This window comes from Natator depressus, chromosome 23 (genome assembly GCF_965152275.1).
Source record: "Natator depressus isolate rNatDep1 chromosome 23, rNatDep2.hap1, whole genome shotgun sequence".
NCBI lineage: Eukaryota > Metazoa > Chordata > Testudines > Cheloniidae > Natator > Natator depressus.
Window position 1 is genome coordinate 15,507,404 of NC_134256.1, and position 71,678 is coordinate 15,579,081.

The window sequence follows — 71,678 nt, forward strand, 5'->3', positions numbered from 1 at the left end:
GACTGTCAAAGCGGAGAAGTGCAAGGTGGGGATGGCTGAAGTATCTTACCTGGACCATCGGGTGGGGAGCGGCCGCCTAAAGCCGGAACCGGCCAAGGTGGAGGTGATCAGAGACTGGCCCGCTCCCCACACCAAAAAGCAGGTCCAAGCCTTTATTGGGATGGCAGGATACTATCGAAGGTTTGTGCCTCACTTTAGCGCCATAGCCACCCCCATCACTGAGCTATGCAAGAAGGGGAAGCCAGACAAGGTGGTCTGGACCGAGCAGTGCCAGGAGGCTTTCCGGGCGCTGAAGGAGGCTCTGGTCAGTGGCCCAGTTCTAGCAAACCCAGACTTTGACAAGCCCTTTGTGGTGTTCACCGACGCCTCCGACACGGGACTGGGGGCGGTGTTAATGCAGGAGGATGAAAAGGGGGAGAGACACCCCATCGTGTACCTGAGCAAGAAGTTGCTACCCCGGGAGCAACACTACGTGGCCATCGAGAAGGAGTGCCTGGCCATGGTGTGGGCCCTCAAGAAACTAGAGCCCTATCTCTTCGGGCGACACTTCACCGTGTACACCGACCACTCTCCCCTGACCTGGCTGCACCAGATGAAAGGAGCCAACGCCAAGCTCCTGAGGTGGAGCCTGCTCCTGCAGGATTACGACATGGACGTGGTCCATGGGAAGGGAAGTGCCAACCTGATAGCGGATGCGCTGTCCCGGAGAGGGGGCCCCGAACTTCCCCAGGTCACTGGTCACAGTGACCCCGCTCAGTTCAGTCTCGAAGGGGGGAGAGATGTGACGATGTGACGCAGCAGGGAGGGGGGAGTGTTGACCTGGGAATGTGCCCTGGGGACGGGAGACCTGAGAGCCTGTCACCTGAGCCAGGAGGGGGAGGGGGAGGTGACACCTCTGCCCAGGAATGTGGACGGAGGCTGCAGCAGGGAACCTGCTCGGTGGGTTTAGTTTCAGTTTGGGGCTGGGTGGAGGAAGACAGGGAACCCCAGGGCTGGGGTCTAAGCTCCCTGCTCCCCCAGAAGGACTTCACTGAGGGGTCCTGGGTGTACCCACAAGCTCTGTTTTGGACTGTGTTCCTGTTGTCCAATAAACCTTCTGTTTTACTGGCTGGCTGAGAGTCTCAGTGAATCCCAGGAAGAGGGGTGCAGGGCCTGGACTCCCCCACACTCCGTGACACCCCGGTTAGTCCTGCTCCATCTCTGCCGTCTGGGTTTCCATCGACAGCTGTTCACACTCGAAACGCAGGGCGGGGTGAGGTTCGCCCATCAGCCAAAGAAGCTTAATGTAAAGCAGCGCGCTCCTGCCAGTGCCCGTGGCAGATCCCCCATTCGAAGGGTGTGATCATTTCTGCCCTGAGACGGATGAGACCTCGTGTCCTGGTGTGAGGGGGCGCTGTGCTCTGTACCCCACATATCCCCCCTCTCCCTGCCCCCCAGCCTGGTGTTAGGGGATGCTGTGCTCCGGATCCTACATATTCCCCCAGCTTCCAGGCCCCCTGGCCGGCGTTAGGGAGCGCTGTGCTCTGTACCCTACACCTCCCATCTCTCAGCCCACCTGCCAGGTGTCAGAGGGCGCTGTGCTCTGTATCATATGCATTTCCCAGCCCTCCTGCCTGGCCTTAAGGGGTGCTGTGCTCTGTACCCTACACATCCCCAGCCTGGTGTTAGGCAGTTTCTAGTGTCTGTGAACTTACTGCATGTACCGGAGTCTATCAGCGCATGCTGGGTGCCACACGCTGTGGGTATGGACAGGGCCCTATGCTGGAACCTGACCTGAAGGTGGGATTGGCCACTGTCCTGGTGGTTAGGACACAGGCAGGTAGTAGAGGGGCTCTGTGCGGGGACCCGATTCTGCCTTTCTGTCTGGCCGATCCCTTCTAATGAGACTGAACCTGCCCATCTCCCCAGACTCAGCATAGCACAGGACTTGGGGGGCACCTCAGTCCCCACCGTACAGGCAGGGGTCATTCAGCTGGTGATAGCACTTCTCTCAAGCCCCCAAGCACCTGTGTGTCATGGCTGCCTGCAGGAGTTCAGGGTCAACAACTGCCTGTGGGGAGGGAACAGGGCCTGGCTAGGCAGGGGCTCAAACCGGGGAGCGTCAGTTTGGATCCCCAGCTAGCCGTAGGGGTGCAACATGCGGGTGGGGGGGGGGGGAAGATCAACTCCAGCCAGTTCATCATAAACCCTGTCCCTGAGGCCTCAGTAGAAATGGGGAGGTTCCCCTGGCAGTATGCAGGTGCGAAGGACTTGAGAGGGAGGTGGCAGACGTGCCCTTTTGATGGCGGTCCCTGAGCACACGGGGAGAGCAGGGGGCAAACGTCTGTTGGCAAATGTTCGTTGGCAAACGTCTGCGACTCACGGGCCCTGGGTGCACACACCCCTACAGGGGAACGTGTACAGGCCCAGCCCAGCCTGAAGAACACCAGCTCCTGTGTAAGCGAAGTCACCGTTTTTTTCACAAGAGCGGAAACTGACGTTGGATAAGCCAGGAACTCCTGATGGGCACTTTCGTCCCTCCGGGAGCCCAACCCATCTAGCACAGAGAACGGGGGGACATAAAGGCTGAGCTGAAGCTAGATTCATGCTCTCCAGGATGCTGGGGTGCCCTCATGCTTGAGCTGAAGACGGCCTGGAGGTTCCCAGCATTGCCATCCTGCCGTTTCTCTCTGGGAGCCCTCGCCCTGCACCCTGGCCTGTGTGTTCTCAGGAGGCTGCCTGCTGCCAGGTGCACATCCCCAGTGCGGAGTCCCTGGGTTAATGCCAGGGGACGGGGACTGGGAAGGAAATGTACTGCCATGCCAAGACTGGGAACGGGCTGGTGATAATGCCCTGGGGTGCCTGGCATATCAGTAAGTAGGGAGAGCAGGTCCCTGCTAACTAGAGAGAGCAGGTCCCTGCTCTGCCGGGGAGGTTGAGAGCCTAAATATGACAACACCCATGTGCTCAGCCACTGGCATGATGGGGCCAGGTAAGTGCCCAGACCAGGAGGTAGCTGGTGGTCAACATGGGCCATGTGGGGGTGCTGAAAGGCAAATGGGAACAAGCATGAGAGGTGAGGGAGTTGAAGAGTCTGTGGGAAACCCCCCTCTCTTGTGAAATCAAACACCCCCAGACAGTGCGGGTCCCTCGCAGGCCTGGGGGTGCTGATCCAGGCTTTGCGTGCTACCCGGAGTTCTGCTCCTGGCTCATCCCAGGAAGCTGGGAGTGTGAGTGGTGGAGCTGCCGGCTCTTGGAACCTCCCTTCCCAGCATGGGATTGTCTCTGGGGGAAGCCCACCCCAGGAGCTGGCATTTGTTGGCCTCTTCCACAGAGCGCTGGAGTCTCAGCCACTCCAGATTGGGGGGAGGGGCCAGCTGCGAATTGGGAGCCAGATCTGGGTTTAGATGTGAATTCGCCGGCGCTGCAGAGCGTTCGGATGTGGGGAGCCAGCTCCCGCCTGCAACAGATCACAAAGTGCCACTTCAGCCAGCTGCCTGCCAGGCTCTGGCAGCTCCCTGTGTGGAGCTGCAGCTGGGCCCTCCACAGCTGGGTGCTGCTCCTGCTCCCTGCTGGCCAGCTGGCCGCAGCTCCTCAGCACCTGCCCCCTCAGCCCCACCTCAGTGCTCCTGCCTCCCCAATGTCCTCCCTGGTGCTGCGCCTGGCCCCCTGCACCTGGCCTGTCAGTGCCCAGCGGGGCCGGGAGCCAAGCGCCCCCCTGGAGCCATGTGTCAGGCCCTGAGTCCCTCCTGTGCCGGGCTCCCGCCAATCCACAAGCCAGGAACAGGCCCGTGACTCCCGGAGCAAGTATTTCAGTCTCACAGCAGCAGCTCAGTCTGCTCAACAGGACTCCAGGCCCAGGAACTCGCTCCTGCCTGACATTGGCAACAGTCTTAGGCTGCTCCAGCCCTGCCCCTCATCCTGCTCCAGCCCTGCTCTCGCTCCAGCCTCGCTCCACCCACGCCCCGGCCTCCTGAGTCCAGCTCCAACCAGGAGGCCTGACGACCTCCAGCACCTTCGCTGACACCATCACTTCCAGAGGGAATGGCACTGAGGTTGCCGGGGGAACAGGCATTCTCCGACTGCCCGGAGCCATTGTTCCATTCACCAGGACAGTCCGATGCCAGGCCAGTCCCCCTGACCTCTGGAGAGGACTAGAGGTGCCTTAGGACACCTGCCGTGCAGCTGCTGGAGAGTCAGCAGGAGACACTGGGTGAGGAATGGAGCCCCCCAGGGCACGGGCCATTCAGGAGACCCAGCGTGGGGGGAATCAGGCCTGGGATTCTCTGCAGCGGCTGCTCCCACACAGCCTTGGAGAGACGAGCTGCAAAACCCCCAGAAAGCGCCGTCCCGGCACAGAGCTCTGTAGCACTGGGACTCCGTACACGTGAACCGCAATGCAGCAGGGCCTTGGGCCAGCCCCACCCTCTCCCATTGTCCCGCTCTGGGAGGCCAGGGCACAGTTCGCAATTTAGCATGGACCAGCTGCAAGGATCCTGGCAGGCTCTGGTATGGTTGGAGCAGCATTTTCAATGTTCGGGAAAAGCGAGATCTGTGGAATAGGCAACGTAGCTCCATCTGGGCACCAGCCAGCTCCTGTGCCCCAGAGAGCTCCCACAGCTCCCACAGAACCAGGGACGAAGGGGGCAGGAGGTTGAACGAGAAGGTGCCATCCTGGGACCCAGGAGACCCATGTTCATTTCCCAGCTCTGCCACAGATGCTCGGTTTGTCTTCGAGCAAGTCCCTTATTCTCTCTCTGCAGTGGTTCCCTGTCTGTACAGTGGGGGTAGCAGCCAGGCCCTGCCCTGCAGGGGGCAGTTAGAATAAATGCAATCAAGGTTGGGCAGTGCTCGAATGCCAGGGGGATGAGGGCCAGGATGGTGCCTAAGACAGACCGAAAGCAAGGGGGAGCTACAGAGCCGGTGGTGAGAGGGTTTGGCCTTTGACAATCTGCTCTGAGTGCCAGGGCTGCCAGACCCCAGACAGCCACTGGCATTGCCAGACCTCCCTGATCTACGGTGCTGCTGCTCTCCCTGCTTCTAGGAGTCACTGCCTCCCCCTGGGCTGACACCCCCGCAGCAATCATCTCCTGGGGCTGCCGTGGCACTGAGCGTTAGCAAGGCCTGGGACTCAGTTGGGCGTGTTGGGGGGGGCTGGGAGAGGCTGCTATTAAAGCAGCTTCTGCACCGTTGCAGCGGTGGGAGAGGAAGCAGAGATGGGACCGTTTTACACCCCATGGCCAAAGCACCCGGCAGCTTGGGACCCTTGGGTTCCATCACCAGCCCTGGGAGGGGAGTAGGTGTGATGAAGCGGGACTGTTCTTAATGTTTCCTCTGAATATTGTGGGGGTGCCTCAGTTTCCCCTAGGCAGTTCTTAAGTCTCTAGATGGTGGGATAAGGGTGTATGATGATTGCAGAGCCCTAGAGGGCAGGAGTGTGCAGGGGTCTGGACACAGAGAATGGCCGACACCCTGTTTCCTGGCAACTGATGGCCTGGGCCCTTCCCCCCTGCAAGGTGAGAGCGAAAGGGTTGGAGAACAAAGGAATCCGGTGACCTCCTGGCCTGGGAAAGGGATAAAGCCCAGAGGAGGGCGGGGGCTGGAGATAGTTTCACTTTGGGGCTGGCTGGGGACATTGAGTGAAGTGCAGACGTGGTTCTCTGGCTCACTGCCGCCCCGAATGGATCCAGCTGAGGGGTCCTGTTCTCTGCACCTACAAGCTCTGTGTTAGATCATGTTCCTGTCGTCTAATAAACCTCTGTTTTACTGGCTGGCTGAGAGTCACGTCTGACTGCGAAGTTGTGGGGCAGGACCCTCTGGCTTCCCCAGGACTCCATCTTGGTGGACTCGCCGTGGGAAGCGCACAGAGGGGCAGAGGATGCTGAATGCTCCGAGGTCAGACCCAGGAAGGTGGACGTTGTGTGAGCTGTGTGTCCTGAAGACCGGCTGCTCACAGAAAGGAGACTTCCCCAGAGTCCTGACTGGCTTCGTCTGGAGCAGTTCCAGAGCATCGCCAGGGGGCCCCATGACAGTGGGGTCTAGTGGTTAGAATGGGGGGCCGGGAGCCAGGACTCCTGGGTTCTATCCCAGCCCTGGAAAAGGGATAGGAAATCCCTACCTGGATATGTCACCATATCACAAAACCCACCACCCCTGGCTCAGATTGACCGCCCCAGTGTGGATGCTGCCTTGGATTTGCATCACCAGGGTGCCATCTCGCCATTATTTTGCACCACTTGCATTTCATAGAATCACAGAATATCAGGGTTGGAAGAGACCTCAGGAGGTCATCTAGTCCAACCCCCTGCTCAAAGCAGGACCAACCCGAACTAAATCATCCCAGCCAGGGCGTTGTCAAGCCAGGCCTTAAAAACTTCTGAGGATGGAGATTCCACCACCTCCCTAGTTAACCCATTCCAGTGCTTCACCAACCTCCTAGTGAAAGAGTTTTTCCTAATATCCAACCTAGATCTCCCGCACTGCAACTTGAGACCATTGCTCCTTGTTCTGTCATCTGCCACCACTGAGAACAGCCGAGCTCCATCCTCTTTGGAGCCCCCCTTCAGGTAGTTGAAGGCTGCTATCAAATCCCCCCTCATTTTTCTCTTCTGCAGACTAAATAACCCCAGGTCCCTCAGCCTCTCCTCGTGCGTCATGTGCTCCGTTTTCATTTTCAATCATTTTCATTGCCCTCTGCTGGACTCTCTCCAATTTGTCCACATCCCTTCTGTAGTGGGGGGATCAAAACTGGATGCAATACTCCAGATGTGGCCTCACCAGTGCCGAATAGAGGGGAATAATCTCTTCCCTCAATCTGCTGGCAACACTCCTACTAATGCAGCCCAATATGCCTTTGGCCTTCTTGGCAACAAGGGCGCTCTGCTACTCATATCCAGCTTCTCGTCCACTGTAATCCCCAGGTCCTTTTCTGCAGAACTGCCGCTTAGCCAATCGGTCCCCAGCCTGTAGCAGTGCCTGGGATTCTTCCGTCCTAAGTACAGGACTCTGCACTTGTCCTTGTTGAACCTCATCAGATTTCTTTTGGCCCAATCCTCCAATTTGTCTAGGTCACTCTGGACCCTATCCCTACCCTCCAGTGTATCTACCTCTTCCCCCAGCTTAGTGTCATCTGTGAGTTTGCTGAAGGTGCAATTAATCCCATTATCCAGATCATTGATAAAGATGTTGAACAAAACCGGCCCCAGGACCCACCCCTGGGGCACTCCGCTTGATACTGGCTTCCAGCTAGACATCAAGCTGTTGATCAATACCCATTGAGCCCGACAATCTAGCCAGCTTTCTATCCACCTTATAGTCCATTCATCCAATCCATACTTTTTTAACTTGCTGGCAGTAATACTTTGGGAGACCATATCAAAAGCTTTGCTAAAGTCAAGATGTATCACAACCACCACTTTCCCCATATCCACAGAGCTAGTTATCTCATCATAGAAGGCATGACTTGCCCTTGGTGAATGCACGTTGACTGGTCCTTATCACCTTCCTCTTCTCCAAGTGGTTCAAAATGGATCCCTTGTGGACCTGCTCCATGATTTTGCCAGGGACTGAAGTGAGGCTGACCAGTCTGTAATTCCCCGGGTTCTCTTTTTCCCCTTTTTTAAAGATGGGCACTATATTTGTCTTTTTCCAATCGTCCGCGACCTCCCCCGATCACCATGAGTTTTCAAAGATAATGGCCAATGTCTCTGCAATCACATCAGCCAAGTCCCTCAGCAACCTTGGATGCATTAGATCTGGACCCATGGGCTTGTGCACGTCCCGCTTTTCTAAATAGTCCTTAACCTGTTCTTTCAGCACTGAGCACTGCTCACCTCCTCCCCATACTGTGTTGCCCAGTGCAGCAGTCTGGGAGCTGACCTTGTCTGTGAAGACTGAGGCAAATAAAGCATTGAGTACTTCACCTTCTTGCACATCATGTGTCACTAGGCTGCCTCCCACTTTCAGGAAGGGGCCCACACATTCCCTGACCTTCTTCTTGTTGCTAACATACCCGTAGAAACCCTTCTTCTTACCCTTCACATCCCTTGCTAGCTGCAACTCCAGTTGTGCCTTGGCCTTCCTGATTACACCCCTGCATACCCAAGCAATATTTTTATACTCCTCCCTAGTCATCTGTCCAAATTTCCACTGCTTGTAAGCTTCCTTTTGGAGTTTAAGCACCAGCGCGTAGGGGCAGCCAAGCAGAAATCCCCTCCCCGCCGACACACATGAGAGAGGTGCTGGGGACCGTGCTGGGGGCGATGACAATGGGGTCAGGCATCAGGGCACGTGGCTGTTGGGTGCGTTGCTGGATTCTGGAGAGACCTCCCCTTCTACCACCAACCTGCCCCACTGGAGGCCAGCACAGCGCCCTCTGCTACCCATGGCTGCCACCATCTCTCCGCTCCACGAAGCTCCCACGACCTGCCTGGGGCAGCGACAGACCCTCTTGCTCCCCAGTTATAACACCTGGCCCTGAGCTAGCCCCTTTCTCCAGCAGATCTCAATGCCCTTCACAAAGGAAGTTGGCATCACTATCCCCACTTTATAGATGGTGAAACTGAGGCACACAAGGGGGACGTGACTCAACCAAGGTCACTCCACAGGCCGCCCATGTCTGTATGCAAAAGCCTGAGGACTTTAACTGGACCGGTCTACTTAAAACATTACAACACCCCCCACCCCATCCATGGGGATGCCGTTATACCAGTACAAAGGTTTGTTGACTGGTAGAGGCCAAATTACTGTCAGACCTCAGGCCAACTGGTGACCCAGACTCCCAAGATGCTTTGGGAATGCTGCTAAACTCTCTGCTGGGAAGTCTATGATATTTACCAGACACAAATTTTGCAGGCGACAGACTGATCCCCGTGATGTCTTTTGCCACGGCTTGCATACAGCTTGGACTACTTATAGGTAACTTAGTTCCAGCTTATCTCTTCCTCTTTCCCAATGCAAGGCTGTATGCAAGCCGTGGCAAAAGACATCACGGGGATCAGTCTGTCGTTTACGTCAACGGCTGATGTAAGACTAGATCCAGCAAAACGTTAACTCCATCAAAAGTAAAATGCGGGCGAAGAATGGCCGAAATGGTAAAGGAGGGCTTGGATTGTTTGTAAAGAAATGTGCTGTTATGCATGGAGGATCTGGGGCCGCACTGCGTCCGGCCGGCCCGTGGGATCACACGTGTGCGCTGCTTGTCTCTGAGGCTGACCAGATAGTGGAGGGGAAAGCGTGACCCGGGGCGGCAGCTCAGCATCGGGCGCACGAGGCTTTTAATCAGAAGCTTAAGGAAGTGACAGAAAATGCTCAGAAAGGGAAGCCGCAGAATGGGGAAGTCAAGGGGCGGCTGGCGAGCGCCGCAAGGAAAGGGGAAGGCGGGCGAGGGGAAGGAGCTGAGGAGACGGTGCAGACGTGGGGTTGTCAGAAACGGGCGGAGGACGGTGGAAGTGCTCATCGGCCAGCACAGGAGCAATTGGCTGCGGTGACACTGGGAGCACCGGGGAAGCCGGTTGAGTGCAAGGAGGACCCAGAGGATGTGATGGAGCAGGACAAGCCTCATCGTTAATAATGCAGCTGAGCCGTGTCGGAAGTTAAGAAAATGAACTGCGTGCTGGAAGGAAAAGGTTTGGGGGCACCCCGAGTAAGGAGGGGCGTGGGAGAGATCGGCCCAGGGGCTCTAGAGAGAACTGGGGTAGGAGGCTGCCAGCCGACCGGGCGGGTTTGTGAAGGCCGGGTGCTGGCGTGATGGCAGAATGCTTCTTAAATGCAACGTCAAAACGTGACATTATGACAGGCCATAGCAGAAATGCCAGGCAGAGGAGAAACCTGTCCAGGCATTAAGTCAATGGGTTCCCCAAGGGTGCCGGACAGCACTTGGTTCCACCCATTTCTGTCCGGAGAAATGGGCCAGAGACGGCAGTTCCCTCCCAGACCCTGCACAAAGCAGGTTGGACGAAGTGTGGGTAATTCCGGAGTTCATTGTATTACAAATGCAAATGGGTCTGGAGTCTGGGGGGATGGGACGTGATTCTTCTGGGGGAGACGTGACTCCAGCAAACCCTGGGAAGGGTCAGGACCATCACAAGACACTTGTAAAACGACCGACCAGCCAAGGCGGGGATGCAAATTCCCACCTCTGCCTCCACCCTTTCGAAGCGATGCCCTGGGGAGCGAGACGCTGGCTGCGAATGACCTGTTCCCAGATCGAGGTACCGGCCTGCAGCACTCACAGATTCCCAGGGGTCATGTTCGCAGCAGAAGCTGTGCTGAGCTTGGAAGCACTGAAAAGCCCGTGGGTGGCTTTGACGGGCTGCACCCCGGCCGGAGCCCTGGCTGGAGTCAGGGGAGGGATCCCTGGTAAGCCCATTAGCAGGCGGGTGGGTTCGCTGATTGGTTTAACATGTGTTCTTGGCAGTGCTGTCACCGTAAGCACCGAGGATTGTACCCCCACCGGGGCTGTAATGTGTTAACTAGCCTGGTACAGTTACACTCCTACAGCATTTGTGTGTGGGGCTGGAGCCGTGGCAATGGGGTGGGGTGGGGGCCAGCAAAGGCCTCTGTGACACCGCCCCATGCCGGCGTTATTGACACGTTTCCCTGCAGCCGGCCTGACGCCCCGCAACGAAAACCTGGCCACAGATTTTGCTCCGTGAAATGTTTTGAGATGGTGATGTCGGGAGATGGAATCCCAGCTGGGAATTTCCAGCAGGGCAGCGGCTCCCAGTGCTGTTCTCCTGCCCCACATCTGGGCCCGCTACAGCCCTCACTCCACCCCCAGCTCTGTCCAGGTGGGGCCCTTGGTGCCTTCCATAAGGGGCGTTACACACAGCGCCACCTAATGGCCAAACAGTGCAATACAGGTTAGGGCCCCTCCATTCCAGTCCTTTTCCTCAGTGGGTCTTTAGCTCCATGGCAGAGGATTGAGCTTCTAGCTCTGATGGTCCCAGGTTCAAACCCGGGCCGGGCCAGCCACGACCCTGGGGGAGCTGCCAAGAGCGATGGGGAGGGGAGGGTGCGGCCGACATGCCTGTGCAGGTCTCACACTGCGCTCTGCCTGCAGCTTCCTGATCGGCGAAGATGACAGAGTCTAGGAGGGCAGAGGTTGGAGCACCATGGGGGCCCATGCCAAGAACTGGAAAAATAAGTCACTGGGAATCAGCTTCCTGGGCAGCTTCTCTAGTATGTGGTTCCCGTCTGTACGGATTTCCCTGCTAGGCCCCCAGGGGAACTAGGAAGTTCACAGCTGCTCTTGGTTCCACCACGGTGGGGCACTGGGCTGGGGCACAGGGTCAGGAAAGGGAGGGGAAGGGGGAGCATGGCGAAGCAAATGTGTGTGTGGAGGCGGGGAGACGCATTACCAAACACAATGGTGGGGGGGAGACACTGACATGGCCAATCAAGAACGTGGCTAGAGAGTGTTTATTTACTCAGGCCACATTCACATCCCCTGAGCAGCAGAGAGGGGCCAGGGGCGGGTGTGAAATTAACAGGGGGCTGCTGGTGTCCTGCAGAAACAGCCCCTGACAACACCACCCTGACCGTTGCCAAGAGCCTGATCCAATGTGCTGTCTCCGGGGGCTTCCTGAGCGAAAGCTACACCCTGAAGGGGCATCGCGATGTGAAGTCAACCCAATGCCCTGGGGGACGCCCTCTACGAGGCCATAAGCCAGTGGCCTGAGTTTGAAGCCTGAGTCCCTGCAGCCTCGGGGCAGCCCCTGCACCCATCGCTGACCCCGCCCACAGCTTCTGCCTGCTCGAGCAGCACCTCTGCCCCCCAGCAGGGGGCAGCCTCCCGCTTCTCGCCCACCTGCTGCCTCCTAGGGCCCGGAGAGCAGGGCTCTGAGAGTTGGGGTTACACTCCCGTCTCCCCTGGGCTCTGCTGCCCTCCCCCCCCCCGCCGTGGCTCAGATTTCTAATGGCACCTGGGAGCCACCTGCCTCCCCCAGGCTGCTTCCTTCGGCAGATGCCAGGCCTAGCCCCTCGCTCCCGTCCGCAACGGGCATGTCAGCTTAGCCCGGGTCCACACACAGCCAGGCCCAGGGTCTTACAGCGTCCAGGGGGGTGGGGCCAAGCCTCAGCCGAGCTCTGTGGCGACGGCCCTGCCAATCCCTGGGCAGCTCAGGAAACGTCGCCTCCATTCCCGTGTGAAACGTCTGAGCAATTATCAATTCCAGAGTCAAATCCGCCTCTGCCCCCAGCCCCCCTGAGATCTGCAGCAAAGATTTCATCTGGAATCCCCCAGAAATCGGTCGCTATTTAACCCCCCCACAAAGGGAACCCAAGTGTCCCCGAACCCTGACACTCGGCTCTGCCTGGCCCCCGCAGGGTCTGGCTCTCAAAGCTTTCAGCCCTGGACCCTTTCGCCCCAACAATCCATTCCCGCGAGCCTCTCTCACCGAGGGGGGCAAAGTGTTTGGATCTTCACACAGCAGGTGCCTGGGAAGTACCCGTCGGGTGGGTCACAGAGTCCCACAAAGGGGTTTTTAATTCAAGTGCAATTTGCCTTTAACCCAGTGCCCCTGTGGCTTAGCGCTTGCTTTGCTTGGGAGCTACTGAGCAGTGAAAATAAACCAGCTTCTAGCACATGAAAAGTTGAAGCGCCGGGAATCATCTCATCTCCTGTTAAACCGTAACCACCACCACCCTGCCGCTGGGCTGGGCTGGGTGAGCTGATAGGGTGTGATTATGGTCTTTCAGATTAGCACTAAGAGGCCCCCTTGGGCTAGGTGCTATACACACAGAACATGAGACAGACAGTCCCTGCCCTAAAGAGCTCACTGTCTAATTAGACAAAGGATGGGAGGGGAAACTGAGGCACAGGGAGGGGAAAAGGGTTTTATCCAAACTCACAGGGCCAGTTAGTGGCAGAGCGTGGAACAGATCCCATGGCTGTAGTCAAGTGCTCTGCCCACTAGGCTGTGCTGCCTCTCAATCCAGAGGGAGGAGGTGGAGCGAAACCAAGGGGGCGCTGGTTCCGCATGGCTCACACACAGTCAGGCCCGGCAGCCCTGAGCTGAAGGAAGGGGAGGGGAGCTGGGGTTTGCGCCTGCTGATGGGAGCTGGGGCTGCGGCTGGAGACTGGCAGGAGGAGCCGGAGCGGAGGGAACAGCCATGCCAGGAGCAGTGTCCCAGCCCCACAGTGCCCAGGGCTGCCCGGCATGTGGGAAGGGGGCAGCAGCACTGACGGGGCAGCTCTTTGTTACGAGAGTCGCTGTGGAGCAGCCCCCGAGCGAGGCTGGGAGCCCAGCACCTCAGGGCTGGACGGGCCCCATAAACAGGAGCAACCCCTGGTGGGCTGGCAGCTGGAGGCCGCGCTGCAGAGAGTGCAGGTCTGGCCCCCCCGCAGCCCCCGGTGTCCTGCCCCTGGCACAGTCCAGGTTCAGCCCAGTTATTCCTGCTTCTGAGCCGTGGATCCCGGGGGACGCGACCAGCTGGGATCCAGGCCCCCCGCTGGGAAGATGCTAGTCCAGGCCCTGGCGGCTGGAGCTCTGGAGGGCATGTAAAGCCCAGGAAGGCCCAAGCTCAAGGGGCTCAAGCAAGAGGTTTCACTTCTGGGCTGGCCACAGACCTGCTGCAGCCCCGGAACAGACTCAGAACAATCTCCCTTCCCAACCTCCCAGCATTGTAACACCTCCCCAAGCCCCTGCGGGGCTGCCACAGCCCGGGCCCCAAAAACCACCTTGCCTGGTCCCTAGGGTGTTTTGGCCGCTTGCCCCATGGAGCTCGGCCCAGGAAGGGTAAAGGATCCTGTAAAGCCCAGGGAGGGGTGGGTCCCTTCACCAGGGGAGGCTTTGGGTAGTCACAGCCACAGGTACTTCGCCAGGAAGGCAGCCAGGATCTTGCAGAGGTTCTCCACAGTTGGGGGGTGCAGGTTCTGCTCCGTGTCCTCCATCGTGTGCCAGACCCACGGGAAGGGGGGGCGATGAGGTGCAGCACTGGCACTCCTACGGCCAGACAGATACATGGATAGTCAGCAGGGATCCAACCCAGGATCTGCATCACTGCAAGCACCAGCCTCTACTGCTGGAGCTACAAGAGTAATTCCACTATTGTCAGCAGTAGTAGACTATTATCCCCATGTGGCCCAGCCACTAGCGGGCGACGTGCGACATTCTAAATGCGCACACTGTCTCAGGAGATGGAGCCAGGCCCTCAGGCACGACCTGACCTTACATCTAGGAGCCATGTGCTCCCCTGACCTAGCAACGAGCAGCTGGCCAGGTGCATTATGGGAACCAGATTGGCCAGAGACATCAAGTGAGTCAGGGCCAAGTGGCTAGATAGCAATGATGTGTTTATAAAGTCTTTTACCCCCAAGGATCCCAGAGCCTAAGTTCAAAATGCAGTCACCTCTGGGGTGAAGCGTGCCAGGCAGGCAAACATCATCTATAAAGCATGTTACCCCTGTAAATAACACCTAGCTCTTGCATAGCCCTTGTCCTCAGGGGATCCCAAAGCACTTTACAAAGGGGGTCAGAATGATTCCCCCCACTTCACAGATGGGGAAACTGAGGAAGACAGCGGCAAAGTCACCCAGCAGGGCAGTGGCAAAGCCAGGATCTGAACCCAGGTCTCAGTCCCTTGCTCCACTCATGAGGCCAGGCTTGCGTGGGAGCCTGGGGGAGTCTCACCACACTTTGTCTGCACACATTCTGCCCTGGCTCCCCCGGGGAGGCCTCCCCAGCTGTCCATCCCACACTGCTCTGCGCCTGGATGTCCGGTAGCATGGGGCAGGACAGGTACCTTTGCGAAGGAAGGGGACGTGGTCCACTTCGACAGGCCCATAGGCAGGCTCCCGCTGGAAGTACGTCTGCTCCCGGGGGTGGGACTGCAGCAGGCCCAGCCGGTGGAGACGCTTCTCTGGGCGACACAGAGAAGAGAGTGAGGAATGGGCTGGTTCCTGGGACCTGCCAGGCTGGGGGCGTGGCAGAATGAGCCCCACAGGGGGCCACACCTGGCCGCTCACAACAGAGCTCCCTGAGGACATGGAGACGCTGCCGGGGAGGGAGGGGGATTTCAAACCTGACAAGTCGTGTTTGAGGGAAATAAAGTGTTGGTGAAAGATGCCAGGTCAACAGCCCTGGGGACTGAATCCCCAACTCCCAGCTCTTGCGCACAGCTGGGGATAGAGCCCAGGAGTCCTGGTTCCCAGCCCCCCTGCTCTAACCACTAGACCCCACTCCCCTCCCAGAGCTGGGGCTAGAACCCAGGCACCTTTATTCATTGTCAGACAGACACAGGACCATCAGGACTTGGGGGGGGTGGGGGGAGGAAGTAGCTGTCCCACTACAGGTGCCTGGGGGGGCAAGCCCCCTCCCACCCCTGGAAGAAAGGAAGGTTTGGTATTGATGCCAACGAGCCGGTCGAACCAGGAGGCGGTGAAGGGGAAGTGGTTCTGGATGGTCGGGTGGTGGGCCCCCAGCAGGTCCAGCAAGATAAACAGGCTCTGCAAGGAGGCAACAAGGGGTTAAATCATCCCAGGAGGATCTGAGGTAGGGATTGGTACAAGATCCAGTGCAGACAGATTGAGCCCCCCGCCTACCCCGGACAGGCACCCCCACCATCTCCCTTCAGCCTGAAAGATCCCCCAGGCAGAACTCCCCAGAGGGGCAGGCGAGCGGCTCTCACCATAGCCTGGAGCTGGCTGGTGCCCGGCTGGTGCTGAGCCTTGGCCATGGACAGCCCCGTACAGGGAATCCCTCTCACTCCACTCCCCGAAGGCCTCCTTCTGTCCAGGAACAGCAGCTGCAGCGTCACCTCAGAGCCCTGGGGAGAGACACGGGGCTCGCTCAACACCTGGCACTGCTGGACAGGTGAGGGGACTGCACCCAGGACAGCAGCAGAGCTCGGGATAGAACCCAGGAGTCCTGGCTCCCAGCTCCCCTGCTCTAACTACTAGACCCCATTCCCCTCCGAGAGCCAGAGATAGAACCCAGGAGTCCTGGCTCCCATCCCCCCCGGTTTTACACACTAGACTCCATTCCTTTCCCCAAGACAAGAGTAGAACCCCCAACCTGGGAAGCTCTCACCTGCTCCTTAGAATCATAGAATCATAGAATATCAGGGTTGGAAGGGACCTCAGGAGCTCATCTAGTCCAACCCCCTGCTCAAAGCAGGACCAATCCCCAATCTCCTTGGCCTTCAGCAGCTTCGCGTCCAAGGCCGTGGCCAGTTCCAGCAGGATGGCACAGGGCACGGCTGAGTTGGTGGCCCCCAGGAAGGTGCGGCCCTGTCTTTCCCAAGCTGCCACCCCACCGGGCTTGAAACATCACCAGCTCCATCCAGCCCAGGGACCACATGGACAGGTACCGGGGCTGGGATGGGGACTCTGTGGAATCTCAGATTAAAGGAGCACCTTTAGATTTGGGATGGAGGGGCTAGCTGCAGAGCAGGGAGGTCTTTCCTAAATTCCCCAGGCTTACCCTGATCTGAGGCTGTACAGAGGAGGCTCCCCAGCCAGCAGCTGCCTTATCAGAACTGTGTTCATTAGATAGATAGATAGAGAGATAGATAGATAGATAGATAGATAGATAGATAGATTTAGGGTAATGTATCAGAATCTGGCCCTCACCCCATTGCACTCAGCGGGTTTCTCTCGTTTTACTTTGGGGGAGATGAGATCAGAACCCGAGACCGCCAGTTCCAAGAACTCCACAGACCTGTGTTGTCACTGGATTTATTACCAAGGGGACATTAGACAAGGGGAGGCACCAGAATACCCCTCTGTGGGACAGAATGACAGACTGAGGGGCAGGGTTTGTGTCTCCCACTTTGAAGTCCTGTGTCTTTGTGCATGCAGAGCTCTGTGCAAAACCCACCATCTCTGTCAGCCCCAGGGCGGATGATGGCCCTGGGAGGAGCTGTGACCATCCTCTGAAAGAGTCGGTGCCAGGGCATAAGGGTTGTTCTGTACAAAGGAGGAGATTAAACTCCTCTGCAATACATATGTAAGCCTTCTTCCAGTTCCAGCTCTGGCTTCAATATATAGGGGTTCCTCTCAAAATTACAACACAACACTGGCTTGAGCTCCCACCCAGAAATCTGGGAAAACTAAACACCAGCCCTGGGTGTTTCTAAGAAGCAATACTTCCTGTCTTGCAAGCACTGAGTCTGTGTGCGACAAAAGAAATATTTTATTAAGGAGAGAAGGAAGAATGGCATTAATTTGAGAAAACATGACAACAATGACTCAAACATATGCAAACAACAAGTAAATCCCTGGCCCCAAGTGGAGCAGTGGCTTTGCCTCAGTGTCCCCCTTTCTGAAAGACCAGCGGACAAATGTCCCGTTAACACACCACTCCCCTTTCTGTCCATGACACCGCACTCTTAGTTTGCTGTCCACCACAAGTGAAGTCCTAGGGTCTAGGGGTGCCGTTAGGTGCATTCAGCTCCAGCCTTAGGGGAGGAATGCAGGAAAATCAAATGATGCCTCTGCCCACTCCGGTCACTGCCCACTCTGCCACTGCACACTGCTGTCACCTTCTGAAGTTTCTGCACTGGTCCAGCCCCAAGTGTTCTCAGCTCTTAGGTTATGGCTACATTGCAAAAAATACCAGCAGCCACAAATCTCAAAGCCCAGGTCTACAGACTGGGGCTCTCATTATGGTACAAAAAATAGCCATGTAGTTGTTCCTACTGGGACTGGAGCCCAGTTTTCGGAGCCTGAGTAGGAATGTCTACACAGCCATTGTTAGGGCCGAAGCACAAGCCTGAGTCTGTAGACAAACCCTCAGTGATTTCACTGGGTAGTGCAGAGCTCCAGCTGCTGCTGCTGTTTCTGCACTGTCTGGACAGCAATTCTGTCCAACAATAACGAAGGCTCAGCCCTTAATCTAGCTTCTCTCAGACCAAATCATCACTGAGCAAAACCAAAAGCCCTGTTGATCACTATCAAGTGTTTCTCAAAACACCAGAGGAAAAGAATCACGATTTTCCAAAACCCTAGAAGGAGGGATCACACCACCACACTGACGGAACGAATTAGGTTCATCTTAAGGTGACCACATCTCTTAGAGAATATTACATACAGTGCTGCTGGCCTCTAGTCACACTGTGTATTGTGGGCCTAGCATAGTCACGGATTAGAAACACAGACATGTGCGCACAGTGACTGATTCTGCACTGCATAGAGAAAAAACGTAACCCCTTTATAACTGCAAATTCAACAAAAGCAACTGCTTAGGTGTAACCCTTCTGCCGGGGGGAGTCAGCAGCAACCAGGGCTGGGTTCCTTTTGACAACACAACACAGAACCAGCTCGAGTCCCCACCCAGTAATCTGAAAAAAATTACACCCCCCACTTGGTACCTCTAAGAGCCAGTACTTCTCCTCTCACAAGCACTAAGTACATGTATAGAAGAGAAAACTTTGAATAAAAGGGGAAAGGAACCTGGCATTACTTGGGAAAACACCACAAGCATGATTTGAAAACATCTGACCATGAATAAAACACCCACCCCAGAGTACATTGGCAGCATCCATTTCCTCAGTCTCTCACCTTGCAGTGTGACAGTCCGACAAACAAATGTCCCTTTAACACGCCAGTCCTCTCTCCCTCCACCGCACCCCACTCACAGTTGTCCTTGGTCAGTGAAAACCCAGTGTTTGGAGGTGTGTTTGCGTGAGTTAACCTCCCACCCCGGGGGAAGCAGGGGGGGGGCAGCACTGAGCAGTGATTCAGCAGCCGTCGCTGTGCCGCTGTTCACTCTGCATCGCTGTCTGCCTTTGTTCACTCCATAGCCACTCCACCTTCATTGACTGCACCGCCAGCCACCCCCCAGTGTTCCCTCTGCCACTCTCCGGCGCTCTGCCACCAGTCACCCTGCCACGGCCCTCTCCACTGCAACCTCTGGGATGTTTTGAAGTTCCACCACTTAACTCAGCTCTCAGCAATTCCAATGCTCAGTGATCCCAGCAGTTAGCGAGGCAACCTCGTTCACCAGAGACACTGTCCCACAACGGACCTAAGGCTTCATATTTAGACTGGGCTATCAGTGATGTCAGCTCGAGTGATCCAAACCAAGAGACTCTCAACTGGGCCTTAAGAAGCTCTGTTATTAAACAGTGCAGAGTCAAATGGCACGTAAAGCCAGATGGGCACAAATACCCTCTCACATCTCCACTGGCCTTTGGCACCCCTACCTCCTGCTTATTGAATGCAGTTAACTTGAGAGTGACCCCCTCATGCATGGCATACCAAGGTCAGTTCTGCTCCCTTTGATTCACAAAAGGATAACCACACTTTATTACCTCTGCCTCCTCAATAACAAAGCGATTTGCAATCCAACACCAGACAAAAGTGATCATTTGGGCAAAGCAGCCCCATCATGTTGCTCACCTAGGCAGAGTGGGTGTGACTATTCAAACATGGTCAGTTCCTGATGTCTTCTCCCCAGCTCATCACTAGGTGTTGGGAAAGCTCATTCAGAGCCTGCTTACATAAGAACCTATAACTGCAATTTCACATAAACAAATTGAACACTCTGCGCAATGCGTTCAAATGCATCACACATCCAATGAGGCTAACAACATTTCCTTATCCCTGGATCCAAGGGGATGCCTAGCTAGGCATGAGATAATATGATGGGTGACTTGTCCAATGAAGGGGGAGCAATAGCTGTTGATTTGGCAGAGGCAGGGGGGAACCCTTCCCCCAGGGGGAGCTGCAGAGCTTCCCAGGAGGATGCTCCTTCTCTGGGGACACACATAGAAGTCAGGCCCCGGTGACTACAGCATCGGCACTGCACCCTCCCTGGAGATTACAGTGACCATAAATCTTGAGCTGTGGGGGGAGAGTCCCAATTGCTGAGTCATTGTTTCCACCTTGTCACTCCCCCTGGGTGCCCATTTCACCCCCTGCCCCAACAGACTCTCATTCTAATCCCACAGGAAGAAACAACTCCAGTGGGCTTGAAACATTACCGACTCCAGCCAGCCTGGGGACCACACACACAGGTAAAGTGGGGCTTTGATGGGGACTCTCTGGAATCACAGATTAATGGGGTACCTTATAGATCTGGGGGAGAGAAGGGGGATCCCTGCCCCCATGGAGAGCTGCAGAGCTTCCCAGGGGGATGCTCCTTCTCTGGGGACACACAGAGAAGTCAGGGCCCAGCGACTGCAGCACCGGCATGTCACTCTCCCCAGCTGATAATATGCACTAACCCCCCTGAATATTACAGGGACCATAAATCCTGAGCTGTGGGGGGGAGAGTCCCAATTGCTGAGTCATTGTTTCCATCTTGTCACTCCCCCTGGGTGCCCATTTCACCTCCTACCCCAACAGACTCTCATTGTACTCACACAGGTAGAAACTACTCCAGTGGGCTTGAAACATCATCGACTCCAGCCAGCCCGGGGACCCCACACACAGGTAAAGTGGGGCCTCAATGGGGACTTTGTGGAATCACAGATTAATGGGGTACCTTATAGATTTGTGGGGGGAGAGGGAGGATCCCTGCCCCTGGGAGTGCCGCAGAGCAGGGAGGCCTTTCATAGGGGGATGCTTTCCTTGGCTGCTTCTGATCTGGGGATGCACAGAGGAGTCGGGACTTAGGGGCTGCCCAGCCAGCTCCTACCTTGTCAGTGTTGCATTCATTAATAGATCAATAGGTAGGTAGGTAGGTAGGTAGAGAGATAGATAGATATGGGGCAATGGATCAGAACCCATCTCTGACCCCACTGCAGTCACGAGGTAACTCCAGATTTATACTGGCAGAACTGAGATCAGAATCCAGCCCAGATGCTTCCAAGAACTCCACAGACCTGTGCTGTTGCTGGGTTTATAATGCAGGGAACATTAGACAAGGGGAGGCAGCTGAATGCCCTGGGGCTGGGCACAGAGAGATCAAATGACAGACAGACAGACTGAGGAGTAAGGGTATATGTCTCCCCCATAGAAGTCCTGTGTCTTTGTGCATGCAGAGTTCTATCCCAAACCCTCCATCTCTGTGAGCCCCAGGGAGCTAATGGCCATGGGGTGCACCGTGACCATCCAGTGTGAGTGTAGGTACCAGGGCTGAGGGTTGTTCTGTACAAAGGAGGAGACCACGCCACGCTGCATCACATGGAAAGTCCTGCAGACATGACTGCGTTTCCCATCCGCAGTGTTATACAGGGTGACAGCAGGAGCTACACCTGACGTTATGGCAGCACATCACAAGCCTTCATCTGGTCAGATCCCAGTGACCCTGCGGAGCTGGTGGTGAGAGGTGAGGGGCCTGGTTTGGAGTCCCCGCTCTCAGCCCTGTAACCAGCCCAGCCTTCACGGAGTCTATGCCCCAAGGAGATGCTCACAGCCAGGATCTGCCTGGGGCCTTACAGAGGGGATGCCCAGTGTGGGATCAGGAAATCAGTGGATTTGTCATGCAGCCGGGGGAAGCTGCAGCAGCAGCTGTTGATGTAAGGCAGAGGGAAGGGGGAACCCTGCCCCCAGGGCAAGCTGCAGAACAGTGAGGCTTTTCCCAGGGGGATGCTCCCTATCAGAGTATGCCCAGAGAAGTCAGGGCCAGCAGCTGCAGAACCAGTCCCTTCCCCAGCTGATCAAATCCACTAACCCCCTGGAGGTTAGAGTGACCATAAAGGCTGAGTCGAGGGGGGAGGGGCCCAATTGCTGAGTCGCTTTTTCTACCTCTTAGCTCCCCCTGATTGCCCATTTCATCCCCTGCCCTGACAGGCTCTCATTCTAAACCTACAGGTGGAAACAACCTCACTGGGCTTGAAACATCACCATATCCAATCACCCCGGGGACCACACGGACAGGTACCTGAGTGGGGAAATCATGCCTCAGGAATCTACTACAATGCTTTGAAGGGGTCCACAAGCATGTGGACAAGGGTGATCCAGTGGGTATAGTGTAATTAGATTTTGAGAAAGCCTTTCACAAGTTCCCTCACCAAAGGCTTTTAAGCAAAGTAAGTTCTCATGGGATAAGAGGGAAGGTCCTCTCCTGGATCAGTAACTGGTTAAGAGGTAGGAAACAAAGGGTAGGAATAAATGGTCAATTATCAGAATGGAGAGAGTAATTAGTGGTGTCTCCCAGGGATGTGTACTGGGACCAATATTATTCAACATATTCATCAATGATTTGGGAAAAGGGGTAAACAGTGAGGTGGCAAAATTTGAAGATAACACAAAACGACTCAAGATAGTTAAGTCCCAAGCGGACCATTAAGAGTTACAAAGGGATCTCACAAAACTGGGTGTCTGGGCAACAAAATGGCAGATGAAATTCCATGTTGAGAAATGCAAAGTAATGCTCATTGGAAAACATAATCCAAACTATACATATAAAATGGTGGGGTCTAAATTAGCTGTTATCATTCAGGAAAGAGATCGTAGAGTCATTGTGGATAGTTCTTTGAAAATATCCACTCAATGTGCAGCGGCAGTCAAAAATGTGAACAGAATTTAGGGAATCATTAAGAAAGGGATAGATAATAAGACAGAAAATATCATATTGCCCCTCTATAAATCCATGGTATGCCCACATCTTGAATACTGTGTGCAGACGTCATTGCCCCATATCAAAAAAGATATGCTGGAATTGGAAAAGGTACAGAAAAGGGCAACAAAAATGATTGGGGGGCATGTAACAGTTCCATATGAGGGAAGATTAATAAGACAGGGACTTTTCAGCTTGGAAAAGAGACAACTAACGGGGGGTGGGGGGGTGGTAGAGGTCTGTAAAATCATGACTGGTGCGGAGAAAGTAAATAAGGCAGTGTTATTTACTCCTTCTCATAACACAAGAACCAGGGGTCACTAAATGAAATTAGTAGGCAGCGGGTTTAAAGCAAATGAAAGGAAGTACTTCTTCACACAGCACACAGCCAACCTGTGGAACTCTTTGCCAGACGATGTTGTGAAGGCCAAGACTATAACAGGGTTCCAAAAAAACCCCTAGATAAATTGATGGAGGATAGGCCCATCCATGGCTCTTAGCCAAGATGGGCAGGAATGGTGTCCCTAGCCTCTGTTTGCCAGAAGCTGGGAATGGGTGACATGGGATGGGTCACTTGTTGATTACCTGTTCTGTGCATTGGCCACTGTCCGAAGACAGGTTACTGAGCTAGATGGACCTTTGGTCTTACATAGTATGGCCACTCTTATGTTCTTATGGGATGGGGACTCTGTGGAATCACGGATTAAAGGGGCAACTCTAGATCTGAGGGAGGCGGAGGTGGGATCCCTGACCCCAGGGTTAGCTGCAGAGCAGAGAGGTCTTTCAGGTCTGTTCCTGTTCTGGGGGCGCACAGAGGCGTTGGGGCTCAGAGGCTGCCCAGCTGGCCTCTTCCATCTATCCTTCATTAAATAGCTAGATGGGTAGCTAGATCCAGGGGTAATGGATCAGAATCCAGCCCTCAACCCATTGCTGTCAGAGGGTGACTCTGGATTAACCCTGGAGGAGCTGAGTTCAGAATCCAGCCCTGATACTTCCAAGAACTCCACAGACCTGTGCTGTCCTTTCACAGCCCTCACGAGGCGCCTGGATTTCACCTGGGGCAACATCCTCTGTCTGGGTCTGGTCTCTGGGGTTCTGCTGGCCCTGGTGCTGATCATGGCCGAGACTGGTTACTGCTGGAAGGAGACTCCAGGTGACATGACCCCCCTCTCTTATCCCTTCCCCCACCCCAGGACAAGGCCCCCCAAGTCTGCCAAGCCCCTCTGAACATGGGGGTACCTCATCTGCACATATCCCTTGGGCAGCTGGCCCAGCTCCTGTACCACCTGTCAGTGGGGGGAGGAGTCAGACCAGGGTGTCCCCTGCACACACTGAGGCTGCTATGAAGGGTGTGTGATGTCCAGAGATGCCCCTTCCCACTGTGAGCTGGAGCCAACCCAATGCCTAGCCCTACCCCACTCTGAGTGCCCCAGGTGCGTAGGTCTGTGGTGGCAGGTGGGGGGAGGCGGGGGGCAGTGCACACAGACACTAGGTCTCTTTCTGGCCAGCACCTCCCACCTCTCCAGCCCCTGGAAACCTACCCACCCTGGGCAGCTGTCTTGTCCTCCCCTCCCCTCAATCCCATCCCAGTCAGGGGGCTTGGGCCTGTGGGGTGACACTGGCCCCTCTAACCCGCCGTCTCTCTGTGCTTACAGGGGAGCCTGGATCCAGCATTGCAGAGATGAAGATCTCCCTAGGGGAAGAGCCCTATCTGCTTGGAGGGCTCCACAGGGCAGAAAAGCCACTCTCCCTTCCCCCAGGAAATCCCTGCTTCAGGGAAGCTCACATTTATTCCATGGTGCTCCCAACTCAACAGCTGGACTCCTGGGAGAAAACTCTCGACCCCCGGCACCAAGCACACCAGCCCCTGTGTCACCAGCTAAGGGAGCACCTGCCGGGGCCCCAGGGGGTGGGGAAGCAGGGCCGTAGCAGAGCCCCGTGCAGGGAAGGTGCTGCCTATGTCTGTGGGAAGCCCAGGGTGGGGTGTGGGGGGCTGGGCGCTGTATAGGGCCCCCTCAATAAATAACCCCTTCCCTGCCAGATTCCCTGCTCCTCCTGCTCCCTGCTGGGGATATGACCTGAGAAGATGAGGGAAGGCCGTTAGTGCTTCCTTAGCCAGAGCATTTGCTTCCCGACCTCAGGGGATGAGCCGGATCCCTGAGTATGCCCCGGAGCCAATGTCAGACTAGGGGGGTGGAGCAGAGCGAGATTCCCTGATCATAAGAATGGCCATACTGGGTCTGTTCAGCCCAGTGTCCTGTCTGCTGGGGGGAGCGTGGGGCGGGGATCTGGGTGCAGGGAGATGGGGACAGGAGACACCTCGGGGACATGTTAATGCCGGGGCCATTTCTCCCCAGACTCAGGAATCGCTCTGATACCAGAAAAAAGAAAAGGAGTACTTGTGGCACCTTAGAGACTAACCAATTTCTTTAAGCATAAGCATCCGATGAAGTGAGCTGTAGCTCACGAAAGCTTATGCTCAAATAAATTGGTTAGTCTTTAAGGTGCCACAAGTCCTCCTTTTATTTTTGCAGCTACCGACTGACACGCTGCTACTCTGAAATCTGATACCAGAAGGGATCTGCTGGCCTGAGCCCGGCACCGTCCAGCCCAACATGTGGCTCTCCGTGCACATGCAGCCAATCTGTCACCTCCAGGGAAAACAGCCACCTCGGCCAATGTGTGAGCACGACCCAGCACCCACTTGGGAATGGGATGGGGCAAAGAAGAGCCGGAGACAGCCCTTCCTGGATGGGCACCGACACTGCCATTGCAGTGCAGGGATCCCAGCACACAACCTGTCCCGCACACAGAGCACCCCAGAACCCTGCAATCCCTCCCTCCGCATTGCCAGGCTGGGCTGGGAGCCAGGACCCCAACCCCCAGGGGAGAAAAGAGCCAGGAGCCTCTGTGTACAGGGGAATTGTCTCCCCCAAAGCAGAGCAGGGTCCCAGCCAGAAGGGGTGGCTCAGAGATGTTATCTCCCAGCAGGGCAAGGCTCCCCAGCACCCCATCCTGCAGAATCCCAGCTCCTGAGATAGAGTGACCGGCCCCCTGTGCATGGAGACATGAGGTCTGGCCCCTGGCACTGAAATAAAGTCATTTACTGCTCCCCCAACCCTGGGGTGTCTGTCCTGGTCTCTCTCTGGAGCTTCAGTTCTCTGTTGCCTCAGTCCCTGCAGTAGGGTCCCCCACTCTATACATCACCCGGCTCCCTCCCCCAGCTCTCACCCCCTCCCCAGTAGCTGATCCCATCTCTGTAGGGATGGACCCGACTGTCCTGGATCCCATCTGCCCCCTCGGACCTTCTTCCCAGCTCTCCTGGGCCCTATTGGGTCACCAGGAGGATTTTTCTCCACCCCTGGGGTGCTCGGAGACACTCCCCCCCCCGCCTCCATCACCCCTCCTCAGCCTGGGGGGGGGAGTGTCTCCGAGCACCCCAGTCTCTGAAGAGCCCCCAGAATCCTCCCAGAATTTCCAGAGCATTCTCTGCCCTATATATCCCCTGGGTGGCTCCTGCCCCTACCTATGGAGCTGCCCCTCAGGCCATCGGGGGCAGAATTGTTCTTCCCAACCCTGCTGAGCCATGGCAGCACGAGCTGGTGTGTGTGGGGGGTGATGCTCTGTACCTCGGGGGAACATCCTACACCCCCATGTTCATCCTTGTAAAATGACTGTGTGGTATCCAATCCAAAGTTTGTCAGGTCGGCTGTCTTCGGATGGGGAATCCAGTATGTCCTTTGGTCCATTGTTCCAGTGTTAATTACTCTCTCTCTTAACAAATTGTTGCTGTATTTTCAGTCTGAATTTGTTTGGCTTCAACTTCCAGCCAATGCATCTTGTTATACCTTTCAAAAGTGTTGCATTCTAATAGTTGATGTTTAACATCCTCGCTAGGTGCAACTGGAATAGAAAGTATTTCACTATTACTGTAGGATATGGATACGTCATTCCACTGCTTCCCAAATACAGAACAGAAATATTTGTAACACTTCTCCTTTTTCTGCATCATGATTTACAGTTGTACCATCCTCATCTCCAACTGCACTAAAACTGATTGCTAGGATATTTTGTTTTCCATATGTTTCAAGAACTCCTTATTGTCCTTATCCTAAAATGCCATCGATTTTTCATTGATATTGTTAGATTTTTCTTATCAAGTGTCTACAATTCCTAACTCCTCAGTTGCACCTATTGAGATGAAGTTCCCCATTTCCTAGTTGTTTAATATTATCATTTGTTATTTCTGCTTTCACGTCCACTGATAACCAGGATGGGGGTTTAGCTGAAGAAGCCACTTTCACAATTTGCTGAATTTTGTGTTTTGGGGGCATCTGATACATCTTAAACCACGCTCCAGCATTGGTCACATTTAGAGTTGCCAACTTTCTATTTGCAGACAACCGGACCTTCCTTCCCTGCCTCTTTCCCAAAGTCCCTGCCCCTTTCCCGCCGCTTTTCACAAGACCCCGCCCCTGCCCCATCCTTTCCCTCAAGCCCCTACCCCTGTTCGCTCCTCTCCTCCCCACCCCACCCCCCGCTGTTCTCTCTCCTCCCCCTTCCTTGTAGCTGGCTCCTCTCCTCTCCACTTCCCTTCTCCACTCCCACTGGGATCCCTCTGTCAGGGAGCTGCAGCCTGACATGAAGTCTCCTGCCTGCCCAGATGCAGGTAGGAGGCGGCCCCAGCTGAGCGGGGTCTGGCTCGGGTTGATGACCCGGCACCTCTCCCTTCCCGCCCGCAGTAACCAGACTATTGGTGTCTGGTCAGTACATCTGACTGGACACTGCCAAGTCCCCATTTTGACCAGACTTTCTGGTTGAAAATTGGGTACCTGGCAACCCTAGTCACATTTTAATCGGTCAAAACAAGGTCGAATATCCAATTACCCTGACTAGGTTGCAATATTTATTTCTATTTACTCTGGGATGAAAGATGCGAATGTAGCCCCTGATCTAACTGCAGCCGTCAGGGACTCCAGAATGACCTGAGGGGAGCTAAAAGAAAAGGAGTACTTGTGGCACCTTAGAGACTAACCAATTTATCTGAGCATAAGCATCCGATGAAGTGAGCTGTAGCTCACGAAAGCTTATGCTCAAATAAATTGGTTAGTCTCTAAGGTGCCACAAGTCCTCCTTTTCTTTTTGCGAATACAGACTAACACGGCTGTTACTCTGAAACCTGAGGGGAGCTGAGATCAGAATCTAGCCCTGTTGCCTTTGCAGGCGATGGGTGACTCTGGCTTGACCCCGGGCAACCTGATCAGGGTGCAGGATATTGTTTCCATTTTGGAGTGAAGGTTCGGGTCTCAGCTCCTCTTTTCCCTGACTCAGCTCCCCATTACTAATACAAACGTTCCCCCAGCCCTCTGGCCCCTTTGGTACTCAGCACCCAGCCTCCCACGCTGCCTGAACAGCCAACTCACCCTTGTCTCCGATCCTGCCCCACTGACACGAGTGCTGGCCTCAGACCCTCGCCCAAGCTGGCACTCATGGAGAAAAAGGGCAGTGAGCTCACACCACATGATGGGACAGCGAGGGACCCCTCAGTGCTGCTCCAAATACCCCAGTCCCCAGCTCCACGGAGCCTGATGCCCCAGGAGCTCAAATGAGGAACTGAGCAGGGGGCTGCAGGCACAGGGAGCCTGTGATGCTCAGTGAGAGCAAACCAAGGTCCCTGCCACTCCCAACAAACCACATCCCCATAAACTGCTGCCCACGTCTCTGTGCTGCACAGGGGACACCCAGGGGAACTGGGGGGATGAGCTGTGTTAATTCCACCAATCTGACCAGACCAGAATCTGGGTGCAAGCTGTTACCCCCAACTCTGCTGGCTCTGGGACTGTAGGGGTCTGGTGGTCAGAGCATGTGTTACACTGCCAGACCAGGGATGGTTTTAAAAATGGAATTTTATTAAACTTAATGTCCAGCTCCCCAAACAAACAAACAACTCTCCCGCTGGGTCCCCCGGAGAACAACAGAAACCCTCCTGGGGGTGCAGCTTGCATCCCCACTGTTCCTCTTTAGCCTCACTAGCAGATCTCCAAACCCTTAAAGGGACAGGGCACAGCCTTAGAGATACAGGATGCAGGTATGTAGAACCCTGACATTCCCGTATCAGTGCTACACTCCTCCTGTGGAAATACAATATCCCCCAAATATTCCCATTAACAAAATATAAAACATTCCGTCCAGCCATTTGGCTTATTAGCAGACACCTACGACTTCTACAAGCTCGTGCTTTCGGTCTCAGATGAGCTTTTGTCTTGCTCCTTTTTCATCAGATCTGGAAACTTTTGCATCTCTCTTTGGTTTAATTCACATTAAGCAGGAAATGTCTGTGTCAAGGCTTGTTCCATTGACCAACCAAATAGCCAGTTCTGAACAGTTTAAATCCCCAGAGATCCTCAGATCTTATGAGATACCAGCTCCCACATGGTAAGCGGTATAACCATGTAACACAAAGTCATTAGACATAAAAAACATCTACTCAAGAAACATAAAACTAACTATGTAGCGCTATCGACCCCTTTTGTAGAGCAATATCCAAACCAGAAGCCAATGTCTCTTCATTTACATTAATCACGGAGAGAATGCAGGAGAAGATACAGGAATAGGTAATAGGTACAGCATATAAACACAAGGATAAAGCCATGGTGCATTCACCAGTAGCTGGAATTAGACACTGATGAGTAGGTTCATAGGTCAGTGTCTGGGGGGCTCTTCCCTCTCTAGTCAGAGGACCTCATGTGACAATGGGTTGTTCTCGAGATCTGTCCTCTTGTGCACCGATGGTTTCCGGGTCCATGGTCACATTTTGCCATTCATGTCTTTCATTGGCTGATGTGGATGTCACATCAGACTAGTCATCTGTCTTCAAGTTTACAAGATCAACAACACCCCCATTTCCCAGTCGTGGAAGGAACGTTTCTGCCTCTGAATGCAGAGTCGCCATGCCATGGGTACCATGTTGTTTGTCTTCGCTCTCACGATCACAATCACTGGAGTCCAAATTCTGTCCTTAGAGAGGCTTGGTCTACACTACAGCCTCCTTCAGTATCACTTATGTCGCTCAGGGGTGTGATTAATCCACACCCTCTGAGTGACATAGTTATACCGACCTTAACCCCCTGTGTAGACAGTGCTCTCCCGCCGACATAGCTACTGCCTCTCACAGGGGTGGACTTATTACGCTGACAGGAGAGCGCTCTCCCATCAGCATAGAGCATCTTCACCAGACGCGCCACAGTGGAGCAGCTGCATCGGTGCCTCTGTGCGCTTCTAGCAGAGACTCGCCCTTAGATTCCAGTTTTGCTTATTTCCCTTGATCTCTGCATCTTCTGCCGTGGTGCTGTGCAGCACAGTGTCATCTCCAAGGGCAAGAAAACCCAGAGAAGCAAAAACTTGTGGTGACAAACTCTACCACCTCCTTCTCCACCTTCTGCCTTTACTCTGTGAACTCTCCCCTTTCCTTTCATCTTCTAACATGAATTTTATCTTCCCAATAGGATGTTAGTTTGCCTGGTCCCCTTCCTGACAAGTACTCCTGTCCCCTGGCCAGAGGGCAGCACCGTACGCTTTCTGACCATAATGATTCTTACCACGAATAGCAGAGTTTTGAGAACATATTGAGGCCAGTTCATAAACGTCTTTCAATTGCTGTTTCTGAGTCTCAGCATATTCTTTATGGTTCCTAGGTGCAGATTCAGAGTTCATAGGTAGACCAAATGCAATGACAATAGACAAATGTGATTATCTTCAAGATAATAAATAGAAGGGTGGGAACTCGTAGCATCATTTTGTGTACAGTTATAGGCATAGATGGTCTTATGGTCTTATAAAGGGAGTCCTTCCAGTCTGATTTTTGTTCTTCTGGCAAGGTTATCAATGTAGCCAGCAGAATTTGATTCAGCCTTTCGACTTGCCCATTGCCCTGTGGGTGGTATAGGGTTATGGGAGAAGTTTAAATCTTACTGTAGTACTCTACCCTTTGGAAAAAAAAAACTATTTTCAAACTCTGCTCCTTATTGATGATGGATTCTTTTGGGGAAATCAAATCTTAAAACAAACTAATTGAAGATCTTGTCTGTCACTGTCTTTCCTGACTTTTTGGTGGTAGGGTAGACTTTGACAAACCAAGTAAAGTGATCCAAGTAAAGGCTCAGATGTATTCATATCTTTCTTTGCTTCTTCCTAGATGGAAGAAGCCTATGGCTACAAGTACAAATGCTTCTGTTGTAACTAAGTAAGTAAGGTGCCACCAGACTCCTTGTTGTTTTTGTGGATACAGACTAACACGGCTACCCCCTGGTACTTGTTGTAACTATGGTAGTTAGATGAAATCTGGTACGCTGGTGAGGTTTCTTTTGCTTGGTGCACATACAAACTCTAGTGACACAATGTTCGATGTACAACATCCTCCTGTGTTCTCTTGGTTATTTGGTTTTCTCTCTCTGTTGCTGCCTGATTGTGTACTTCAGGTTCCAAATAAGGTGCATGGTTGGCTGGTCAGTTCATAACTCTGATGTTCATAACTCAGGTTTTCTACCCTATGAAGTTAAAGTCAGCTAATTCTGCAGCCCACCGGTGCACTATGGGGTTCAGCCTGGCAGTGATGGAGATGTAGGTTAGCAGATTATTATCTCTGTTAACTGTGAAGGACTGTGCATCGCAGATTTAGTCTACTAAATAAATAAGTGGTCAGTTTTCGGAGTGGAGAGAGGTAAATAGCAAGGTCCCCAGGGATCTGTACTGGGACCGGTGCTGTTCAACGTATTCATCAATGATCTGGGAAAGGGGGTACACAATTCTGGCAGGCTCAGCTTCGTTTTTCACTCCAGCTAGCTTCTGAAGCTCAATCCTGGGCAAACTGCCCTGATTACAGTTTCCATTATCTCTGTCTCAGTGGTCCCCTTGGGAACACCATTTGCAATTTGATAAGCCAAACTGCTTTGGTTTAGCCTGTCCTTTTGCAGGGAGTTCCTAAACTGTCCTGTTATTTTAAAGTCTTTCTTTAACACTGGTTTTCTTTTCTGGGATGGGATTGACAGATCTTTTGCTCCTCTTTTGCTGTAGCAATGGCTTGTAAAATCTTCTCTCCTAATGCCAGCAATGTAAGACAATCCCTGATTTTCCAGCGGGTTTGGCTCTTCACTATTGAAATGAATTCTTATATATTTGGGTAAGGTCAAAGAGCTTTTGGCTGCAGTTTCACTGTGATGTGTCCCAGAAATGCCCAGGGAGTCACAGACTTCTCTTAAATGCTCATCCTTTAGCTGGTATCTGAGTCCTCCTACCTCCACTACTGGTCTTTTAACTCTCTCCCAGCCATAGCGCTTGCAACCAATGAAATCTTCCCTGGCAGCTTTCTCTGGAGCAGTCTGCAGCAGTTTGGTGGGTTCATCTCTTGGAGAGGTCAGATCATTGCAATTCAGCCTCTCCTGTCTGGGCTCACCAAATCTTACACTCCCGGAGCAGGGGCAGTTTGAATAGTGGAGTCTTGTTAAACTTAGTATCCACAGAACAAACAAGAGCTTCAAGCCTTTTCTGGTTCCCTTGGGAGTGCTACACTGCAGCTGAATTGAGCCGAGGCAAACGTATGGCTCCTCTCAGAGAGTGCACTAAAGACACGAAGTGATGGGGCTTGTTTCCCTTCTGGGGAGCTGCATTCACTCAGCTGGGGGGGAGGGAGAGCTCAGTAGTTTGAGCATTGGTCTGCTAAACCCAGGATTGTGAGTTCAATCCTTGAGGGAGCCATTTAGGGATCTGGGGCAAAAAGTGGGGATTGGCCCTGCTTTGAGCAGGGGGTTGGACTAGATGGCCTCCTGAGGTCCCTTCCAACCCTGATATTCTATGATGCTAGAACAGGCCAGCAGGGGAGCATCTCCTCTTGTGCAGGGAGTCATCTCAGGAGAAGCACAAGGAACAGAACAGCCTTTGGACTGTACACATCTGTCCTAGACTACACAACACCTCTTCTCTCCTCCTCGCTTCATCTTCAGTGAGCAGTATTTTCCTGCACGCCGTCTGCTCTGCCCCCTTCTGTTGATACACAAAAAGTGTTCATGGGAACACTGCTGGCGCCAGCACTGCCAGGGCACTAGCGCGTGTGCACACTTAATCACCTTTGCCAGCGCTGGGCGTTTCCACAGCAACAGGCTGCGTCGGCAAGAGGTGTGTGGCTCCGGGGTCGTCATCCCAGCATCCCTCATGCCGCCATCAGGCACGTTGTCTTGTGTGGGCTTTTTGCAGTGCATTGTGGGATACGAGCACCCCTCTCAGGGAATTTTAGCGTTTAGGGTGCGGGACAGATATGGCAATTTCCTGGCACATCCTGGGCGAACCTACCTGAATTAAGTGTAAGTCACTTTGGAGTCCATTGTATTAAAAATGCAAAGTTTCTGTATTATTGGGGGTTGTCCAAAATTCCTCTAGGCGGGAGGCGTGGCCAGTGTAAACCTCCAGACGCATTATGAGCTTCAAAGGACTATTTCAAACAGCTCGCCAGACAAACAAAGTTACATGGGGTTCTGGGGAAATACCTGGGGGAGGCAAATGCACATTACGAGGCATGGCAGGGTGTAGAGGATTCATGCATGAGTCCCCACTGACAAAAAAAGCAACCACTTTGTTGGGAGCTGTTCTTCGTTTGGTCACTGTAAGAGTTGCTTTGGCAGGAAGGGGCAGAAGAGGAATGGAGGAAGGACCCCATAGCCATCACAGCCAAAACATGGAGTAAAAACAAAGGACAGATTTGTACCCACACATTCAGAACACACGAGATTACCAGTCCATTGCTTTAATGACTTGGCTAACTCATCATGCGAAAGGACCCCATTGCCACCAGCTGTCCTTTGATCAGCCAAAGTCAGGAATAGAAGACATGGCCGTTAAAGCCTGCGGTGGTGCAGAGATATCTAGTAAGAGTCCCTGTGATAAATGAAGGTGGGGGGAGCTCCTTTTTACGGACACCCAGCCAGCCAGTTAGCTATGAAGTCCCTCTTGGTGGCTGTTCTCTGCTTGCTTTACCTGTAAAGGCTTAAAAAGTCCCCCAGGTAAAGGAAAGGGAGTGGGCACCTGACCAAAAGAGCCAATGGGAAGGCTAGAACTTTTTAAAATGGGGAAAAAACGTCTGATGTTGTTCTCCAGGAAAGAGGGGGACGGGGAGCAGTTACGCTATGAGAAGCTTTAAGCCAGATATGATCATAGAGCATCAGATCATACCTAGAACGACTTATCTGGAACCCCCAGATGTGTAAGTAGATCAGGAATGTTTAGAAAGACACAATTAGGTTTATTTCTGTTAATTTCTTATGGCTAGTGGACTCCTCTGTGCTAACCCTAGGTGCTTTTGTTTGCTTGAAACCTTTAAGCTGAACCCCCAAGAAAGCTATTTTGGGTGCTTACTTTTTGGAATTGCTCTTTTAAAATCTAGCAAAAGCCTAAGTTCCAGGTGTATTTTCTTTCTTTTGGTTTCTAATAAAATTTACCTTTTTTAAGAGCAGGATTGAGTTCTTGGTGTCCTAAGAGGTTTGTGCAGGTTGTTTAATTAGCTGGGGGCAACAACTAATTTCCTTTGTTTTCTTTCTCAGCTCTTCTCCGGAGTGGGTGGGGTGAAAGGGCTCGAGGGTACCCACAGGAAGGAATTCACAAGTGCGCCTTCCTGGGCTCTCAACGGGCTTCTGCACTTGGGTGGTGGCAGCATCTATCCATCCAAGGTCAGAGAGAAGCTGTAACCTTGGGAGTTTAATACAAGCCTGGAGTGGCCAGTATTAATTTTTTGAATCCTAGCGGGCCCCCACCTTGTGCCAGAGTGGGGAATCAGCCTTGACAGTCCCAGTCTTTCAAGCAGGATTCAAGTTCCACTTAGTACAAGCCATGCTACGGCATCCGTTTTGTTGGAAGTTTTTCTTCTGCTGTTTATTGTAAGAGTTGCTTTGGCAGGAAGGACCGGAAGAGCAATGGAGGAATAACCCGGCCATGGCCGAGATAAGAAGCAAAGGCCAATGACCACAAGGGGGGTTCGAATGCAGCCATACAGAGCACAAAGGATTAGCAGTCCATCGCCTTAACCAGTCAGCCAGGCCATCAGTTAAAAGGGCTCTGGTGTCACCAGCTGTCCTTTGATCTGCTGAAGACAGTGCTGAAGCCTGTAATCTTGCTAGTGTTGGGGAAGCCTCCTGCAAGATTCCCATTCTCGAGAGGTGGTTGTGAGTCCTGGCGGGTGAAAGACATGCTACGGCAATTGCTCCCTAGCTGCTGCCACCAGAACAAGGAGGAAAGGCCAGAGATAAATGTGGTGTTTGAAATCACATGGGCAGATCACAATGGAAGTGCTGGGACATCAGTTGGGGTGTGTGTGTGGCTGAGTCACATGACTGACCCCATAACATGTGCTGTGTCTGTTTCTGGAGGATGCCCCAGGGTGGCTCCCGCAGATCCCAGCCCTGGGTTATAAATAGGCTTCGTAGAACTCAAGTTTTAATTTTTTTTCTTTATAATTTTGACAATGTCAATGTTGATTTTTAAGGGTTTTTAAATTTTTGTTAGCGGTTTAAATGTCCACTATTGGTTAAAATCATGGGTTTTCGCAACGTTTTTATATTTATTGATTTATATTTCACAGTGGAGGGAATTAAAGCGGGGGTCAGACAATAATTATTTAATGGCAGTAGATGTTGAGATGCAAAAAGTTAAAGCTTTATAACCATTAAGACAAAAATTGGCATAATCACATGTCAAAATATACAGTAAATATCCCCAAATCAACCTCTAACAATGTCTCGAGCAGCATTTCTCTTACTTTGCTTATCTGCAAATGTATGATTATTATCGATGGAAATATTTTCTTGTGGGTTTGTGTGCATGCAGGGAACTTGATGTTTACTGATATTTACCAATAACAATCTCATCCTTCCAAGCCTAGTTCTAAACAGAGCGCCGCGCTGTGCTTGAGATGAGCACGGAGCGTGGGCTGTGGTTGCAGGCTGTGGTCCCTGTTCCCAGCACAGGAGTGTCTCCTCCCCAAAACCCAACCCCATCCCCTCAGCCCTGGCAGCATTTATAGACACACAGCCCCAGGGAGGGCAAGCAAACAGCACCCTTTGGGACAGGCCCACAGCTCTCTCCTGCTGGATCCGGCTCCCTCTCCCCAAGCCAGGCCCTGCAGGAATGAAAATTAAACCCTTTTGAAGTGAATGTGTCACTGCTCACACACGGGGCCAGACTCTGTCCTGGGGACAGGAGCATGATCCCAGAATGACACTGCTGCAAGCCGTGGGGTTCCTCTGTAGTTACACACACACACAGAGCAGTGTGACTGACGAGCAGGGACTGGGGTGTGTGCGGGAGGGCCATTTTACATAGTCTCCTCGCAGTCTTTCCAGGACATGGGCACAGAGAGCGGGAGCTGCCATAGCAATGTTCCCTCTAATTTTTTCCACCCATGTGCAGAATAAATTTTGTTATGTGCACCGAGGTATGTGCCTATGTGTGCCATCAGTAGAAACAAAAAACTAGATATAATACATATTTTTAAAAAGTTACCATAGGGATAATTACTCCAGCCAGGACAGGTTAGACATTTTAGAACTCACTACTCAAAGAATTAAATTTAAGTGTAAGAGAAATGAAAAATATGAAATGCACAAACCAGTCAAAACACTAAAATCACATACTTTGAACGAATAAAATTACAGAGAATATATGTGCATTACAGGAAGTACGAAGAAGTAACAACAACAATAATACGAGTATGTGTTGGGAGGTGAGTGTGAAAGAGACTGTGTGTGTGTGTGAGAGAGAGAGAGAGAGAGAGAGAGACAGACAATGTGAGCTGGCTGCTGGGGAAATCTCAGAAACAGTGCACTGTCCCTTTAAGAAAGGCGCTCAGTCACACTCACCGTTCAGGGCTCTGTCTTTAAGGGCTTGTCTACACTGGCACTTTACAGCGCTGCAAGTTTCTCACTCAGGGGTGTGAAAAAACACCCCCCTGAGCACTGCAAGTTTCAGCGCTGTAAAGTGCCAGTGTAGACAGTGCACCAGCGCTGGGAGCCGTGCTCCTCCGTGCTATTCCCCTCGTGGAGGTGGGTTTTTTAGAGCGCTTTAACGTTGCCAGTGAAGACACGCCCTCAGATAAAGTTCAGATCTCACCACAGAGGAGCGCCTGCGGGCTGCTTCTTGGAGCTACTTCTTGTTGCCCCATGTTTATCAGTTACCCCCCCCCATCTATTCTCATTAGTGAGTTACTCCCCCGGCCCCGAGTCTCATGGACACATCGCTGCACAATTATGCAGCCCACAGACCCTTCTCTAATCCCAGCCGCCCTCTGGTCTGCCCCGGTGACCCAGGAACTTCTTGGTGCCAACTGACGGAGGGCAGAGGGGTGCATAGAGTTTTATGGGATCCCCTGGGACAGATATATGCACAATAGCTCACCAAAGGGTGGCCTGAGAGGTCTCTACCAAGAGCCCGTAGCCCACTGGGCATCATCATTGCTGCAAGGTGTTTGTATGGGACATAGCTTAAGAGAGATGTGAAAAGTAAGAGATTAGGCTCCAGAAGCGTTGAAGAAAAGCTCATCTCCTGCGCCATGGCAATCCCTTCAGCTGAGCCAATCAGCACACAGAACAAAGCCCAGCCGTGGAGACAGGCTATATTCACTGTCTGGGCCAGGTGCGGGCCTGAGAATCTACAAAGGGCTTGGCTACACTTACAGTGCTGCTTAGTGAAGACGCTACCTATGAGAGAACTCAGCGTAGGTACTCCACCTCCATGAGAGGTGGTAGCTAGGCCAAAGGGAGAAGCCCTCCTGTCGACACAGTGCTGTCTGCACTGTGGGATAGGTCAGTATAACTGCGTAGCTCAGGGATGTGGATTTTCCCCACCCTTGATCGATGTAGTTAGACTGACATACACTGATAGTGTAGACCAAGCCTAGGACAAAGGACCCCGAGGGTAAGTCTGCGAAGAAAGACCTCCTCTGGGGAGAGACAATGGTCTGAACCTAGAAAGAAAGAGGAGAAGGGACAAGAGCTCCCTTTCACCCAGGAGATGGCTGGCAGTGTTTGTCTCAGGAACAGGAGATCACAGCCAAGCCTGGAGTAAAACCCTGGAAGGACTGTGGGGTGAGCGTTGCTCTACCAGACATAAAAATATCTCGTTCAGTGAGTCTAGGCTCTAGTCAAGGTGGTTTGATTTTATTGGCCATGGAACCATTTCTTTCCAACCCTTCTCTTTGCTACTCCTCGAATCTCTACACTCTGTGAAATCACTTGTCCTTGGTGTCACTATGAAGGGATCTAGAGCTGTGCGTTGATCGGGGTGGTGATTGGAGTTGGAGCTGGTCACCTGGGGGCCCTGTTCCTTTGGGAGCAGCGGATCTGTGACTGCTGTGAGTGCCCTGTGGGACAGGGGCTGGGTGCTGCAGGGGGATGCTCGGAGGGCTGGGGGCTGGAGTGTGCCTATTGCCAACCTGGAGAGAGATCACCCTGCGAGGCCTAGAGGGCACGGCTTGTGTGGCCTGTAGCCGGGGGAATCGGAGAGCTGATCCCTGGTGGGCACAGATAAGGCTTGATCATGCCAGGGGCAGCTGGTAGTGAAGTGCCTCACAGCCCCGGGTGCCCCCAGGGACTGTCATGGGCCCCCAGAACCTCCAAATTCCTCTTCTTACTCCTCCTCCCTGCCATTCCTCTCAGCATATGGGGGCTCTCCCCTGCCATTCCCTGCAGGCCTCTCCTGTGGCTCCGGGTCAGGCTGAGTGACAGCTCTTTTCTCCACGTTGCAGGTGATGATCGGGGCAGACGTCATGAGGAGCAGGACCAGGGTGGAGCGCAGGATCCAGACCCAGAGCAGAACAGCAGGCGCTGGAACATGGGAGAGAGCAGGGTGAGAGATCACGCGCCATGGGGCTGAGAGTGGGAGCAAATGCACAGGACAAGGCCCACTCCCCGCCTGGCTGGACGGGTCTTTGTTGAGTGCTTCTCACCCACAACACGTACATGGGGTGTGTGTTGGGGGCATTTCACCCAGCAACGATGCATCCTGGACAAGCCAGGGGGAGGCCTTTGACTGACCCCAGCCCTACTGGTTAGAGGTCTCATGTAACCCTTCCTGGCTCCGCTCCTGCAAGGATCTTCCTCACTGCTTCCTCTTTGCCCCCTGGTATCCTGCCCTAGCACCTGGTCAGCTGGTGTCAGCCCCCTGCTCTGCACCCTTGGGGCCCTTTCTGAGACACGCCGGCAACTGGAATCTGGGCTGATACATTGGGGACTGAACTGGGGACCTCCAGAGCTGAAAACATCAGCTGCCATTTCATGAACTAAAGAACCAAGCCTCTGGCATCGTCGGCTGTAACAAGCCACAGCCTCTGTGGCTAGGCAGTGAGAGAAACTTGTAACACACTCACCACTGGGTTAGGCTGTCTCCCTGGGGCTGCTCCCAATTAGGACAGGCCAAAATTGTCTAATCTCAGTGCAAGGCTTCCCCCTTCTTACAGAGAAATCACACAGAACTAAAGAAAACTGGTTACCTTTGGCAGAAGCTTCCCCTCCAGAGTTGCTGGCCCCAAGTACATCTGTAGGGTAGATGTACAGTAGATTATGGTTCCCTTCAATAATCTGAAACCCGTATATAAATCAGGAGCAAAATGTCAGAAATTACCACAGAAGTACGTGGGCGTGAAAGCAATAGACTGGGGTTTCTTTCTAGGACACAGGCTTCGTAAAATCACCCCATAAATCTTAGATTCTATTCCTCAATGTCTGACTTAAGGAACATTGACATCACACAAAATTTCAGGTGTATATGCCCCCGCCTCCCAAAAAACCCCTGAAACTTTGTGTCATGTCAATGTACTAAACCTAACAGCTAAGATAATGCTATATAAACATATTCCCCCTGGATGTGCAGGGGGGAGGGAGGTGCTGGGGGGGGATGGCCTGGGGGGCACTGCGAGTGCTGAGGGGCAGCCCAGGGGGTGCCATGAGTGCTGGGGGGGTGGTCTGTGGAGGCTCCGCGGGTGCTCAGGTGGGAGCAGCCCGGGACCCCCGCTGGTGATGTGGGGGGGATTGGCGGGGCTGACAGGCTCCCTACCCGGCTTCTTGGAAGTGGTGACATGTCCCTCCCTAAGCTCCTCGCTCCGCAGGCTACCAGCTCCGCAGCTCCCATTGGCTGGGAACTACGGCTAATAGGAGCTGTGGAGGCGGCGCCTGTGGGCGGAAGTAGAGCACAGAGCTAAGCGCTGAGAGAGGGAGGGACATGTTGTTTCTTCTGGGGAGCCCCCACAAGGTAAGCCCGGAGCCCTTACCCTCTCCTGTGCCCCAACCCTGAGCCCTGAGCCCCCTCCACACCCAAACTACTGTTGCTGCGGGGGTCGGGGGAAGGGGGGAAGGGGGCAGTGACCCAAGACTGCCCAGCAGCAGCTGTTGTGTCTGGCCCAGGGGCTGCCTGAGCTGCTCGGGCAGCCCTGGAGCCACCCACACCGGGCGCTGCAGAAGTCACGGCGGTAACTTCCGTGACCTTCATGACAATCTCGCAGCCTTATCTATGACATGTCTTAGATGTTGGGTTCTGAGGTGTATTGAAAACTGTGGCAGAATTGAGGTCTATCACTTTAATTTGTGAGCTAGTTCCTAGTACTGCTTGTGGGCTTGTGGGTTCCGAGGGAAGTCATATGATTTGTGACAGTCTGGATTGTAAGAGCCAGCCCAGAGTAAAGTTGTGTGAGGTGTGTCTCGCTTCCTTAGGGAGCAGCCTGCTTTGTCTCTCTCTGGGTTTGGTGGTGTCATTCTGAATTCTAAGAAATAATCATCGTATTATGCTTTAACCTTCCAACAAGAGTACTGATGTTTTTATTTAACTTCTCTATGTATATGCTGGTAACATCACAGGGCAATCACCCATTTGATGGCCATTCAGTAGGGGAGGAAGCATAGGGCATGATGTCACATGGCTTTTGGAGTTGATGGTTTAGGCAGGGACACCATCTGCCTCCACTTCTAAAGATTCATGGCCCCGCTTCCTCTGGAGTACTTTGACAATTCCACGGCACTGTCCATAGAGTTTTGTCCAATCAGGATTGATTAGGTCATCTTTTTATGACAGATTATTTACTCAATATAGTAAATGTCATGAAGAAATTGGAAGAAATCCAGAAGAATCATTCAATCTATAACTGTACATTGCTGGCTGTCTACTGGAAGTCCCAAAATATCAATCAGCCTCCATGGATCATGTCACTTTGAGGAAAATGATCGTAAGATCTTCTGATCATGAATGGAGTAAATGGTTAAACAACAAAATTGTTGAGCACTTGATAAAAGATCTAAGCTAAAAATCTATTAAAATTTGAAAACCACAAATATGTAAAAAAATTCAGAGCTAGAGCTGAATTCTGCAGCTTAATTATTAACACACACATTCAAGCACCCAATCTGACATTTTACACCAAAAAGGTTTACGTCCTCCAGTTTAGGGCAAGCAAACAAACAAAGAATCAGAGAATCTCAGGGTTGGAAGGGACCTCAAGAGGTCATCTAGTCCAACCCCCTGCTCAAAGCAGGACCAATCCCCAACTTTTGCCCCAGATCCTTAAATGGCCCCCTCAAGGATTGAACTCACAACCCTGGGTTTAGCAGGCCAATGCTCAAACCACTGAGCTATCCCTCCCCCCAAAAAGTACTTCCTTTTGTTTGTTTTAAACCTGCTGCCTATTAATTTCATTTGGTGGCCCCTACTTGTTGTGTTATGAGAAGGAATAAATAACACTTCCTTATCTGCTTTCCCTACATCAGTCATGATTGTATACACCTCAATCATATCCCCCTTTAGTCGTCTATTTTCCAAGCTGAAAAGTCCCAGTTTTATTAATCTCTCCTCATACGGAAGCTGTTCCATACCCCTAATCATTTTTGTTGCCCTTTTCTGAACTAAGTCCAATATATCTTTTCTGAGATCATAGAATCTCAGGAAATCATTTAGTCCAATCCCCTGCTCAAAGCAGGACCAATCCCCAAATTTGCCCCAGATCCCTAAATGGCCCCCTCAAGGATTGAACTCACTACCCTGGGTTTAGGAGGCCAATGCTCAAACCACTGAGCTTTCCTTCCGCCCCCAAAGATCTCTTTGTAATCAGTAAATTAATTTTCCTTATTTTCCACTGACCTGAGTAAAAATCAAAAGAGTTGTTAAAACACCACTTTTACAGGCAAAAGAGCTTTCTTTATCTCAACACAAAGGTGGGATTTTAAATTCTCCCAGGATCCCACAAATTGTAGAGTCATCACATGTGACTGTTTGAAATCATCATATGGGGACACCAAAAAAATCAATGATCAAATAAATAAAAGAACGTCTTGTGCCACATGCAGACCAGAGGGCTCTAGCAGCTCTACTTTAACGCTTTACTGTTACTCAGAAAGTAGAAAACGGACCAGCTTCTCAGTTGGTCTGAATCTGTAGAGTTCCACCAAAGTCCAGGCGAGGAAAGATGAACTCAGAGCCCAAATCCGCATGAGGTGCTGGTTTCCCCCAGCTCCAGTTGGGCCTACTGAGATTTGCAGCTGCTCAGCACCTTGCTTGATTAGTCCTTTAAGCTTTCAAGCATGTGACCAGGAAAACCACTGGTAAACTAAGGGAGTCACTGAAAAATTGAAGCTGATTTGAGAAACCCTAATGTGCTGAATTCACAGGCTATGCAACTGGTGGTGTGAACTGGACATTAGGAATACATTGTCCGGAAAACAGATACTAATTGGAACCCTACTGAACTGGGTCCCAAAACTCCTATTGACTTCAGTGGGCTTTGGATCAGACTCTGAGTAATTGATATGCCTTTTTCACCTTGTGCCCAGCCTCACAAAGTAAAATATACAAAACCTAAATTTCTTCCACATGATACTGGGCAGAGACATATATATAAGGGGCTAACTCTGCTCTCACTGAAATCAATGGAAGCTTTTCTCTTGCATTCAAAGGAGTTAGGATCTAGTTGGTACTAGGACTAAAATATTTTAGCTCTATCTATTAATAGATTCATAGACATTAAAGGCCAGAAGGGACTTGATGATTTGACCTCCTGCATAACAGAAGCGATTTCTGTATCTCAAGCCCGCAACTTCTGTTGTGCTAGAACATGTCTTTTAGAAAGAGACATCGAGTCTTGCTTTAGAGACTTCAAGCCATGGAGAATCCACCACATATTAAATGAGTTCCCTGCCTGAGCACCTGTTCCCTTACCATGGAGTCTCTAATGAAATAAGCCCTAGAACATAAACGAGAGAGATGGGCCAGAGCTGCAATATTCAAAGGCAGATTTTGAACTTCCTCTTTCCCAGCACCAAGAAAAGATGGAAGGGATTTTAACTCAGGGTTTTGACCAAGGTCATTAGATAGGGGAGAATTGCAGAATATGGGTCTGGATAATGTGTGCCCAGAACTTAGAGATGCAGCCACAAGTAGTTTATAATTTAGCATCATTTCCTGCTGTGAATGTGCCCGGGGTGTTTTTCAAATGGTCACAACCCGGTTAGTTTACCCCCATCTGCTCTGAACTTCAAGCAAAGTCCATATGGACATTCCTGACAATGCACCTGACAAATTTCTCATTTAAGGATTGATCAATTTTTTGAACAGGTTAAACCTGTTCTTCACCTGCATAAAACTCAGAAAGGGCTGGTGGAATCTTGTTCAACCATTAAATAAAATAAAACAAAACAATTAGCGTTGAGCTGGACTTCAGGAATGGAGACTTCAGCACAAGAGATGGAAGTTTTGAAACTTTTACTCTAGTTGCCACTGGCTACTCCCACTGCGCCCCCACTGCCCGCCCCCTGTGCTAAGCAGCCCTCCCTTCGTTCAGCGTGTTCCCTGGCGCACTCAGGTACCGGCGGGCACTGGGGAGAGAAGTCTTCTCCTGGTTCCTGTCGTCCTTGTGCTGGTAGCGGCAGGAATACTCCCCTGGGCTCTCTGGAGACACGGGCTGGGCTGACTCAAAGATGAATTTGTTTCTGTCCTTGGGCAGCATTAAAATTTCCTTGCCACCCTTACAGAAAATGACGCGCGTCACTGACGTGTCCATAGGGACGAAGCACAGCAGTATGATGGTGTCCCCTTGGGGGGTAGGGCCCTTGTTCAGGATCAGTGTCGGGGCAGGGAGGTCACCTTCATGGGGAGGAAACATTATTTGGTGAAACGGCTCCTCTCTCATGGAGCTGACATTTGAATTATGGCAGAGACTAGCCAGGCCCTTGTGTGTCACCCTGGACTGGGCTCACCTCAGCCTGGGACTTTCTGCCATGGGGAAGAAGGGTCTCACTCTCACGAGCCGGATTTGTAAATTCAAACCCAGATGCCCCACGTAACTCAGGGGGAGCTGCCCCCTCCTGCTTTACAGCCCCGTCAGCTCCCTCCAGCTCTTCTGCTTTTATCCCTCTTGGGCCAGCTCCTCATTGGGGGTAAATTGGCAAAGCTGCCCTGACTCCAACAGGGCTACGCCTGTTTACTCCAGAGCCTTCACCTAGGGAAGGGGACTGGCAGGACACAACCTGGGAAAGCAGCTGGGTGGAGTCACTAGCCTTCACTTGATGACTTATCCCCACCGGCAGCCGTGTCCCTGGGGTCTGGTTCTCCCTGCCTGGCACTTTGCACATTGCAATCCCAAGTTGTGGCTGCAGTACATGGAACAGACTCGCGTTGGCTTTGGTCGCACTAGCTTGAGTAGCCATAGGAGTGAAGCCACGGCAGAATGGGGTCGCTGCTCGAGGGTGAACCCAGTGTCTCAGGCTGCCGTGTTGTTACTGCTGTTGTTATCTGAACTAGCCCAGGTGTGTCTACACATGCTCTAATCACACCTCTGATTGCAGGGGGGACACGCCTCGAGTGAGGTCACTGCCATCTGTAAAATGGGTGAGAGAGATGAGCTCAGCCCCTGGTGTGTTGACCAAGGTGGTGTCCATCTTGTAAGTGGGGCTCATCCGGGAGTCAAACTGCTGGGGGCCTCCAATGCTCAGGAGAAGTTTGTTTTTATCAGAGGACTTGTGGGACCCTCTGGGGTGTGTGTGTCCTCTCTGGGCCATTCCACAGAGGGTGGAGGGTCTGTGACTTGAGCTTCAGTTTAAGATATAAAAACTCATGCCCTGCGTTCCAAGGAACTCTGGGTCTGAAACCCAGCTGAACCCTCATTTACACACCCGTTGTCATGGCCAGAACCCCCAGGACTTCCAGAGCTGGAAGCATAAGTGAGTGAGGCTCTGACACACTCACACCCTCTGTGGACCAGGCCCGGAGTGCGGCATGTACGCACCAAGCAGGGCATTACTGAAGCATGTGGAACTCCACTTGAGTTCAGTGGGAATTGCTCCCATTATGCCAGTGGCCGAACTTGGTCCTCACCTGATGCCAAATTGGTGCAAATTCCACTGCTCTGCCGCGTACAACCTTTCATCTATTTTCAGATCAATTTACACCCGATCCCGTGTGCTGCCATTTACACTCCCATTGGATTCGGGGCCCCCACACTCATCCCGTGGGTCTGACTCTTCTCCCACTGAAGTCACAAGGAGTCGGGCCCAATGAATCAGCACCAGGCTTTTTTACAGTCAGTGGCAATATCCAAAGTGTCCCCCATGAGACCTGATTCCTGGTGCTCTGCCCCACCCGCCAGACACACAGGGCCTGCTTCTCATTTACACTAAAGCCCCATCCACGGGTAAAGTGAGTGTGAATTTACTCCCTCTGTTAGCCTCCTTACACTGCCCAAGTCCTATTAAGAGGCCTTAGTGTGCCTGAGGATTGGGCCTCTCTGTTCTATAATTAACGTTGTTACACGGCACCGACACTCACCGGGAGAGCGGCAGATTTCCTGACTTGCAGCCAGCGCCCCTGTGCAATAAAATATAAATTCCCATCGTTAGTGCAGCCAGGTCAGTTGGGAGCTTATCAGAGCTACACAAATTTAAAATACATGGAGCTTTTGCCATTATGGTAATGAGCACACGGGGCGTCCTCCTGGTCTCGCGCTGCCGAGCGTCTCTGGTGGGAATCTCGTCCCCAGGCAGGTTTCCTCCACTACAAATTTGTTCTGTCCTCCATCAGTTCTGCCGTCTTCCTAGTCAAGCACCTGCACCTCTCCTGTCAGATCAACAGCCACGCCCACAACCCCAGCCCTTTAGTCACCCTCCTCAGATTTTCCCACTCCCGCCTCCTCTTCTCTCTGCACAGGGTCTCACTAAGGTATTTAGAGGGAAAGCTGGCACAATATGATGTGACCTTCCCACTGCTTCCTTCCTCCCCACATCCTACAGGTTTCTCCTTCTTCTCCCTTTCACAGACACAGAAGTTTCTCATCTACTCATCTCATCCCAGCTTCTAGTCGCTCATCCCCTCCCTCCCTCTTCCGCTTCATCTCTCACTCTCCTCTGGCTCTTTCCCCTCGCAGTACAAACACTCATTAACTCTCTCTTGTCCCTACACTTGGGAAGAATCCCCATAAACATCCACAAAGCTACCTCAGTATCCTCCAGAGCCTGCCGTGAAACTCTCCATTGTCACGCTGCCTACAATAGACCTGACAATGGGGAGGCTGCTGGTGAGCTGAGACTGTATCGTCTCACTGGGTCCATCTACACTGCAGCTGGGCAAGAGCTTCCCAGCACGGGGAGATGGACACGCGCTCGCTCTGCTCAAACTAGACTTACAATGAATGAAAATAATCTAAGTTAATATAAAAATATAAATGCTGCAGAAATCCTGCTGTCATCAGAACTAAAACTCATCTTTCTGGGTTACATGACTGCAAACAGAACATATCAGAACAAATCAGACGTCAAGAATTATAACATTCAATAACCAGTCGGAGAACACTTCAATCTCTTTGGTCACTCGATTACAGACCTAAAAGTTCGCAAAAAGAAAAGGAGTACTCGTGGCACCTTAGAAACTAACCAATTTATTTGAACATAAGCTTTCATGAGCTACAGCTCACTTCATCGGATGCATACTGTTGAAAATACAGAAGATGTTTTTATACACACAGACCATGAAAAAATGGGTGTTTATCACTACAAAAGGTTTTCTCTCCCCCCACCCCACTCTCCTGCTGGTAATAGCTTATCTAAAGTGATCACTCTCCTTACAATGTGTATGATAATCAAGGTGGGCCATTTCCAGCACAAATCCAGGGTTTAACAAGAACGTCTGAGGAATGGGGGGGGGGGAGGAATAAACAAGGGAAATAGGTTACTTTTTATAATGAATCAACCATTCCCAGTCTCTATTCAAGCCTAAGTTAATTGTATCCAATTTGCAAATTAACTCCAATTCAGCAATCTCTCTTTGGAGTCTGTTTCTGAAGTTTTTCTGTTGTAATATCGCAACTTTCATGTCTGTAATCGCGTGACCAGGGAGATTGAAGTGTTCTCTGACTGGATTATGAATGTTATAATTCTTGACATCTGATTTGTGTCCATTTATTCTTTTACGTAGAGACTGTCCAATTTGACCAAAGAGAGATTGCTGAATTGGAATTAATTTGCAAATTGGATACAATTAACTTAGGCGTGAATAACAAGACATAACATAATAAGACAGGCAGAGGGGCAGAGATTGCTATTTGCCCCCATTTGGGCAATCATCTCCAGGCTGTGTGCAAGGAAAAGCAGCCACCCCCACCCCCCAAATAGCCTGTCTCTCCACCCACACTGGTGTAAATCAGCAGTAACTCCCCTCAAGCCAGTGAAGTCCCACCCAAGAAAGGGGAGTCAGGCCCCAAGACACTTACACTGATGCTGCACCGACCCCAATACTCTGAGTCCTCAGGGTCAAACCCAGCTCTGGTCTAAGCAGGACAGGCACCCGCTTACGCCAGTGGCTGAATTCAGTCCCCACTGAATACCAAATGGGTGCAATTTCCACTGCTCGGCAAGGTTTGATCTATCACCTCTTACTGGCCACCTCACGCCCCTCATGTGTCACAGTGCTGTCGACACGGCCACTGGATTTGGCCCTCATTGGTTTAAATTAGGTGCTTTAACTTGATGGAACAAATTCTCAGTTGGTGTAAATGGATGCAGCTCCTTTGACTTCAGTGGAGATGCACCTGTTTACACCAACAGAGGATTTGTTCTGATCTTGTTCCCAATGAAGTTACAAGGAATTCTGCCACAGGAAGCAGGTTTGGGCTTTGTGTGTCAGAGTTAAAAATGGAACCCAGGAGTCCTGACCCCGCAGTGATCTGCTCTAACCCACTAGACCCCACTCCCCTCGCCGAGTCCTCACTCCCAGCCCACTGCACTCCTTCTTAGGCACCTTCTCTTCTTCTAATGTAGCCAACACTCACCTGGAGAGCTACAAATTTCCTGGCTTGCAGCAAGCCAACCTTTTAAATAAAAGACACCACATTCCTGTTAGTAGCGCAGACAGATGTGCTGTAGAACACTTAATTCAGTTTAAAATCAATGGACATTCTCCCAGCAAGGCAACATACAGACACAGGATGGTGACAGCTGTGGAATCCCCTCCTTTAAATCTCTCCTGTGCAATAAACTGCATTTGTTAATCGCACTCTTCCAACTAATCCCTCTCCCTTGCAACGGCTTCTCACCCACCAAACTGCACTGCTGAGTAAAGGGGTCCCTAGGCTCATGGATTCTCAGGCCAAAAGGGACTATTGTGATCATCTGGTTCTGACTTCCTGCAAAGGACTCTACAGAGAACCTGACAAGATGATTCCTGCATCTAGGCAAGCACCTGTGTTTGAGCTAGACAGCATCTCTTAGAGACACATCCACTCCTCATTTAATAACTCCAAGTGACAGACAATCTAACTGCTTCCCTTATTAATCTGATCCAGTGGTAAATGAGCCACACTCCCTACGTGGGCCTTATTCCAGTTTGAATTAGTCTGACTTCACTTTCCAGCCGTTGGCTCTCATTCAGCCTTTGTCTGATCGATTCAAGAAATCTACCTCTGCTGTCAGAAATCTCCCTGCAGAGGGGCTTCTATGCTGTAATCTAGTCACTCGTATGGGCATCCCTTGACTTGAATAGACTCTGGGCAGGCGTCAGGGCCTATACCAGCAATACAGTCTGCAGGATCAGGCCCATGAGCACATACACGCTGGGGAAACACAGCTAGGCGAGTCAGTGGGAGGCTGAACACAGGTTTGTCTCCTGATCATCAGATCTTTAGCTCAGCATATTTTGCATTCACCATAAATATCAGCAAAGAGCCATGAGCAATTCATAGAACCCCCCATGCAGCAGGCAGAGCTGGTATCCCCTTTGTACGGAGCGGCTAAGTGACTGGCCCAGGGTCATCCAGGAAGTTTGTGGCAGAGCAGGGAATTCATCCCTCGCCTCTAAAGTCCCAACCATGGACCAGCCTTCTGGTACTGGTAATGATCACAGTGATTAATGATTAACTGCTATTTTCATAGAATAGTAGAATCAGAGAATATTTTAATTAATTTCAGCTGGGCTTTTCAGATCCCAGGGAAATCCCATCGTTACCCCCTAAAATTTAATCACATTTGGCCGAGTATGTGGCATTTCTGCTGTTTGCGCCCGTGTGCGAGGTGAACATGCAGCATTTTCCCTTCCTGGACGTCATCTCCAGTTTAGGTTTCATCAGACAAAATGTCTGTCATCTTGAGCCAGTGATTTCATGCATGCCAAGATTTACACCTGAATCCGAGTGTGCAAAACAGCATCCCAGTGTGAAAATGGGCATCCCCTTCTGTGTCCAGCCCAGCCAGCTCGCACGGGCTAGTACCTTTTGTGTGTGCAGCGAGTGGGATGGTGCAAATCCGTTGTGCACACAGACATCTGCACCCCCATGTGACATGCTGTGGGTGTGAAGATGGCAAACACACCCACACGCTGGCAGCCTTGGGGTGTGAGTGCAGGGTGGTGTGTGCGGGCTCAGGGCCAGGGTGCAGCCCTTGGAAAACGACAGAGCATTTCGGGGTGACGCAACAACCTCGTTGCTGAGGTTCAGAGCTGGAATCTAACCAGCGATTTCTATCGTCCTTAACCCTGAGTCAGGTGGTGGTAATTAAACATGCAGTTGCTATTATTAAATCCCTTGGAAGCTTCGGTGCGAGGTGGCAAGCTCTGATCCCATCCCGGGCAGTGTTGGCACTTTCAGGTCCACACAGCACGTTACCAGAGGGCTCAGAACCTCACAGGATTGGAGCCTAATTAAGCAAACGATCCTCTGCCCCGTGATCTCACCCTTCCAGCTAAACCCGGCCAGTGCTGGCCATACTCACAGAGAAGCCAGAGACCCAGCGTTGGGATGCTCAGGGGACAAGGTGATAACAGTATGGTCTGGCGATGCAGCAGGGAAGGCCTGTCTGTCTCTGCTCCTCAGCGTCTCAGTGAGCCGTGTCTCTCTCATCTGACCTCTCCCCTTCTGATCTGCAAGAAGCAGAGAGCAGAGAAGCGGCAGGCGCTCTCTAGTCTGGATCTTGGCCCTAAGATTAACGTATGAAAAGCCACAGACTCTCTGCTAAGGTGGGGCTGTGTCTGCTATGGGCCTGGCTGTGGCCAGGGGGACACTCGCTCCCTTGTGCAGGTGGAAGTTGCTCTCCCAGCTCTTCTCTCACAGGTGCTGGGCAGGCTCTCTGCTGTCCCCAAGCTCTGAGTGTTGGGGGTTTGGGTACTGGGTCAGACCAGCCCTTCTGAGCCTAGCTCCCAGCCTTTGGGGTCTGATGCTGGATCAGATCAGCCCCTCTGAGCTGAACTCCCAGCATTGCAATTTCCATATAGACTGGATTTCTTCTGTATCAGACCCCACAGCCTCAGAGAACCCCAAAGACTGGGAGCTGCATTCAGAAGGGCTGGTTTGATCCAGGATCAGATCCCTTCAGTAATCACTGGGCCTATCAATTTATCCTACTATAGGCCCAACTTTGGGAAAGAGGATAAACGTTTATGTAGTGCCACAAGACAGGCTGATGGGAAAAGCTGAAAAGGGGACACAGGAAGATTGAATTAAGCCAAATAAAAAGGCCTAGTGATAGAATTCAAGGTCTGTATTAAGAGCATGCTTGATAAACAGGAGATGTGTGGGATGGGAAATTAATTAATCAAAATTGGTGTGTCAGAAATCAGGCCTGTTGGATAAGAATATGAGAACAGTCATACTGGGTGAGGCCAATGGTCCATCTAGCCCAGTATCGTGTCTTCTGACAGTGGCCAATGCCAGGTCCTTCAAAGGGAATGAACAGAACAGGCAATCAACGATCGATCCATCCCTTGTCATCCACTCCCAGCTTCTGGCAAGAAGCGGCTAGGGACACCCAGTGCATGGGATTGCATCCCAAACTATCTTGGCCAATAGCCATTGATAGACCTATCCTCCAGTAATGTATCTGTGTTTTTTTTTTTTTTTTAACCCTGTAATAGTTTTGGCCTTCACAGCATCCCCTGGCAACAAGTTCCAAAGATTGACTGTGCGCTTTATGAAGAAATACTTCCTTTTGTTTGTTTTAAACTTGCTGCCTATTAATTTCATTGGGTGATTCTTGGTTCTTGTGTTATGTAAAGGAATAAATAACACTTCCTTATTCACTTTCTCCACATCATTCATAATTTTATAGACCTCTATCATGTCCCATCTTACTCTTCTCTTTTCCGAGATGAAAAATCCCACTCTTTTTAATCTCCCCGCATATGGAAGCTGTTCCATACCCTTATTCAATTTTGTTGCCCTTCTCTGCACCTTTTCCAATTCTAATATATCTTTTTTGAGGTGGGGCAACCAGAAGTGCATGCAGTGTTCAAGATGTGGTCATATCATGGATTTATATAGTGGCATTGTGATATTTTCTATCCCTTTCCTAATGGCTCCTAACATTCCCTTAGCTTTTGTGACTGCTGCTGCACATTGAGCAGATGTTTTAGAGAACTACCCACAATGACTCCAAGATCTCTTTCTTGAGTGATCACAGCTAATATAGACCCCATCATTTTGCATGTAGAATTGTGATTGTGTTTTCCAATGTGCATTACTTACAGAGGTGACATACAACTGTGGCTCATGGGGGAGCACAAATGAAATGTTCTGGGGGAGTCATGTCCCCCCCCCCCCCCGCATTTCTCAGCACACCGCTGGTGAGGATGCCTAGCAAGGAGGAGGCCGCACTCCCCCTGGCAGTGGCACTCTCCCTGTGTCCATGCAGAGCGGGGAAGGGAGGAAGCAGCAAGGTGGCTGGCTGCTGACTGAGCCCCTCCCCTCCTCATGGGGCTGCTTCATCTTCCCTGCTGCTGGAGTTCCACGCCTTGCCTCTGCCTCTGCCCCCGACTCCGTGCATAGTCTGCAGAGCAGGCAGCATTGCTGGGACTCCAGCAGCGGGGAAGGAGAAGCAGCAGCTGTGAAGGGGGGGAGAACAAGGCCTAATTGGTGAACAAAATAGCGAGGGGGTGGGCTATGCTGCCCACCACACACTTTTGTGATCTTTTAAAGGCAGGGGTGGCGGGGGAGAATCAAGCTGTCTGGAGGCCACAACGCTGTCTGACGGAAGACCTGGAAGAAGCAAGCTTCACTGCTACAGCCGCTTACCCAGGGTGCCCGAAGTGGCGTGCACTTTCGGGGACTATATGGGCCTAACGCGTTAACATGCTGATGTGACTCGGTCACTGTTTAATATTGGAGCGTGACCGAGCCATGTCAACGCCTTGAGGCCTTTGGGCCCCTTTGCTGGAGCCCAACGCCCAGGCCATAAGCTGTGATATTGGATCACGTTAGCTCCTCTGGGCTGAGCTCTTGGGCTGTGGAATTGGAAACTGGAGAGGTGACTGTTTCCAGACCAAACTGCAGCTCAGAGGCCAGACATTTGGGGCCAGTCCCCGCAATGAACCCCACTCAGGTGCCTCCCTGGGAGCAGAGCACTGTGGAAACCCTGGCCCTGTGTCTATGGGGCAGCTCGAATAACGGCAACGAGAATGGTTTGATCATTGGGGAATGAGCATTTTTCCATTTTCCTCCCACTCCAAAGCAGATCAGCTGTTTTTGCTCAAACTTTTATCTCTGGGCAGCGACCAAGCCTGGTAATTTTCACCCCCACCGCCGAATTCTGAGCGAAGCTACAACCCCCTGAAAACAAGATTTACAACAAAGCTGTGTAGGAAGCTACTCCTGCCGCGAGTTCTGACTGCACCGCGTCACACCTGATTGTGCAGTGTGGGAAAGTCACTGCCACCTCGTCCGTAACCAGGGCAGCTGGGGTTATAATACACTGGCAGGGCTGTATCAGATGTGCCCCTAGATTGCAGCAAAGCAAGTCTAATGGGGATTCATCTCTGGAGAGGCAGCGCCTGACCCAGATGGATGTCTATGGAGAGAGTGAGGGGGGAGAGTGGAGAGAGAGCAGGACATTTTGATGCCTGTAATAGAACATACACATGCAGCAGATGCTACCCCTTACAAATGCATCTAACCTACTGCCATGTGATGGCAGAGGGGTGCGACTGAGCTGGCATTGTATCAAAGACAGGGACTCTCAGAGTTACGGCACCTGCTTTAGCTGGAAGGTGGGTTCTTTGCTTTGATTTGGGGGGTTGGGGCTCATGTTTTGTAAATAAATAGAAATTTGGGGCTGGGTGTTAACAGGGGAGATGCTGATTTTTTTTACTGTAGGATCAAAATATGGAATCTAAAACCAGAGTTATTTTCATGATGCTGTTTTGGCAGCAGTCACCAGGTAGAGACACTACATAGTCTGACAAGTTCTTTTGCATGCAAGCTGTCCGCAGTCATTGAGGACGTGCTATATTGTTGTCAGCTTTATGATGCACATTACTTTGGGGTGAGCTGTGGCAAGTGGCAGGAGAGTCTGCCCTTTGCCTTTTTCTTTCTACATATTTGATTCTTGGAGCGGAGCTGGTCCCTGGAAACCAGGCACTGGTGTTGAGCTGAGATCCCTGAAAGAAGGGTTTGTCTGTGTGCCATTTATGGCCATCTCTGTTCCAGGACTGATGCATAGAGTGTAACTTAGCAAGCTGCACTAAGGCTCCGTACAAAGTCGACATCTCTGAATTCTCCTCCAATAAGAAACTGATACGCATGGCCCTGAGACCTGCCATCAGTTTCCAAAGGGCCACACTACGATGAAGCCTCAGAGGCCAGCTGGGAATACAGTGCCCCCAATATGGAGCAATCACAGTTGGGTCACACTTGGGTCAAATCCTGAGCCTATTGAAGTCAAGGGCAAAACTCCTGTTGATTTTAGTGGGGCCAAGATTTACCCCCTAGCTTTGGAGCTAGATTGCGTGCTGACTAATAGCAATGCTCTCACCAGAACCCCTCCCGATGGTGTTTAGTTGTTAGCGGGTTTTGTCAGCTGCAGATTGATGGACACCGGGGGTGCTGGAGTCACTTTAGAGGTCTCCTCTGAACTGGCAGGACTTGGAGTTCAGGTTTTGTTTTCAAAAAACAGGCCCTTTGACTGTGGATTTTTGGGTCCCAGTCATTGTGTTAAGCATTGAAAGACACACACAGGGGACACTGCACTTTACACACATTGATTGCCAGGGCCAAACCACACACCAGCAGTAACAGCTGCGCTGCCAAGTGTGTTTCATTCCAAGACTGAGGATCTCCAGTGGAGGAGGCCTGAGAATGTGAAGCCAGAATCCGAGGCGCACCGGCAGAGCTGTGGGTGGGTGGCTGGGAGCCCAGCTCTGGGACAGCAGGGCACTGACTGTCAGGGTTGAGAAGAGAAAATATAACATGAGTAGAAATCGCAGGAAGAAAGAGCAGAGCCACAAGCCACCTATAAATAAGCCCAGCCTGAGCTGTGGTCAGGAAGCGAGTTGGTGCGACTCTGGAGACACGTGCTGCTGGTGCAATGCACAAACACAGAGACCCGGCCGCAGGCCGCCCCTGGGCTGTGGTCACTGTATTACCAGAGGTATCTCCAGTGCAGAGTTGCTCCCACTGCCCCTGCCGGGCCCGGCTTTGCTAGCAGCTCGTAGCCCTTTGTACCACGGCACTGAGGAGTATTTTTAACAACACAGACCCGGAGCGAGGCTGCTCCTGTGACACAGAGACCCCTCCTCTGGGGTATCATAGAATCATAGAATATCAGGGTTGGAAGGGACCTCAGGACATATCTAGTCCAACCCCCTGCTCAAAGCAGGACCAATCCCCAACTAAATCATCCCAGCCAGGGCTTTGTCAAGCCTGACCTTAAAAACTTCTAAGGAAGGAGATTCCACCACCTCCCTAGGTAACGCATTCCAGTGTTTCACCGCCCTCCTAGTGAAAAAGTTTTTCCTAATATCCAACAGTAGGTGCAGCCCAGACCCTGAGTCCCTGTGATTCATTCCCTGGTGATACCTAGCCCCTGTCACTGGCTACTCACAGAAATTCCAGAGCCTCTGCCCCCCACAGGAGCAAGGTACCCCAATTTACTGGTTTTACCTTAACCACCCATGCCTTTAAACCACACAGCTCTCATGAGCACTTACAATAAAACCCAGGCAGGGTTATTTAAGAAAGGATAAAGATTGAACTAGAAACAAGAGAAAGTAATGGCAACAAATGGTTATACCAGAGAACAAAATCATAAACGACAAACCCGGGTCTACACTGATTAAGTTACCTTTCCTAGCTAATAAAGTAGGCTCCCCTTATCTGAATGGGCCATTACAGAGACATATTCTCCCCTGGTGACTAGTTTCTACTCCAAGTCTGGAAATAAATTCATTATTCCTTAAATATTACCCGTACAAACACCTCACAATGATTATGAGTCGTGACAAGTTACTCGCTCTCTGTAGCTATCTTACACATTACTCTTTATGGATAATATCCTCTAAGATGTATGTTCAGTATTGTGAGTTTGTCTGAGTTGAGGGTTGTTTGCAAAGAACAAGGAACCCTTTGCCCAGAAGTCTCTGTGTCTCTGCTCTGTCTTTGCCCTTTGGGGCTCTGGGTGTATCCACAGGGCTAGACTGTGAGAAAAATCAGTGTGAGAGGCAGGGTGTTCCTTTAACCTGGCTCTGTCACACCTGGGGGACCCTGTGCCTGTCACATCCAGGAGGCCCTGCCCCTGTTACTCCTGGGGGACCCTGCATCTATCACATGGGGGAGACCCTGTGCCTGTCATATCTGCATGGAGGGGGGCGGTGGTGTCCTGCATCTGTCACATGGGGGAGACCCTGCGCCTCTCATACCTGGGGGATCCTGTGTCTGTCACATCCAGGGGGGTCCTTCCCCTGTCACACCGGGGGGACCATGTGCCTGTCATACAGGTGGCCCTGCCCCTGTCACATCTGAGGGGCCCTGCCCCATCACACATGGGGGACCCTGCCCCTATCACACCTGGGGATCCTGTGTCTGTCACATCCAGGGGGCCCTGCCCCCTCACACCTGGGGGACCCTGTGCCTGTCATATGGGGGAGGGCTGTCTCTGGGGAACCAGCGTGTCTGACACTCCAAGACACAGCCCATCCTGAGCCTCACAAGAGAAGCATCTGAGAGTCATTTCCATCTTGCCTTAGTGGGGGAGGGCCCCTCTGGCCACAGACGCACGTCAGGGCTGCTCCCAGACACACTGCTAGAGCCCACAGCCCATCCAGTTCCTCTGCTCCCCACCCCGTGGTGAGCCAGTCCCCAGCTGGTGGAAGTCCATGCTGATGTCGGTGCCGTGTGCCCATTTCCACCAATCGAGGCTCAGCCCCTGTATTGTTATATTTGTATTGATATTGTCTCAATTGCAACGGTATCTGCACTGGTGTGGGGGCTCCAATGGCAGGGTTAGGGCCAATTAAGTGACTGATCTTTCAATCAAATCCATGTGTCCTGTTGAAGGATTGGGGCCTACAAATCTTGCAATCTCCTTAACTTGGGGTTTTCTGGCTTTTATTTGCTTAACTATCAACGTTAACTTTGCCCCAGAGTAGCTGTGTGTATTGTCAGAGCCGCGGGGACTGCCACTCACCGCTCTCTTGCTGTCTGGTGCAGGTGCTGGGATCACAGGCCAGGAGCCCTGCAGCTCCCCTGATGAGTGAGAGCATAAGAGACGTGGAAGAAGGGGAGACACAGAAAGGAGTGAAACTCCTGACAATGGCAACAGGAGGGCAGATGGGAAGGTGTAGGAGGGGGATGGGTGGGGAATGCCTCTTGCATGATTGCTGCCTGAAATCCTCTTAATCAAACAGTAAATTGGACTTCTCACAGTGCCACACCATAAACATGACTGGAAATGAAGCACACTTGGGCCAGATCCTCAGCAGGTATAAATCAGCATAGCTCTGCTGACTCCAATGGAGTGGTGCCGATTTACAGCAGCCGGGAATCTGGCCCAATGTCACTGGGATACATATCTAACAAACTTTCCATCTGTAAATCTTGGCAGGCTTGGAGCTAATTCAGGTGTGTATTAATGAGACCAGGGTACTGCACTAGACTGAATTAGTCTTAAATCTCCTGCTTTGCACCATATTTGTTTTAATTTCAATGAGAAGAGAGACAGCTCGTTCCGTCAGCCAAGCGTGTTTCTCATCTAATTCATCACGGATGCCTAGTTCCCTGCCTGGCAGAGTTAAGTTATCCACCTCTGGTGACTCCCCGCGAGTTAGCCGAACTCCTGCGAGAACAGCCACACTGCTGTGTCCCCGCTGGCTCTGCACTCGCTCGCACGTGGGGCTGTGGATTCTGGGGGCCTGTCCCGTCGCTCTGAGCGATGAATTGTGGGAGAGCTTCTCTGTCCTTTCTGGGCACTCTAGGGGAACGGTGGGAGGGCACCGGAGGACTGGTGACACGCAAGTGGCACATGCCTGGATCCACGCTACAGAGGGGTTGGGTTGACAACTGATAAGTTGATTTCACTTGAGTTTTCCCTGTACCCCCTCTTGGACGGGCCAGCTCCAGGTAACAGCACCACCACACTTGAGTTAAGGGATTTTTATGTGGATGGGATTCAAGTTACAGGCACATCGGAGATATAACTTGAGTTAATGCTGCAGTGAAGACAAGCCCTTCGTCTCCTCTCAGAGGCATATTTCAATCTATTCTTTTTGTTGCAGGTGACTTCCCATCTCCTACACTGTCCCTGAGCACCTCTTCAGCTCAGGCGGGGGACCCCGTCTTGGCTCAGTGTTCCCTTCATCCCAACAATGTAGCTGCTCTAGTTATTTTCTGTCAGGATGGCAAACAAATCTCAAGCCAATTGACCACGTCAGGCCGGTCACTGCCTGTATTGACATGACATCTCTGTGCGGAGCTCAGGCCAGTTTAGATGTATGTACCAGTACAGGATCAACCAGAACCAGGTGAACAATTCTCATCTCAGTCTCCCCCGGACCTTGAATGTACCAGGTGAGTTGTTGGACTCCTACACAATGTGAGGAGAGGGAAGGGAACAGCTGGCTGGTGTCAGACATTTTAAAATTTTTTTGGCTTCTGCCACAGGAACCTGTTCATGGCGAGGCAGGTGGTGAGCTGTGATCATTACCGAGCTGGACTGGGATTGTGCACAGCCTGTTAAATCTGAGGGTCTGTCCCAGATCAAGGTGTCAATTGATGAGGCTTTGGATAAAATGGATAAATTAAACAGTAATAAGTCCCCAGGACCAGATGGTCTTCACCCAAAAGTTCTGAAGAAATACAAATATGAAACTGCAGAATTACTAGCTGTGATATGTACCCTATTGCTTAAATCAGCCTCTGGACCAGATGACTGGAGGGTAGCTAATATAATGCTGATTTTTTAAAAAAGGCTCTGAAGGCGATCCTGGCACTTACAAGGTGGTAAGCCTGACTTCGGTACTAGGCCAAATGGTTGAAACTATAGTAAAGAACAGAATTATCAGACACATAGATGAACACAATATGTAGGGGAGAATCAACACAGCTTTTATAAAGGGAAATCAGGCCTCATCAATGTGTTAGAAGGTCTATAAAGTCATGAATGGTGTGAGGAAAGTGAGTAAGGAAGTGTTATTATCCCTTCACATAACAGTAGAACTAGGGGTCACAAGATGAAATTAATAGACAGCAGATTCAAAACAAACATAAAGTATTTCTCCACACAACATACAGTCAACCTGTGGAACTTGTTCCAGGGAGGTTGTGAAGGCCAAAAGGATAACTGGGTTGAAAAAAAGTATGAGATAAGTTCCCGGAGGTTAGGTCCATCAATGGCTATTAGCCATGATCTGGATGTTTCTAAACCTCTGACTGCCAGTAGCTGGGACTGGATGACAGGGGATGGATCACGCATTAATTGTCCTGTTCTGCTCATTCCCTCTGAAGCACCCGGCATTGGCCCCGATCAGAAGACAGGATACTGGGCTAGATGGACCATTGGTCTGATCAAGTCTGGCTGTTTTTATGTTCTTATTAGATTTCTAACTCCATTTTCCAACCCCACCTCTTGGCCAGTTTCTCTTTCTCATCCACTCATGATCGTTGTGGGCAGGGATTGACATTTATCCTGTCTGTAAAGCTACCAGCTCAATGAGACCTGACCTGGATTTGACCGTCAGGTGCTAGTGTATTATGATTATTAACTATGATTACACCAGCTGGGAATCTGGATCACTGATGTCAATGCAGCGGGGCTGATCTGCACGAGCTAGAGATCTGGCCCATTGACTCCAGTAGAGCGGGGCCAATTTACACTGGATGGGATCTGGCCCAGTGTGTCTGAGGCTCATCTGGAGAGACGTGGTCTAGGGATTTGTAGCAGCTGCGTCTCTGGGATGATCTCTGCTTGGCTGGCCACTGAACCGCTGAACGTCCCTGATGTTGTCTGTGTTTTTTGCCCAGGCCAGAAGCTGATCCCGATCACTGGCCCCAGCCCTGAGGATCCACCATCTCAGGAAGGTGAGTGACTAGGGTTGCCAACTTTCTAGTTTCAGAAAATTGAACATCCTTGCCCCGCCGCTGCCCCGAAGCCCCTCCCCCTCCCCCATCCCTTCCCCACGGCCCCACCCACACTCACTCCATCCCCCCTCCCCCGGTCTCTCACTCTTCCCCACCCTCGCTCACTTTCACCAGGGCTGGGGCAGGGGATTGGCGTTTGTGGGGGAGTGAGGGATCCGGCTGGAGGTGTGGGCTCTGGGATGGGGCTAGGGACGAGGGGCTCAGGGTGTAGGAGGGTGCTCCAGCCTGGGGCCAAGGGTTTCGGAGCGAAGGAGGGAGCTCTGGGCTGGAGCAGGGGGTTGCGGTGTGGGGGGAAAGATGAGGGCTCCAGCTGTGGTGCGGGGTCTGGGGTGGGGCTGCGTATGAAGGGCTTGGGGTGTATGAGGGGGCTCTAGGTTGGGGCCAAGGGGTTCAGAGTGTGGGAGAGGGGTGTGGAGTCCTGGAAGGAATTCAGGTGTGGGAGGGAATGTGGGGTGCAGGCTCCAGGAGGGAGTATGGGTGTGTGAGGGGGCTCTGAGTTGTTGCAGGGGGTTGGGGCCCGGGAGGGGGCTTGGAGTGCAGGCTCTGGGTGGCTCTGGCTGGTGTGGTTTGTGGGGGTCTGGGAGGCATTGATGTCAGGTGGCCCCTTAAATAGCAGCCACACCAGCACTGCCCTGGCATTTCCCGGGTGTCAGAGGCTGCTCTAACAGCCATGAATCCTGGACACCTGGCTCGGTGAGGACAAAAGTTTTTCCTGTTCTCTGGAGTGCGGGGGGGGGGGGGGAGAGAATTCCCCGCTAGTGACACACCCACCCCACTGCTGCCCCTGGCTCGCTGCTCCCCCAGCATAGTGCAAATCACAGCAGCTCTAGGGAGAGAGCTGATGCAGGCCCCCCTCCTCCTCCTGCCATTTGCAGTGACCCCCAACCCCTCTCCTTCATTCTCCCCCACAGCCCGGCTGCTGGCTGGGGCCTCCACACTCAGCTGCTGCCCGACTCTGTTCAGACCCGTTCCCAAGCAGAGCAGCCCAATTTTACCCCATGCTTCCACGCAGCCCATTCATCCCCGGGAGGAGAGTGACCTGCCCACAGCCCCTTACCTGCTGGCCGCATGGTCCCGAGTTGAACCCAGCAGAGTAGCCCCACAGGGAGCAGGTTGTGGGAGCCAGGACAGGTGGCTGACCCCTCCTCTCTCAGCTCCCAACAGCTGGGGAGCAGTGGGCCGGGTAGGGAGGGGGCTGAAGGCACTTCCTAAAGGCCACAGTGCCTGCTCTGCAGGGAACCCCTGGCCACCGCAGAGGCTGCTGCCGGGGGTTAACCCCGCCGGCCCCAGCCTGCAGCCGAATGCCTTTCCCAGCCCCTCCGCTGGGATCCACCCCCTGCCAGCGGGGGCTCGCACCGCCCCCGAGCTCCACAGAGAGAGCTGCTGCAGGCCCCCTCCTCATCCCCCTGCCGCCAACCAGACTTTTAACGGCCCAGTTGGCAGTGCTGACCGGAGCCGCCAGGGTCTCTTTTCGAAAGAGAAAACCGGATGCCTGGCAACCCTAAGACTGACTGTGTTCAGGCCTAATTCCCCCAGCGCTCAGCACGCTGAGATCACGTTGGGTCTGAACTCTCAAGAATCTCACCCTGAGTCCCTGACCCACAGCCCATCGGCATCCCTGGGACCCTGGCACTGAGTCCAGTGGGCCGGGCTTCTCCTATGTTCAGAACTGGGAGGAGGTGTCCTGTTCTAGGCCGGTCCTTGAGCAGCCCCTCTCCAACCTCCCCCACAGCAGGGTGTGTGGGGAGGGGAACAGCACATATAGAAGCGTCCGCAGCTGAGGGAGACCCATCTGTCTCCCCACAGCCATTCCCCCCTCTCACCCTGCAGCTGGCAGCATCTCCTACTAAAGCAGCTTCTGCGTCGTTGCAGCGATGGGAGAGGAAGCAGAGATGGGATCATTTTACACCCCATGGCCAAAGCACCCGGCAGCTTGGGAAAGTGGAAAGAGCCTCCCCTGTGGGCTGGGAGCTGGGGGTGGGGAGAGTTCAGGAATCCCCGTTCTGCACTGTTACAAGAAGGGGGAACCGGGATGGAACCAGAGGACCCCCGGAGGGCAGACTGGAATCCACCCAACAGCCTCAAGAATGGGAGAACCAAAGAACAAGATAACATCTAGCAGCACGGAGCCGTCAGGAATGTGCTATCTGCTGATTGATTCAGCAACAGCATGATGAAGCAATTCCCATAGACTGGCATAGGAAGAAATTCCAATAAAAATAGACTCTAAAAAGTGAGAACTTTGGGGTCTGATTCTGCAAACCAACTTCCAGGAGCATCAGATGAGCATCTGACAAGGCCCTGCTCCCTCCTCATGTCCAGGCCACCTGGCCAGTGGCTTGGCATGAGCAACTCTAAGGCTGGTAACTATGATAACAACCTTGCAGAACCTGTGTGTGTGTGTTTGTAGGAATGAATGTGTGACTAAATATGAGATTGAATGGAATGTTATAGCTATAACTAACTGCTAACTATGATTCTTTCTGTATTCACAATAAATATGGTGTTTTGCCTTTTTCCCTTTAATGAGATCCTGCTGGTTTTTATTTTATTGGTATAACAACGGAAGGTCCCTCCCATGACCCTGGTGGGGAAGGACAGGCTCTAAAGCCTTGGCGAGGCCAGAGCAAGTCTGGGCTGGGGCATTCCATGGCTGGGGAGTCACACACTGGCTGGTCTGTGACTCGTCTGCCTGCCCATTGTGACACGCCCCTGCTGGCTGGCACAGCCTCATCCCCTCACTGCCAGGCTTGGCTCTGGCAGAGCGAGAGCTGGCACGTGCCGCTGGGGAACGCTGAGACAAGCAGCTCCAGCTCCGCCACCGGCAGCAGAAAGTGGGTGGCCCATTTACACGCAGGCTTCTGCCCACTCCTGACTCCAGGTAGGAGAATCTTCTATTGCCCACCTCTGCTTTTCCATTGCATCGCCAACCACCCCGAGGCTTCCCCGAGCTCCTGGCTGGGTGGCGCACGTCTGCAAAGTGCCCCGGTGCCAGCCGTCTAGCCTGGTGCCAGTGAGGAAGTGGGCAGCGGCATGCGCACAGGAGGGAGTCTGGGGCGGCTCGACAGAAGGGGTCGCACCAGTTGAACCCAGAGGGGACGGAGACAAGGAGGATCTCCTTCCTTAGAGGTTTTTAAGGTCAGGCTTGACAAAGCCCTGGCTGGGATGATTTAACTGGGAATTGGTCCTGCTTCGAGCAGGGGGTTGGACTAGATGACCTTCTGGGGTCCCTTCCAACCCTGATATTCTATGATTCTATGAGGGTTTGGCAGGGCTGGTGGCACGGCACGGGAAGGCGGCACAGGTGGTTAGATGAGGCATTGGGCTGGGACCCAGGAGAGCTGTGTTCAGTTCCCCGCTCCTCTGTAAGTCTTCTGCGTGATATCAGGTGAGTCCCTGTCGCTCCGGGCCTCAGCTAACGAGGGAGAGCATGTCCCTGCTCTGCGGAGGGGGCGTTGAGAGCCTAAATACCACAACACCCGTGTGCTAAGCCACTGGCATGATGGGGCCAGGTAAGTGCCCAGACACTGAGGTTGCCGGGGGAACAGGCATTCTCCGGATGCCCGGAGCCATTGTTCCATTCACCAGGACAGTCCGATGCCAGGACAGTCCCCCTGAGCTCTGGAGAGGACTAGAGGTGCCTTAGGACTCCTGCCGTGCAGCTGCTGGGGAGTCAGCAGGAGACACTGGGTGAGGAATGGAGCCCCCCAGGGCAGGGGCCATTCAGGAGACCCAGCGTGGGGGGAATCAGGCCTGGGATTCTCTGCAGCGGCTGCTCCCACACAGGCCTTGGAGAGAGGAGCTGTGAAACCCCCACAAAGCTCTGCCCCGGCACAGAGCTCTGTAGCACTGGGACCCCGTATGCGTGAGCCGCAATCCAGCAGGGCCTTGGGCCAGCCCCACCCTCTCCCATTGCCCCACTCTTTGAGGCCAGGGCACAGTTCACAATTTAGCACGGACCAGCTGCAAGGATCCTGGCGGGCCCTGGTATGGTTGGAGCAGCATTTTCAATGTTCGGGAAGAGCGAGATCTGTGCAATAGGCAACGTAGCTCCATCTGGGCACCAGCCAGCTCCTGTGCCCCAGAGAGCTCCCACAGCTCCCACTGAACCAGGGACGAAGGGGGCAGGAGGTTGAACGAGAAGGTGCCAGCCCGGGACCCAGGAGACCCATGTTCATTTCCCACCTCTGCCACAGATGCTCTGTTTGTCTTCGAGCAAGTCCCTTCTTCCCTCTGTGCTGTAGTTCCCTGTCTGTACAGTGGGGGTAGCAGCCAGGCCCTGCCCTGCAGGGGGCAGTTAGAATAAATGCTAGTGAGGTTGGGTAGTGCTCGGATGCCAGGGGGATGAGGGCCAGAATGGTGCCTAAGACAGACCGAAAGCAAGGGGGAGCTACAGAGCCGGTGGTGAGAGGGGTTTGGCCTTTGACAATCTGCTCTGAGTGCCTGGGGTGCCAGACCCCAGGCAGCCACTGGCATTGCCAGATCTCCCTGATCTACGGTGCTGCTGCTTTCCCTGCTTCTAGGAGTCACTGCCTCCCCCTGGGCCGAGACCCCCGTGTCACGGAGTCCCCGGGCGATGCTCTGGAACTGCTCCCTACGAAGTCAGTCAGGACTCTGGGGAAGTCTCCTTTCTGTGAGCAGCCTGTCTGCAGGGCAAACAGCTCCCACAGCTTCCACCTTCCTGGGTCTGACCTCGGAGCATTCAGCATCCTCTGCCCGTCCGTGAGCTTCCCACAGCGAGTCCGCCCAGGCAGGCTCCTGGGGAAGCCAGAGAGTCCTGCACCCCAACTCAGCCATCAGACGTGACTATCAGCCAGCCAGTAAAACAGAAGGTTTATTAGATGACAGGAACATGGTCTAACACAGAGCATGTAGGTGCAGAGAACAGGACCCCTCAGCTGAGTCCATTTTGGGAGGTAGTGAGCCAGACAACCAAGTCTGTACTTCACTCCATGTTCCCAGGCAGCCTCAACTGAAACTCTCTCCAGCCCCTCCTCCTCTGGGCTTTGTCCCTTTCCCGGGCCAGGAGGTCACCTGATTCCTTTGTTCTCCAACCCTTTTAGCTCTCACCTTGCAGGGGGGAAGGGCCAGGCCATCAACACCCAGGAAACAGGGTGTTGGCCATTCTCTGTGTCCAGACCCCTGCACATACCTGCCCTCTAGGGCTCTGCAATGATCATACACCCTTACCCCACCACCTAGAGACTTAAGAACTGCCTAGGGGAAACTGAGGCACCCCCACACTATTCAGAGGAAACATTAAGAACAGTCCCACTTCCTCACACACCACAGCAATCATCTCCTGGGGCTGTCATGGCACTGAGCATTAGCAAGATCTGAGACTCAGTTGGGCGGGCGGGGGGGAGGGGGCTGCTATTAAAGCAGCTTCTGCGTCGTTGCAGTGGTGGGAGAGGAAGCAGAGATGGGACCATTTTACACCCCATGGCCAAAGCACCCGGCAGCTTGGGAAAGTGGAAAGAGCCTCCCCTGTGGGCTGGGAGCTATGAGTGGGGAGAGTTCATGAATCCCTGTTCGGCACTGTCACGAGAAGGAGGAACTGGGATGGAACTGATTCTCCAACTCGGGGATCCAGAGACCCCCTGGCTCCAATAGCATGGACGCAGGGAGGGGCTCTGGCCTGGGGTCTGCAGGAGCTGGGACTAGAGGAGCCCAGCGGTCCCTTCCGGCCTAACGTCTGTGACTGTGGGGAGCAGAAGTTCCCTCCCATGACCCCGGTGGGGAAGGACAGGCTCTAAAGCCTTGGCGAGGCCAGAGCAAGTCTGTGCTGGCGCATCCCATGGCTGGGGAGTCACACATTGGCTGGTCTGTGACTGGCCTGCCCATTGTGACACGCCCCTGCTGGCTGGCACAGCCTCATCCCCTCACTGCCAGGCTTGGCTCTGGCAGAGCGAGAGCTGGCACGTGCCGCTGGGGAACGCTGAGCCAGCAGTTCCAGCTCCGCCACCGGCAGCAGAAAGTGGGTGGCCCGTTTACGCGCAGGCTTCTGCCCACTCCTGACTCCAGGTAGGAGAATCTTCTATTGCCCACCTCTGCTTTTCCATTGCATCGCCAACCACCCCGAGGCTTCCCCGAGCTCCTGGCTGGGTGGCGCACGTCTGCAAAGTGCCCCGGTGCCAGCCGTCTAGCCTGGTGCCAGTGAGGAAGTGGGCAGCGGCATGCGCACAGGAGGGAGTCTGGGGCGGCTCGACAGAAGGGGTCGCACCAGTTGAACCCAGAGGGGACGGAGACAAGGAGGATCTCCTTCCTTAGAGGTTTTTAAGGTCAGGCTTGACAAAGCCCTGGCTGGGATGATTTAACTGGGAATTGGTCCTGCTTCGAGCAGGGGGTTGGACTAGATGACCTTCTGGGGTCCCTTCCAACCCTGATATTCTATGATTCTATGAGGGTTTGGCAGGGCTGGTGGCACGGCACGGGAAGGCGGCACAGGTGGTTAGATGAGGCATTGGGCTGGGACCCAGGAGAGCTGTGTTCAGTTCCCCGCTCCTCTGTAAGTCTTCTGCGTGATATCAGGTGAGTCCCTGTCGCTCCGGGCCTCAGCTAACGAGGGAGAGCATGTCCCTGCTCTGCGGAGGGGGCGTTGAGAGCCTAAATACCACAACACCCGTGTGCTAAGCCACTGGCATGATGGGGCCAGGTAAGTGCCCAGACACTGAGGTTGCCGGGGGAACAGGCATTCTCCGGATGCCCGGAGCCATTGTTCCATTCACCAGGACAGTCCGATGCCAGGACAGTCCCCCTGAGCTCTGGAGAGGACTAGAGGTGCCTTAGGACTCCTGCCGTGCAGCTGCTGGGGAGTCAGCAGGAGACACTGGGTGAGGAATGGAGCCCCCCAGGGCAGGGGCCATTCAGGAGACCCAGCGTGGGGGGAATCAGGCCTGGGATTCTCTGCAGCGGCTGCTCCCACACAGGCCTTGGAGAGAGGAGCTGTGAAACCCCCACAAAGCTCTGCCCCGGCACAGAGCTCTGTAGCACTGGGACCCCGTATGCGTGAGCCGCAATCCAGCAGGGCCTTGGGCCAGCCCCACCCTCTCCCATTGCCCCACTCTTTGAGGCCAGGGCACAGTTCACAATTTAGCACGGACCAGCTGCAAGGATCCTGGCGGGCCCTGGTATGGTTGGAGCAGCATTTTCAATGTTCGGGAAGAGCGAGATCTGTGCAATAGGCAACGTAGCTCCATCTGGGCACCAGCCAGCTCCTGTGCCCCAGAGAGCTCCCACAGCTCCCACTGAACCAGGGACGAAGGGGGCAGGAGGTTGAACGAGAAGGTGCCAGCCCGGGACCCAGGAGACCCATGTTCATTTCCCACCTCTGCCACAGATGCTCTGTTTGTCTTCGAGCAAGTCCCTTCTTCCCTCTGTGCTGTAGTTCCCTGTCTGTACAGTGGGGGTAGCAGCCAGGCCCTGCCCTGCAGGGGGCAGTTAGAATAAATGCTAGTGAGGTTGGGTAGTGCTCGGATGCCAGGGGGATGAGGGCCAGGATGGTGCCTAAGACAGACCGAAAGCAAGGGGGAGCTACAGAGCCGGTGGTGAGAGGGGTTTGGCCTTTGACAATCTGCTCTGAGTGCCTGGGGTGCCAGACCCCAGGCAGCCACTGGCATTGCCAGATCTCCCTGATCTACGGTGCTGCTGCTTTCCCTGCTTCTAGGAGTCACTGCCTCCCCCTGGGCCGAGACCCCCGTGTCACGGAGTCCCCGGGCGATGCTCTGGAACTGCTCCCTACGAAGTCAGTCAGGACTCTGGGGAAGTCTCCTTTCTGTGAGCAGCCTGTCTGCAGGGCAAACAGCTCCCACAGCTTCCACCTTCCTGGGTCTGACCTCGGAGCATTCAGCATCCTCTGCCCGTCCGTGAGCTTCCCACAGCGAGTCCGCCCAGGCAGGCTCCTGGGGAAGCCAGAGAGTCCTGCACCCCAACTCAGCCATCAGACGTGACTATCAGCCAGCCAGTAAAACAGAAGGTTTATTAGATGACAGGAACATGGTCTAACACAGAGCATGTAGGTGCAGAGAACAGGACCCCTCAGCTGAGTCCATTTTGGGAGGTAGTGAGCCAGACAACCAAGTCTGTACTTCACTCCATGTTCCCAGGCAGCCTCAACTGAAACTCTCTCCAGCCCCTCCTCCTCTGGGCTTTGTCCCTTTCCCGGGCCAGGAGGTCACCTGATTCCTTTGTTCTCCAACCCTTTTAGCTCTCACCTTGCAGGGGGGAAGGGCCAGGCCATCAACACCCAGGAAACAGGGTGTTGGCCATTCTCTGTGTCCAGACCCCTGCACATACCTGCCCTCTAGGGCTCTGCAATGATCATACACCCTTACCCCACCACCTAGAGACTTAAGAACTGCCTAGGGGAAACTGAGGCACCCCCACACTATTCAGAGGAAACATTAAGAACAGTCCCACTTCCTCACACACCACAGCAATCATCTCCTGGGGCTGTCATGGCACTGAGCATTAGCAAGATCTGAGACTCAGTTGGGCGGGCGGGGGGGAGGGGGCTGCTATTAAAGCAGCTTCTGCGTCGTTGCAGTGGTGGGAGAGGAAGCAGAGATGGGACCATTTTACACCCCATGGCCAAAGCACCCGGCAGCTTGGGAAAGTGGAAAGAGCCTCCCCTGTGGGCTGGGAGCTATGAGTGGGGAGAGTTCATGAATCCCTGTTCGGCACTGTCACGAGAAGGAGGAACTGGGATGGAACTGATTCTCCAACTCGGGGATCCAGAGACCCCCTGGCTCCAATAGCATGGACGCAGGGAGGGGCTCTGGCCTGGGGTCTGCAGGAGCTGGGACTAGAGGAGCCCAGCGGTCCCTTCCGGCCTAACGTCTGTGACTGTGGGGAGCAGAAGTTCCCTCCCATGACCCCGGTGGGGAAGGACAGGCTCTAAAGCCTTGGCGAGGCCAGAGCAAGTCTGTGCTGGCGCATCCCATGGCTGGGGAGTCACACATTGGCTGGTCTGTGACTGGCCTGCCCATTGTGACACGCCCCTGCTGGCTGGCACAGCCTCATCCCCTCACTGCCAGGCTTGGCTCTGGCAGAGCGAGAGCTGGCACGTGCCGCTGGGGAACGCTGAGCCAGCAGTTCCAGCTCCGCCACCGGCAGCAGAAAGTGGGTGGCCCGTTTACGCGCAGGCTTCTGCCCACTCCTGGCTCCAGGTAGGAGAATCTTCTAGTGCCCACCTCTGCTTTTCCATAGCATCGCCAACCACACCGAGCCTTCCCCGAGCTCCTGGCTGGGCGGCGCACATCTGCCAAGTGCCCCGGTGCCGGCCCTCTAGACTGGTGCCAGTGAGGAAGTGGGCAGTGGCATGCGCACAGGAGGGAGTCTGGGGCGGCTCGACAGAAGGGGTCGCACCAGTCGAGCCCGGAGGGGACGGAAACAAGGAGGAGGGTTTGGCAGGGCTGGTGGGAAGGCACGGGAAGGTGGCACAGGATATTAGATGAGGCATTGGGCTGGGACCCAGGAGAGCTGTGTTCAGTTCCCCGCTCCTCTGTAAGTCTTCTGCGTGAGATCAGATGAGGGAGAGCAGGTCCTTGCTCTGCGGGGGGGTTGAGAGCCTAAACACCACAACACATGTGTGCTCAGCCACTGGCATGGTGGGGCCAGGTAAGTGCCCAGACCGGGAGGTAGCTGGTGGCCCTGCCCCTCGTCCTACTCCAGCCCTGCTCTCGCTCCAGCCTCGCTCCACCCACGCCCTCGCCTCCTGAGTCCAGCTCCAACCACGGGGCCTGACCACCTCCAGCACCTTTGCTGACACCATCACTTCCAGAGGGAATGGCACTGAGGTTGCCAGGGGAACAGGCATTCTCCGACTGCCCGGAGCCATTGTTCCATTCACCAGGACAGTCCGATGCCAGGACAGTCCCCCTGAGCTCTGGAGAGGACTAGAGGTGCCTTAGGACACCTGCCGTGCGGCTGCTGGAGAGTCAGCAGGAGACACTGGGTGAGGAATGGAGCCCCCCAGGGCAGGGACCATTCAGGAGACCCAGCGTGGGGGGAATCAGGCCTGGGATTCTCTGCAGCAGCTGCTGCCACACAGGCCTTGGAGAGACGAGCTGCGAATTCGCCACAAAGCTCTGCCCCAGCACAGCCTGCCTGCCTGCCGCTCTCCCACCTTCTGCTCCTTCCCCTTCACGGTGGTGTCAGAGCAACTCCTGCTGCTCACCAGCCCGTCCCCCGCTCCCCCACCCCGCTTGCCTCCCCCACCTGGGACCTGCCACGGACCCAAGATTCCTGGGGGAAGGGATCAGGGTAATTTCCCTGGGCAGGAAGAATCCTAAGTGGTTGGATGCAGCCTGTCTGCTGGGCAGTTTGTGAACCAGCAGAAGGAGAGGCGGGAGTGAGCCGGGGGAGGCCGTTTGGCCTGTGGGATGGGCCTGGGAGTCGGAAGACCTGGGTTCTAATCCTGCCTGTACTGCTGACTGCCTGGGTGACTTTGAGGCCATCCACTGGCTTGTTTCCCTGCTGGCTGCCTTGGCTAGTTAGAGTCTGAGCCCTACGGCCCAGGGATTGTCTGCAGCACCTGGGGCACCAGGGCCCTGATCTCAGCTGGCAGCTGTAGGCGCTGGTGGAACGGCAGTACGTGGACTGGCCCTGATGCTGAACGGGGCAGTCGCCTCTCACCCCTCACAAGCAATGCCTTGTCCTGGCTTCTTGCAGGATGGCTGAGGAAGTCCGCAAGGTCCCCTTGAAGCCCATCCGTGCCTGGGAGGAGACGAGACCTCCTCCAGGGAAGAGTCCACAGAAGAGCCCACAGCAGCAGCAGGAGCTGTGTGTGCCTCAGCCCTTCCATGCTGGTGAGTGGGTGCCTCCTGGGTGGGCGGAGGGGGCTGCAAAAATGACAGAGGCCATGGCCCTGCATTGCGGTTGGGGTTGCAAGACCAGGGTGTCAGTGGCGGGAGAAGACTCCATCACCTTTGTACAACTCTGGGCTGCCATGAGATGGAGAGACAGGAAAACCCAGGCAGGGGGGAATGGCCCCTCCTGCTGGCAGCAGCTGCAGCCCCTACATCTGATCGGGGCATTAGGGGCGGCAGCAGAAGCATCAGGTGGAGACTGACTGAATTGCTCACCCCCATCCATCACACTGCAGGGTCGGAAGATATTTTCCAATGGTCGAAGGGGATGCTCTGTGCACGGTGGGTTGTTCAGCCTAGGATTGCAGGGCGCCGGCCAAAGCATGAGATGCCCCCTGATGTTGCAGCCTCATCTGCTGGCTCCTTTGCAGGGGGGTGACGCATGGCACAGCACAGGGCATTTGGGTGGCGGGGTTGTTGATGGGAGCCCAGGGCTTGCCCAGGTTACACCCCGTGGCTGTGGATGGCAGGAGAGGCAGTCAGAGGAAGCAGAACGGGGAGGCCCTGGGTCCCCGTATCCTGTGCAGACTGGGTAGCTCCTCCCTCTCCCGCAGCTGGGAGCAGACCGATTCACTGCCAGTCCCTCTGCCCCCTTCAGCAATGGCCCAGAGAGTGGGGACACCACTCATAGCCTGACATCATGCCTCCTTCCAGGTGTGGCGCTCCCCAAGTCCCCAGGCTCAGCCTGCATGCTGGGTGCGGCAGGGAAGTGGGGTAGCAGCTGGGAACCAGGGCTCTGACTGGATCTTTGCTGGGCTGAGCAGCAAAGAGTTGGGGAAACCAGGGATGGCTGTGCCAGACCCTGTTGTGCATCGGGGCTGCTACCCTGCTGGGGTGGGAGCGGGGGGCAAGGGTTTCTGCTAAGATCTCTCTCACCCAGCCTGCAGCTTGGCAGCCTCAGGTATTACCACTTCTCTATCTTTGATCAGATTCACCATCACGGGGGAATGCCTCCTGCTTTATGGGGCCAGACTCGCAGGAGAAAGAGACCCTAGAGTACATCAACGCCTTTCTCAAGGGCAAGGAACAGGTACCAAGAGCCCTCCTCTGATCTCTCAGCTACTGCCCTGTCCACAAGCACCATCCGTCCTTCTCCAGATGAGGCATGGATTCTAAGGCCAGACGGGACCACTGTGACCTCCTGTATAAGACAGGCCAGAGACCTGCCCCCAAATAATTCCTGTTTAAACTACAGCATCTTAAAAACATCCTGTCTGGAGTTACAAAAGGCACCCACCATGCCCCTTGCCCACTTGTGCCCACTGGATTTGGCCAGTCCCCAGCGTGATGGGTTGCCCCCCTTTGAGGTGCCACCTGATGTACTGGCTTATCACTGAGCCCGCCTCTTCTGCCAGCCTGGGCCCCCATTACCTTGTCTTGTTGGGCTCGGCTCACAAGCCTCTTCCAGCCATACACACAGGCAGGGCCACACCCAGCTGCAGAAAGACACAGACACTGAGATCAGCTCTGGGAAGACTCAGCTGAAGGGCCTTG